Consider the following 72,089-nt stretch of genomic DNA (forward strand, 5'->3'; position numbering starts at 1 on the left):
GTCACCTTTTATGCCTTGTTATAATTAGCTCATACATATTACAAAAGTTACGCTCATTATTGGTTAGTTGCCTAAATACCAAGCCCACCCCTAGTTTCTCTTCTGTAGTTTTCTGTTCCCACCTGCAACATTCTTTTCCCACCAAAATCTTCCTGTTATTGCGTAACAAGGACAGCCAAAGACAGTGTATTTTGCTTTACTTCAGATAGGCTGAGAGCGATGTGCATTTTTGTCCAGCCAGGTGGACTATGTCTATGTGACCCTTTTCAGCTAGCCAGTTATCCACAATTCCCCCGTTTTTATTTTGGGCGACATAGGCTTGGTTGACCATTTTCAATAACAGCGTTTTAACACCGGAAAATACACAGCCAACTTATAAAATCTCAGTTCAGAAGTATAATTCCTGAAATACTTGAAAAATAAAGTTAGCTTGAAGCTTTAATTTAGATGCTCTTTCTGTTCCAGTGATATAAAAAGTTTAAAAAATTCAAAGGTAATTTTAAAGTTCTGAACATGGACTCATGCAAGCTCAAAACCCCAAAAGAAACCAAACTGATGTTTGACTAGGAATATTTGCAAATATTTTAGTGGAAAATCCCTGACCATTAACAATTTTCTGTCCAAATAACAACTGCCCTTATGCAACCAACCAGTCCATACATTTTCTGAAGAATACCTCATTGATATCAAAGAATTAACAAAGGGAAAAAATTAGTTCTAAGCTATATACATTCATAAGTGTTTTTTTCAATAGTTACATACAGATTTACACACTAAGCCATAATGGCTTGTAGGTGATACACACAAGAAGAGTACGTTGCTTATCTGTCTGAATGTCTATGCTAAATTTGACAACTATGCCACAAGCCAAGCCTACATGGGTGCTGTATATTATGCACGTACCTTAACAAACAGAAGTATAATAGACAAATTCCCAAGATCTAGTCCCCAACCTAATTATATTATTTTGTAGCCAATTAAGGAAAATAACACAAATGTGCATATCTACATGTGCACACACCTTTTAGTTCAGAACCAATCTGTGATAAAAGGCCTTTAGCCTTATGGCATCATCAAATCTTAACGAGTACAGTAATTAAAAATGCAGTCTTACTGTAAGTGCGATTTATGCTGACATTCCCTCAAATGCTACACGTGAGTATTTCTCACTCAACTGCCTCAAGGTAAAATAGTAGTATTTGTTAATATGTATTAAAAAATTATTAATTCTCTACAATAGCAGTTGACTTCCATAACACTATGTAAGCAAAAGAGGCTTAAGATGGGTTTTCTGAATACTAACAACTTCTTTTAGACTGTCTAAACTCAGGTCTTGAAAGATTTCACTCTGCCAGACATAGAAACACTGTTGCACTCCAGTTGTGATATCCCTTTTCCCAAGTTGTCACATGCACATCTGGCTCAAGCAACATTATTGTCAAAGTTTCTCTCTGCTACATAAAAGCATATTGCACTTGTAGACATAGAAGACAGCACCCTTACTTAGATTATTACCTTATTACCTCATAACTCTTAGTATACCTTGTATCTCTGATTTCATCACTTCAAAAATTCACCAGAAGCAGATAAAACCACAGCATCAGACTAAACTACACCTTAACTGCTGATTCAAATAAAGGCATTCTCTTCCACATATGCCTAATGCTTACAAATAATTTTGGCTGGTTTTGATCAAAAAACTATTATTACAATAACGATCAAAAATAATAATCCCGTTTGCAAAATGCCTTTAAGCCAGCCTCCTAGTCCCAACCAATTTCCACATTCAGAATACAGCATAAATACAGAATACAGAATAAATTATCTCCATCAAGGCAAAAAGGCTTCTTTTTAAACACAGAGATGTTTGCTAGTTCAAAGCAGAAACCCATTTCTTGTAGGTGACATCTGAAGCACTTTTTTTTTTTTTTTTTTAGGGGGGGGGGGTTGGTGGGTTTGTAATCAATTCCGTATTTTTCCTTGAGAAGCTTAAGCTGTTCCTCTTGTTTCAGGAGTGTTTCCAACTCTGATTTGTCGAATAGGTCCGTATTTCCCAAATAAATCATACATTTCCTCCGCTGTGATTTTATACGGCAGGTTCCGAATATAAAGGATCCGATTGACCTCTGGGGGCAGCCAGATGTTAGCTCGCTTGGCCGCTTGCATCGCCATGGCGCCGATCGGAGGGGTGGGGTGGGTGTGTGTGCCGCCTTGGAGAGAAACCGCGGCCGGGAAGGGGCCTGCCGGGCCGCACGCCGCTGCTCGCCGCTGCCGCGGGGGTCCCGGATGCTATCCCATACGATAATAACCCGAGTAATTCCTTTTTACAGTCTATGTCCTGAACACTCCGCTTTTCTAAAAAGCATATGAGCGAAACATACGTCGCTTGTCTCTCCATACCTTCGTCAGCGCTGTTGCAGCCTTTGCGAGACTTCGGCGACGCGTGGCCGGCGGGACCCTCTGTAGGTGCTCCCGGGCGCGGGGACTGTGCCCTTCCGCCTCCTGCGCTGCTTTCAGGACCGGTACCCGAATCTCCGTCGAACCGTGGCTCGCAGGTTCAGCCCTCTCTAGGGTCCCTGTTCGGGCGCCATTTGTCGCGACGGAGGGAAGACACAGTCACTCAATATGAGTGATCAGCAGACTTCGCTTATTGAACCTTACAGTCACCTTTTATGCCTTGTTATAATTAGCTCATACATATTACAAAAGTTAAGCTCATTATTGGTTAGTTGCCTAAATACCAAGCCCACCCCTAGTTTCTCTTCTGTAGTTTTCTGTTCCCACCTGCAACATTCTTTTCCCACCAAAATCTTCCTGTTATTGTGTAACAAGGACAGCCAAAGACAGTGTATTTTGCTTTACTTCAGATAGGCTGAGAGCGATGTGCATTTTTGTCCAGCCAGCTGGACTATGTCTATGTGACCCTTTTCAGCTAGCCAGTTATCCACAGGGGGGGTAAGCTAGCATTTGAAAAATAGAAACTTTTTTTACATTTCATATTTATTACTTTGCAATACCCCCCCACCATGTTCTGATCCATCCAGTGGAAAGTTCTTCAAAGACCAATAATTCCTATTGTTGTTAGTCAGTTCTCTAGTATTACAGATTAATGTGGAATAATTTTTTCTGACTCCTGTTTGTGGCCTTGCCCATATGATTTCCTTCACAATATTTTGGGATGTGTCATTTAATCATTCAAGGTCATCACAGACATTTTGCCTCCTGCAGCAGTGAATCCCACAGTTTACTTACACATGTTAAATATATTTCCCAATAATTGTAAAACACGCTGCATCTTTCCTTTTCTTTCCCTCCATTCACACTGCTAAATATTACAGTAAAAGGACCTCTAAAGTTTATTTTTCCTGCTACCATTTCAGCTAGTCCCTTTGTCTTAAAATCTTTGCTTTAGCAAATAATTTCAAATACAACAGTAGCACTGAAGAATATAAAGATGTCATATGTTTGATTTTGCTCTGCTCATTTAAAAAATACGTTATCTGTATTGTTAACTTCTGGTGGAGGCTGGGCAGAAATTGATATTGCTATTTATGTTGCTCCTATGGAAAGGTTCTGCCTACTCAGAGCACAGTAGTTGTGCTCAGTAATTGAAGTATGGGATTATTTTAGGCTAATGTGTGTTTGCTTACTCCAAGTTAAATTTCATCACTGCTACTTCTATTTCCCTCTGAAATATTTCTTAATCCTCCATAATTTTTCACCATCTCTGCTGAAGCACTCTTCTCCAATAGGATTACTGACTGCCCTGTTTGTCTTCTTCCTTCCGCACATCAAATGTCTGGGACTTTTTGGTGTTATATTAGAAGTTTAATTTGTATCTAATGCAGATTTGGACCATTATATCAGATACTGAGCCAGAGTCGTGTGGCTTTTGTGATGAGCAGTCCTGTCTCACCAACCTGCAGGTTCTAGGAGTTGACAAGCATATTGATACGGGCTTGACTGCTGGTTTTCCAGAAGGCTTTTGGCAAGGTCCTTCACCAAATGCTCTTAAGGAAATTCAGACATTATAAGGAGGAAGGCAGTTGCATGGTTAAATAACTGGGTAAAAGACAGGGAACAGAAGATAAGGGTAAACGTTCAGTAAATGGTCAGAAGGTCGTTTTTCGCCTTCACGAGCAACTTAGGAGTAGGTATCAATGACAGATGAGGTATCAATCTTTACAAATAATATGAAGTTATTCAGGATGGAGCAACTGTCAAGAACTGCAGAAGCTGCTAACAAAACTGAGAAACTGTTTAGATGTATTTTGCACCCAGTTATTAAATGTGTTGCTTTATTTGCCTCATCTCATAAAGACAGAGTGGGAAAAAGCTCATAGGAGAACAGCAAAGATCACGGGTATGGAGTATCTTCCGTGTGAAGGAAGACTGTGCAGACCAGGACTCTTCAGCCCAGAAAAGCTCCAATATGTGACAGAGGCATATAAAAGCATAAATAGCCAGAGAAGCTTATCGTTTATTTTCTTTCCCTGTGGGACAATTAGGGTTCAGCCAATGAAGCTCGCAGGAGGCAAGTTCACACTGAACAAAACAGGGTGAATCTTTATACAATATGTACTTAAACTGGTGGAAAGCCTTGCTGTAGGATGCTATGAATGATGGCCATTTACACGATCTCAAGAGGACACTGTGTAAAAGCCTGGACAGGAAATCCTGTTGAGCTATTAAATGCAAAGATTTACCTGAATCCCTCTGGGGAGGTCATGTCTCAGACATGATAAGAATATGTTAAGGGCAAGGGGTAGAGGGGCAGAATGTCTTACTCCCTCCCTCTCCCAGCAGACAGCAACATCATTCTTGCTACAGATGTGTTACCAAATCAACTGTGTTACCTTGACACACATTTTCCATTATGGTTAAGACGCTATGCATATGCGCCATTTTATAATATCTCTGTATAACTTACATTCTACAAGCTTAGTGAAAAGTGACAAAAGGAACCCTTGTTTTTTGCATCATCCCACTTTTCATCCAGCCATCATAAAAACTTTTAAGCATTTTGTCCTTGAAGTATCTTCAAAAGCTTAAATGTCCTGATAAATTCACGTGATAGGCGTTTGGCAAATAGGCAAAGAAAACAGAAACACAGAGGCAACTGATGAAAATGCATCAAAAAATAATTGTCTTATGTTTTAGGCCAGTACATCCTAGACCTAAATTCTTTTCTTCTCCAAAAGAATAAAGATTGCATTGATATTCAGATACTAAGTTAGAACAGATACGTATTGCCATTTTAGACTTCTAAAGAGTGTGGAGATCTGTGGCTAAATGAATCTCCCCACTAGCAGAACAGTAGCAAAGATGCTGACTATGTGCTATTCATTATATAAACTAATACATTTGACAGCTGAACTGAGACTCTCGCTGTTACCTTCAAACTTGAACTTCGACTTGACCTAATCCCATATCAAATGATAACAGTTTGCCATCTATCCTTGGTCAGCCCAATGGAAGACTTCAAAGGATAGATTTAGTAGCATATAGTTTGGCCTTGACATGCAGACAGTATCTGTTCTTACCTAAAGAACAATAAACCCTTGTATTTCATTTCTCTTTTTTTTCTTGTTTTTTAACAGATGGAGGGCTGGTGTCTTATTCCATTCTGTCTCCCCACCTGGATGCCTTAAATGTGATAATAAGGGAAGCACGGGGTGAGCCCACCAAAAGCTCAGTTCAAGTTGGGATACAGTGAGAAAGGAAAGGAAATAGACTGATACCTGTCTTGTGTCATGGCAAATTAAAGCCTTAAATAGGCTGCCATAGGAGAACGTGAAGCAGAAATCAGCACTGACTTCTGAATTAACGGTGGCAGAACATAACAATGCAGGACTGGAGTGCACTGCACCCTCTCAAAGAAGTACAGATGCTCCATCAGTGACACCTAATTGAAAATAAACATTTTTGTCAGTCAGTTTATGTGGCACATTTCAAACCAGCAAACTGCAAGTCTAAACATCACCGGAATCACTTTCTGGTTACTATTCCTCCTGAGATCTCACCTGGCTGAGTTTACCACAGGAAAACCTTCTTTGGGAAATTCAAAGAACGTGTTTCACTCTCACTGCAAAATTAACTATTTTGCTCTTTTCTGAATGAGCTTTTCATGATAATCCAGAGTTCAAAAGTTCTTTTGTGAAACACCTTAATACAGCCATGGCATTTTTTGTAACTCGTAGTAGTAGATTTGGTTAACATTTTTCAAAGGATGAAGGATTACTAAAACCACTTAGTCTGAGCTACTATCTGTTTAACACAGGGCAAAGGGTTGAATCCCGTAATTCCAAAAGGAGAATATATTTTCATTACTCTGAAAATGTAGTGGAGTAGTAGTATGATTATAATAAGGATCGTACCAGTGCATGCTGACTTCTTTGTCTGCAAATGCTCTGCAGAGACAACTAAGGATGAGGTCTTCTCTTTTCACATCTCTGAAGTAACAAACATATTCAGTAGTGCTATAAAATAATAAATAGCAAACAGGTTTATTTTTAGTGGTCATTCAGAGTTTACTTAGGTCATTTACATACGTGGACTTCAAAGTCCCCTTGAATTGCAGAACAGTGAAGCAAAACCTTATCGATGGTGCTTTTGTGTTAAGGTGATGCAAGAGCTTCAATCCCCAGTTACCTTTAACTTAAGACTTTCATCCTAGTGAGTCCTGACATTAAGAAACTTGGGGAAAGACATGATGGATGGCAGGATGACACAAAAGCAAAAGATTCATGCATATTAGTAATTTATCCCCATCCCTTCCTGGTGTTTGTACCCCTCAGTAGATATGAAAAAGCAATGTAATTCTCTTCCATCCTAGCAAAGGATGTTGGATGAGTCACCATGGACAAAAATGCATCATAATGTTGTCATGTCAATCAAAGCTTTGACAGACAATTCCAAGTCAATTGAGCAAAGATTTATGAAATTATGAACCAGTTTCTGCTCAATGAATCTCTGCATAACTCCTCTAATCATATTTGAGAATATTATTTACCAGGTGAACCAAAACAAAAGAATAAATAGACAAAAATCAAATGCATCCGAACCAAATATATTTTTGTGTTTTCTGTAGCAAAGATAAAATCACTGCAATTTCTTTGGACTGAAATGAATCATTATGGTAACTTCCCCCCACCCCCTTAAAAAAAAAAAAAAAAAAAAAAAAAAGAGCAGAGAAAATGAAAGTCTAAATTGTTACAAAAGTGCTGATGCCAACCTGCCCCATTGTCACCTCTGACTTCTATTCACAAATTGCAGTGCTTGGGTAGATCACTTGGAATGGAACAGCCCTGTTTTCAGTCTCCCAGGACAGCACCCCAGCCCTGAAGCAATAAGGCTATTTGAGGTATGAATCTCTCCTAGGGACATTGTTCCACTTTGGGAAATAAGCATTTCCTAGACCAAAGGCTGAAACTTGAGTGAGTATCTTAAACACAAGACCGCATAATTATTTTATATAAAACATATCTAGCTTGAAAGCTGCAATGTAATCTCAGCTTCAAAATGCACTCTGGATAGGGAGTTACGTACTCTTCCGACACACAGGAAGGGCTTGATTTAAATCCCTGTCGTTGGTTCCTCTGTAAGAGACTGCACGACAACGCTTCCTTCAAGAGCAGCTCTGAGAAGCCAATTTTTCAGGAAATAGTGAGTGAGTGTGCATCTGCGTGTGTGCTGCCACTTCTGAGCAGTCAAGAACTGGGAAAGGAGGATCTGAATGTGAAAACATCTGTCCTCTACCAGTACCTTGGGCACTCAGCTTGAGGCAAGCCAGCCAGCACCTAAACGCCCAAATCCCCAACACTCACCTGAACCATGAGGGAATGGCACCTGCCAGTATTGCAAAGTGGAAATCTTCAGAAAAGTGTTTGTTCATGGTAAGGAATGTTTCTACCTCCTTTTCTCTTATGGACATCTCTCCTATTCACTAGCACGCTTTTACTGGTGTTCTTGTGGAAGTAAGCCCGTCTGCTTTGAGATAAAACCTGCAATGACGCTGGGATCAGCACCAAACGGGGGGAAAGGAAGCATCCAAAAGCCCTTTACCGAAGATCTCAGCTGATCTAAAAGACTCAGTCTGCAGCTCTTCCAAAGCAGATCTGTTTTTCTTAACGATCTGTCCTTTTTCGCCTGCAGAGAGAAAGTCAAGTGTGTCCTCGTACCCTGTTTTAGTAAAATGGATGTGCAGTACTCACTTCATTATAACCACTGTGAGGATTAAAAGTAACTTGAGCGAATGGCCTTAACTCCTTGTAATTATCTTTTGAAGGCATTTGAAGACAAAAGAAAAAAAACCCCAGACCCCCCAAACTAGCTCCAGAACAGCAGTGCTTGCCAAGGGACCAGTGAGCAGCTGGCAGGGGCTGTGGGCGCAGCAGTCCCCCCATGAGCCTGGCTCTCCCACACGGTGTCCAGGGCCGATGGCAGGGTGGCGGGACCCATGGCACAGGGAGGGTGCAGAGGGCCTCAGAGAAGGAGCTCTTCCATGGATGTGTGCGGGGTAAGGCTGAAAGGCCTCTGATGCTGCCCGCCTATGGCGTCGCTCAGCCCACGGGCTTCTGCGCTGACACCCCTCAGTCTCCAGGGCTTCAACAGGTCCCTAGCGCCACTGAAAAGGCAAAAGGAGGGGGTACGGGACGAGCAGGCGGTTATTCTTTCTGGCCTGGGGCCTCTGAACCATACTCCCAGATGAGTGACCCAGCTGGCAGAGCCCCACCTCTGCCCAGGCCCTCCTGGGGGGCACAGCCCTTCCCAGCCCTGGGGCCCCCTTCCCTCTGAAGTCTCTCAGCTGTGTAGCTCCTTCCCCTGTTAACCCTTTCAGAGGTAACGCAACAGAGAAGCAAGAAGCTGAGAAGGTTAGTTGCGAGCGCAAATATTCTTTCAAAAACACACCTTCAAACCACGACAGGTCCAGGCCTGCAAGAAGCTCCTGACTGCAGCTGTGTGCCCCCTTACTGCGCCGTGCCAGGGGGGCGCAGCCCGGCCTGAGGCCTTGGGCCAACCCGGTACCGAGCCCTCTTCCTTCTGGCGGAAGACTAAGACCTCTTGCTTAAAGCTTGCTTTTCTTTTGAAAACAGTTTGTAGCTCCTTTCTTACCTACTTGCTAGCAAAATTCCTCTTCTTCGTTGCCACAAACTGGCTGCAAGTGGAGTTCTCTGCAGACCCGACTCGTGGCACATCTCTACAGCTTTATGTAGGCTCCCGTCAGTACAACCACTCGGCCCTGACCCCCGCTCTGGGCTCTTCTCAGCTTACTGAAAGGTCTTTCCACTACACCACTGGTCCCCACCGGAGTCAGTCGAGGCCTGTGGTTTATTGGCGGGACCTGGCTTTAAGTCCTGAATACACGTGAAGATTTATTAAATAAGCACACTGCTTTTCTGCAATGTGGCACAGAAGACTACAAGGTCAGCGAGTAGTCCAGCAATGACAGAAATTTCTTTATGCAGGCAAAGGCCCACAGCTACATTTTTGTAAATGCTCCTTGTGGAGAAGGAGGCTCAGACTGCGTACATCTCAAGCTATTTTTACTAGCATTACAAAACACCTTTCATTTAAATCAGACTTGTAAAAACAACGGAAGACCTTTATTGCTTTTTAACCTTATGCTGAGCATTGTTATTTCCCTTTTTGAGAAAACATCCTCTATAAATATATATTTAGAATTCTTCCCACAAACTTAGGAACCTATTGCAATCATAGAATTACTAGAAAACTGACAAATTTTAAACAAATATTTTGAAAGGTAAACATACCTGATCTTTTATTAATGATGTACTAGCAGCTTCCTATAAAATAACAGCTATCATTTTGAAAAGACTAGATCCTCAAAATGCCAAGAAAATATACACCAGCTCAATGTCCATACTCATACAAAGAGGAAGGTTTCAAGAATGTAATGAGAGAGATTGCACTTATTGTTGCAAATAATTAAAGAATCAGAATTTGCTTTTGCACTATAAAGTACAAAGTTATTGGAAACAGACTATTGAGTTTTCCCTGTTTCTTAAAGAGAGTTGAGAAAAGCTCCAAACCAAATCCAGTCTCAGCAACAGAGGCAGACACTGAAACCAGCACCATGCTGACTCCCAGCACCCTGCTGTAAGCATTAGGAAGTTTCCCTCAGATAAAGAGGCAGAAATGTGCTGATTTCTGCCCTTCATAACGCTAGCGGAGTCCTAGAATTACAGTTAAGGTGATGATACAACCTAGTCAGTCAATCATCTCATGTCTGCCCAGGTAATTATATTTTAACTGTTAAAGGGCTTTTGTAAAGGGAAATTGTCAGCCACGTGAATGCTTGGTTGATGCAGCACATGCATTTACTATCTTAAGGTGATTAATGTAATTCCCAGCCCAGGGGAGGCCACATGATGAGTTCAATGCAACCCCTGGTATTTAAGAGCAACTGACCAAGAGAAATAATGCAGGACATACCCACACTGCTCTTCATTCGTGGCAGATAAAGGAGTTTAGAGAAGAACCTGTATAACTTCCACTACAGATAGCTCCTTAGCTTTGACTGAACAGACTGAGGCTGTTTTACTCCACAAGGCCTCCACAGGGCACTAACTTTGCTCCTAAATAATTTAGCTGGTCAGTGAACAAGGAACAAATGCTTTTCAGGACTTGTATGAAGGACCAGGAGATGAAGTGGCACGTGCTGGGTGGGGATTTCATATGCAGTTTACCACTTGACTTAGCATGTAGTGCTGCGCAATACGAACAGTGTTGCTGGTCCCGTTTCCCTGCCTTTAAAAGGAAGAGGGTACCTGGGACCTAGATATGAGTTCCTCCTCCTAAGGCCATAAGGCTCAATGTTTGAAAAATAGCTTAGGAACGTTGGAAGAAAGGTGTACGAAATCATTATTGATCCCAAATGTTTTGTATACTCTGTTGCTGCACTCAATAAAACACTCAAATATAGAACATGTTTCTGCAAAGCCAGCATGCAGAAAATTCTCTATTGTCTCTTTCTACTCTATCAAGCAGTCCATGGAAATCTTTAGAGTCCCCGGTCAATACTATTTAAAACATCAAGACTGATTTTACACTCCACATTCTTTGTAATTTCTCTTTCTCTCCAACAGGTAGTACACTTGTGGGAAGAATGCCTTCCCTTCATAACTATAACACACAAAGCTTCAGGCATGCACATTTGAGGTGAAGGCCTAAAATTCTGAAGGATCTCATTATCCTTCCAACACAAAAAGACTTTCCTGGGGACCACTGCTTTTCTGTGAAGGGATGTGTATTTTGTTTCCTTTCAATGTTACTGTAAAAGATAATGTCATGACCACCTCATAGACTTACTGGTAATCCATTTCATGAAAAATCAAATCCACCCACTGTATAAGCATACATTTATTATAATACAAGAACCCATACAGGGTAGCCAGGAAGCAAACTGGTTCCAATTTGTCCCTCCCAATCATTCAGCTTCCACTGCATGTCTCTAGGAGTCATGGGGCAAGCCAAGTGCATCTTGACAGCCCTGGAAATTTTTCTAAACCAGTTCATCATATTCCCCAACACTTCTGATTACAAAGTTAATAGCTTGAAATGGACATTCTGGAGTTAACCCTGTGACCTGCTTAGCAGAAGAGCAGCAAAGTGTGGTGCGAGTGCCATGCTGAGAGTGACAACACCTAGTGATGCTTGAGGCTCCAGTACTACAAGCAATGCCAGAAAATGGAGGTAATTGAGGGGATTTCATTTCTTCTTTCGGCCTGCCTAAGTTTGCTTTCCATAATTGACTTTCACATGCAACTTATGATGTGTATTTCTCAATAGGAAAATACCAGTGATGAGGGGCAATGATGCAGCTTGATCAGGTATTTGGCTAATTCTCTACTGTCTGAAGGCAGAAGGGAATTTCTCAGAGAGTGTAGGGCTCTTAGGACAGAACATGTATTCAGAGCTGCCCAACAACTACTTTTGGCCAGTACCAGAATGGTTCACGTCCAGTCCAGTAACAGATGACATTAAAGTATTACGGGCCAGGGAAAAATATTTATTTCTTAGATAAAAAGGGCCTTTAAAATTTCCTTCTGAAAACAAACACCACCACCACCCTGACCCCTGTTTAAAAAAAGGGATGTACACTCAGCAGGTTTAGCCAGCTCACCACAGGCTCGAATGAGCAACACTGGCACGGTAAAGGGGGCAGGAACACGTAACTAGGGAGCAGCAGAAGGAAGCAGGACTGTGCTACTGACCCCATGAACCCATTAGATTAACTTTGTTGTAAAGCGAGTCTGCTCTCTGACTGGTATCCAGGCTATCTATAGAAACATGTGAGACAGGAATCAACTGAATGAGTCTCATTCTCCAAGTGTAAGACTTGACAGGTCTGAATGTGGGTTTCAAATGCCTGAACAAGGAAGAAAAGAGATTCTGGTGATGAAAACTTTCTGCAGAACAAAAAGATTCCAACCTGAATCCACACTGTGTAAAGCATTAAGGACATCTTTTTATCTTTGGAAATTATTTTACAGTTAACTGAATAACAACTCTGAAAACAAAGCCTCTTTTTATTCTCTCTCCTTGCATTTGCAATGGGAAGGATTTAAAGAACTGTATTTGATCCACTAGGTTGAGGAACTCACAGCACTGTACATTGGTTTAGTGTACTAAATTTAGTTGACTTCTGTCTCTTTCAATTACCCCTCTAAAAAGGACAGGTGAAAAATGTCTCCCTTTATATCATTTTGTTTGCTGTTAATTCTTCTCTTCTGGTGCTTGCTTGTTTTTTAGGGTAGGCAGAACAGAGCAGCTTAAGGGGGAAAACAGCCCTATAAAAAGCTCTTTTGCTGCATTTGAGCTTGTAGAGTCTTCCATTTCATATTTATATCTCATCAGTAAAGTGTCAGGATTGCTGATAAGAACAGAAAAGTCAGACGGAGAATGGACTGAATCTTAACTTTGGTAAAATAGGCTAACTGTAAGACATCCTGAATGTAAAAATAAATTCCCATGCATGCTATCCTCATCACATTAATGGGAAGCAAAACTAAATACAAGTTTTACATAATTAATCCACTGACTTGTCCATTTCTTCCACAGCAAAGAACTGTAGAGGAAGAGCATGCCCTAATTCTCAGAACTGTGCTCCGCATCAGAGGTGCTCTTAGACATTTCAGAAACAGTTCACATTCCATTTGGTATCACTTCTGTGTATGCCCTCTGTAGGCTATGTGCTACTCTTAACACCCCTCGACCTCTCAAAAGGAGCTAGAAAGTAGGCATGAATGCTGGGGCAGGTCTTGAACTCTACTTTTTCTTTGCAAACGATACAACAGTGAGAGGCAAAAGGTTTCTGACTGTGAAGTCCTCCAACCATCAAATGGTAATCAAATACTTTGATGAGGAGGAAGCAAAAATATTAATGTATTTTAGTGATCTGTTTAAATTTCCAGAACAGTAATCGTTGAATTTGACTGCTCTCAAAAACCTTGTTCTGAAAACAGAAAGATGCAGCAATGATTTGTTCCGAGTTTCTTCAGAGTCTGAATGATCAAAGACATATCGAAGTTTAATTCCTCCACCTTTTTTCCCCAGTACCTGTGCAGGACTCTTACTTCTGGTCCCAGGGCTCTGAACACTGCAGGCACGGCTCTGATTAGACATCAGTTGTATGATCACAAGTGCATCAACTAGCAGTTAACATTGTCTGCACTTAAAGGGGGAAGAAATCAGATTGAATAGAACTGACAGAGATGAAGGGAAGAGCCAAGGTGGATGGCTCTGTCTTGTTTTGTGGTGAAGAGGAAGCAACAAGGCAACCATTGCTGTGGGAAAGGCCCACACCTTGGAACTTCAACCCTAGGCAAGAATCAGAGAGCCTGTCCAGGAAAGCAATTCCATTTCCTCAGCTCTAAGCACAACGCTCTGGTGTGCCCTGGCCTGTTTCAATGCCTGCCAGTGCCTCAGGTCTGCTATGGCTCCTCTCATTTTCAGTGCTCTTCAGGGCAATGCCAATTTCAATAAAGCTAATAATTAGCTTAATGAGGCTAAATAATTAGTCTAATAAAGCTAAACTACTGGTTGGAATAACCAAAAAATTCTCTTGGAAGGCAGAAGGAAGAAGTATATTGACATGAAGTAAGCAAAATACCTGATAAAAGAAAATTCACTTCACCATCAGCACTCAACATCTCACATTCTAGTACCCGAGGTACTATGCACATGGGTAAGAAGACAACCACCTCTTGAAAGAGCTTAAAACAAAGCCGACAGGCAAAAACTGTGAAGAACACAGCAAAAACATGACACATTTCAATACATTTGTTTCTCATGCCTGTGGTTCCTCATTGCCTTGCTCACAGTACCTTTAATTTTGGAATGTCAAGTTCAAGCATAAGTTCTGTGGGTTAGCTTAAGAGTTACAGTCTTGCAGCATGCAATTTCATTAACAAATTGCTCATTCTGTTTTAGGGCCTCTCTTGCAATTTTGCTTCTATCACTGCTCTTAAAGATACATCAGCAGTGTGCTAAACAGCCAAAAATATCATCATCTTTCTTGCAGGCAAGGGGTGTATTTTTAGAGGAACATAAACCTGATTTTCAGTGATACCGGAGAACTGCAGCTCTTACTGGCTTCAAATGATATCTTGGGCGCTACCACCTCAGAAAACTCAAGCTTTCCATAGAAACAATGGAATTCATCCCCAAAACAGAATAGTTTCCACACAGAGAAAAAAGTATTCTGGTCAGATTTCGAGAAAACCTTGTGTTGCACTTACACCAGAAATGGATGACAGGTTTCAAAGCTGTTGTTAGGAGGGCTTGGACTTGAGGAAAGGAAATAAGCAATCAGTGAGGTAACTCACTGCCACACATGGAACCAGCTAATGTATGAAGATAACAGAGGCAAAAAATGTTGTCAGTCTCTCAAGTGGTGTATCAAATAACATTTGGTCTGGATAAGAGAGAGTTTTAAATTCCACCTCATCCCAGGTTTGACAACACTGATTAAAAAAGCCCCAAATCCTACAAATTACTGATCATCAGCTCCATCGGTGACAAAAGGAACTAGCTGTTAGACCATGTCCAGATATTTTCAGCACCATGTTGTCTTCTGAATGTGGTGCCGTTTACTCTATACCTTTCTCTATGGCTATCACCAAGCATTATTAGAAGTGAGTCAGGGACTGCACATGTGCTAGTGCAGATCCACCTTCACCATTCCAAAGGAAACATTTCCATAACGACAGATTAGTGAGAATGCAGGAATAAAGGCATTTTTATAGATATATCTGTTTTCAGAAAGGAATTCAGTTTATTAATAAGACTATTTTTGTTGAAGTTTAGCAGCAGATAGACAAAATTAGCTGGAGGGTTACTTACTTTCAAGTAGATCCAGTGTTCCACTCCTCTCCTGGCAGAAAAGAAAAGTACCTTCAGGTTTTCAAGGCACAGATCGTGTATTTCTTGTGGTATGAACTAATTTCTTTTAACATTCAGCTGTGCAACTCACCAGTTCCAAGGACTGTGTGTTATACTTTGCATTCTAACAAAGCTAAGTACCTTCCCTTCCAGGGCTCTTTTGTCTTCTAAATGCATCCTCCTTGGTTGTATTTCATGTTACTGTGTTCTCACTGCTTCTCTATAAATGAACATATTAATCCTTAATTTTCTAGGTTTCTTGCTCCATTTGCCAAAGAAGCATTTTCCTTCTCTCAGGAGCTGCAGATGCAGATTACCACTGTGCCAGCTTCTTCCTGTCTGGAGTGGTTCGGCAAAAGGAATTAGTTCCGGAAAGTTCATAAACGTCTATTTTCTTTTCACTTCTACTACACTTCACAGCTGTCTCACTGTGCTCTTGTCACTTTTCTTTCGAGTATACTTATGAAAACCCATCACAGCAGCTAAGGTCTGCAGGGTTGGAAAGCTGACCTGCCAACACAAGGGGCAGAAATACGGGAGGCAATCTTTCTCCCATCAAATAACAGTTCCTCCACAACCCTTTTACTGTTTGGGATATCCCTGAGAAAATGCAAAGCCTCAATTTTGGCTTGTTGCAGCATTCACAATGATGGAGAAAAAGCTGTCAGGATTCACTTGTCAGCAGCTTAGGCAGTTGTGGAACTTGAGGTCCATTTGAAAATACTTCAGTTATTTGTATGCAGTAGACCTAGATGCAAGGGCATTAAAATCTGGCATGAAAGCCTATATGAGCAGGATATGCTCTAGTCTGAAAGAAGACAGGTTTTGATTGAGATGAGATGAAACACAGACAACTAGAAAGAAGTACAAGTGCAATACAGCGGGTTGACTTCACGTTTAAAAACACGGCACATCAGTGCAGAGAAAAACTAGTCTGTAGCATCCAATTAGAGCTGCTGCATTTTTCTAAGCTGTCCGGCTTACTCTGCATCCAGGCAAAACAGTTCACAGAAATAGTATATTCCCTTTTTTATGTATCACTTCAGGAGAAAAGGAAGAAAAAAAAACAACCCAGACAACAAGACACACAAACCCCCAAAACTGTTGCTATAGAGGTATCATCTACAGAGATAAAGAAGGCCTAAAATGAAGCAAGAATTCATAGAATCACCTTTCTAAATCTTCAGTTGCTCAGTCTTGAAAATATGGGGGAAGAAAACTGAAATGCATGTGAGTTAGCATGCGGTTGCATAAAGCTATCCATGAGATCAACTAGGACTCTAGGAATTTCCAGAGAAGTTGATCCCACCACATCTGCTTTCTCCCTACCTGTGAGAAAGGACATCATGAAAATCAACCTTCAGACAGATGAGATTCCTTCTCCCTTTGAGTACTGCACCACCACAGAGAGCCCAGCACCCCCAGAACAGCAAGAGAGATGAAGGAACCGGCACTTACTGCCACAGAGCATTTCCAGTCGGTTTGATACTGCAGGTCAGCTACAAGCAACAGGATCCAACTCACGTTCAAAGAGCTCCAGCTCTACGTCTTACTGAACAATGGAAGTGGTGCACTCTGGAAACTCTAATTTAGATGTCCCACTATATATGCTGGTAAAAGCATATATATATATATACACACACACATATATATACACACACACACACTGATTATTCAGACATAATCTGGGGTTTGCCTCACACCTCCTGCAATGAAGCCACTGATACTTACCTATCGTCACACATACAGGGCATTGCAAACCAAACCATCCTTGAAACAACTCATCAGCAACTAGTAGACTCTGTATTAAAACTGTAGCAGTATTAATATTTGATGTCTTCACAACAGTAAAGATTTATTTATTTTTTTAAAAGCAGAAAAGTCTGAGAAAGCCATTATTTGTCACGGGATGATCCAAAGGCTGTTAATCTCCTGTCTACACCTTAAAGAAAGAAAAGAGGAGAAAAATCTAATTTAAACAAGTGTTATTAGGGATAAAAAAATCAGACTGATGTTACATTAAATTATTTGGGAGGCTAAGGTATCCAGCCATGGTCTTCAGTATAAAAGAAAATTATAGGGTCTATCGACTAGAGAAGCGGTGCTCTGAGCCTATGTGCTGGCATGCTTACAGTTTTTTTAATGTCTGGCAGGTTGTTTTACAAACTAAACTCAGCAAGACGACAATTCCACCAGAAGGTGCTTCAGATGGTTTTGCTAATAATTTTGATCAGCTGAAATGGAGAAAAACATAACTTCGTTTATTTGGCTTTTCCAGAACCTGTCAAGTCTGAGCAGAACCATTAATTTCCCCCTTCTGCATCTCCCCCACCTTCTTCCAGAAATGACGCACTTCAATTCTATTTTTTTTCTACAAGTATTCTGCATAATCAGCCTTTTTTCCCAAAACAAACTTTGGTCATTCTTTGTTCACTTCCTTTGCTAGAAGGAAGTGCCATTTCTTGAGAATGTTCATTGGAGGCTGGTACTGCTACTGCTGCAAACATGGGAGTGCTAACCACATCTACTGGCTTTTGTTTTAAGAGCCTTTGAACCAACTTTGTTAATGGACTGAATGCAATTTAGATAGGGAACTTGGCTAAAACGTAGCTTCAATTGGCTATTAAAATTTAAGAGCCAACTAAGACAGCTAATTACAAAAAAGCTCCAGTGATAATGCTAAGCAGAATTAGTAATAGCAAATGACAGTCTGTCTAGTCTTATTCCCAAAGGGAAAGAAACTCTTAACTAAGAAGTCAACCAGACAATGTGCAGAAAACCTAATTGCATTACTGTTATTATGGCATCCCAAATCTGGCAGCTCACCAGGATAAAACAGTGAGCAAAGTCTGTCAAACTACTCAGGAAAGCAACTGACCCCCTTCTTAATGCTAGCTGTAACAGACATAGGGAATTACATTATCATTTTAGATTAACTTATTGGGAAATATTCCTGTAAAAATTAGCAAAGCAGCACCATCTAAAAAATATCTTATACCCATCCTGAATTTGATTCTCTCGCCAGATATTTTAGATTAAGGAAAAAAAATATAGAAACAATGTCTGCAAAGCGTTCAAGCACTGAAAGAAGCATTCCGTGCTTCATTATCAATAGCCTCATTACACCATCAGCTGAAGTGCCGACTAGCTCTCCTGTGAAGATTTATCATGTATAGTGGCCACTCTGAAACATAGGTAGCGGAGTCTTTTACATTCCCTACTCAAGAGTCTCCCTGCTGTGCTGGAAATGTCAGTCCGTTTTTTTGACGGCTGCGCGCACAGATTGGAAACAGCAGGAGAGCTTGGGAGTATGACTGCAATACCAGCAAGGACACTTGTCTTCACGGCACTGCTCACGTGGCTCTGGGAATGCAGGACCCTGCTGTTCTCTAATATTTACACACACCTGGAGCCATCAGGAGCAGTAGATGCAGTCTAAAGGCAGCTTGCTTCTTTTGTGTTGGGGGCTTCACTTTCAAACAGGGATGGCAACAAAATCCTACTGTTTCCCTATCCCTGTTCTGCAAAACAACACACACGTGTGCAAGCACATACAGCACGCGGTATGTACAGTAGCACTACAGGGATTATCACAGCCTTCCGCTTCGCTTATCCTGACCATCCCACGCTTTAAAACATCATTGCAGTTCACAGTGAGCCAAAGACGTTCTTGCTTGCCAAGACTGTAGTTTTGCAGTCTCTTGTGAGCAACGGCAAGCCCTGAAACAACATTCACCTCGGATGGAAAGCACCCTTTTTCTTTGCAGAACACTTGCCAGTACAAACTTTTTCCAGGACTTTTTTGGGGTGGGAAGAGGCAGGGATGGCTTACGAAATCTGCACCTCAGAACATACATTTCAAATATATGGAAATATCTGTGTTTCCTGCATTTGGCTTTGGCAGTCTCAAAAGAAAACACACTGCTTGTAACCTTCAAAATAAAGAGAAAGTTTACTGGTAAGTAAGTTTCTAAAACAATTAAAATGTCAAACAACTAAAGTACAAAAGGATGACATTAACTTTGAGTATGCAAGACAGCAAGAGAATACCATATGCTTTCCTGACAACAGTTCTTCGGAAGAGTGTAACATACTTTTTGAACAAAATGATTAAACGAAGTCATTAAAATGATAGTTTGGTTTGAGGAGTTTTAAATATGCGAGAGGCTTTAGCAGTCCTGTTTTTGCATCTGAAATGAAAAGAATGCTATGCTTAAAGTCACCAGCCACACTTTGCTGATTGAGTCTGTATAGCAGTCAGAGTAGAAACGAACTTTTAAATATGTTATTCCAGTTTTATTTAGAAAAAATGGATTCCCTTGTTTTCAAAACATAACCTCAGCATTCATTCAACATTTTATGCTACAACATATTTATTTCAGTAACGATTCAGACATAAAATCAAGCTAGCAGAGCACTGGACATCCAGACAAATACACCACCCACTGGCTCACACGCATTCATTTTGGTTTGCCGAACTTCATAAAGCACTCTCCCTGATAAGAATAATGTTCATGCCCTAACTTTTTTTTTTTTTTTTTTGCAGTATCTAAATGTAAAGTAGTGATATTTCACACCAAAATTAAACACTGCATTTTTTTACTTACAACTCTGAAAACGACTCAAAGCCAGGCAAGGAAGTACTTTTAAGAAAGTTTTTGGAAGGTTACATGCTTCTCAACTATGAAAAAAAGGTAAACCATAATTTTGTTATGAGAAGCACATGTGAGTCAAGCTTCCACTGGAACTAGACACTTTACAAAATTATTAATAATTACAGCTTTTCACTAACATAAAAAGAAAACCTGAGGGGGCAGTTGAGAATGGACCTTGGGTTTTGGTTTGTACTTTTCTTTGCCCTGGGCCCTATGTCTGAAATGCTGGTCTCCTCCTTTCCAGAGAAAATCTGAGTAATTAGAAAAGTGACACAAACACAAATACTATGAAAAAAATAACTAACATTCACTACCTGTTCTCCAAATAATTGTTTAAACATATTTTGTAACAAACTGGAATGCAAGGACGTGACTTTTGTCTTACATTCTCTTTTTTTAATTCAAACGCTTGAAAAATATTTAAAAGGTGTCTCTACCATTTCAGACTTCCTCTTGGTGTACATCTAAGTGGCCCTCAATAGGACTTACTCAAAATTAGAAGAAATCAGATGCAACACCACTGTTCTTTATAAAGTACCCACAACAAAAGTAAATAAAGCTTTATTTCTACATTATAAAGCAGAAAAAAGCACTTTAGTTTGCCTTTAAGACATGAATTTGTGTATATAAAGAAAACACATCCTCACTTCAAAGTTGGCAAAACTTTGCATTCGTATTGAAGTATTCATAAATCATGCAAATATTTTAATAAAACAGCTATTTAATAAACATCTATTTTAATAAAACATGTATTCTTCAAAACAGGTACAAACAACATTTCAGGATTCATCACTTTAAAAGGAAAGAAATAGATTCCAGTGCTACAGTAACTGAAAAAAAAAGACAACCCAGAGGTAAGGCAAAGAGCAACTTAATTTGTTGTTCCATCTATAATTTACTTCTGGACTCCCCTTCTGGATGCTGTGCCTTTCTTGGCTTTTGGTGAGGTCATCTTCCGCCTTCTGGTAGCTACTGCATCAGCAATTCAAACAACAACAACAAAAAAAGACAAGACTTTCTAAAAAATAACAGAAACAGATCAGAAGAAAATACGTATAGTCTTAAAGAGGACAGATCGACTCAGATCATGCATTTAGTTTTGACGGGGGGGCAGGCGGACACATGACAGGGACTCAGAAGAATTTACCACAACTTCTGGGCACAACATTTTTTCCTGAAAAACATGTTGTACAATTCAGCTTCTCAAACGGTAGCATTACATACCTTGGAGCCAACTTAATAGCTCAGGTCCACTAAAGGATGAAGAATCAGATCCTCTTCAAAACCTAAACTCCTCCTTCGTCCCCATGCACCAACTTTTAGTTCCGCATTAAGCCATTTTTGGTGCTCTTTAGCCCTTCCGCTAAGCTGATCCAGCTCCACAATCTGGCAAAGAACTTTTCTTTGGTCCAACAGTCTAGTGAGCTGCAGCATCTCAGAGCATTCTGAATGAAACTTATACAAGGGGAGGTGGAAGGCACACCGGCAGAAAAGAGGAAGAGTTTTGTTTGGCACTGTTGAGCTGTTAAATCAGCTCAGCTATCAGTGCAACTTCACCTACACATTTCAAGCTACTATTTGGCAATATTCTAACAAGTGTAGCAAACAGTGCCATCTAAGTAAGATTCCTAACAAACTTGGCAGGCAGGTTGTTCAAAAAGACCATACTCAAGTGCAGAATAAAAAACTCCCTGCACTTTGATTCTTTCCTGCCCACTAACAGGGAAAAGGGGAAAAAAACCAACAAAACACCACAGCTCATTTCTGTAAATCACATTCAACTGTAGTCACTTTGAGAAAAAAATATTACTTACCATAAAAATTGCTACCATTTTTGCAAATGCAGTAACAGTAATATGTTTTTCATCTCTTAGCCACAGTATTATTTGGTTTACATTTTTTTTTATCCTGACTTCCCCCTTGCAGTCAGTATGCCTAACTATTTAAGTTCTTGCTTGTAAAGCTATATGTAACTCTACAGTTCCTGTTAACCTTTTAATCTGGAGTACTGACAAAGAAAAAAAGATAAAATTGAGTTTCATGGAAGTCTGTAAGAAAGAAGCTGCTTGCGTAAGACAACAGCCTTTGAGCAGTAGGAGTCACGGATTGTCCAAGCTCAATGAGTATGTCTGGGGGAAAGTAAGAGGTGGAGAACAATACAAAGCAAACCCAAACAGTTTTGAGGCTGCCCAAAGCCAAAACCACACCAAGAAAAGCAGCAAACTACTGCAAACAGTTTTGCTTTCCCGTTTGCTTAATTTTACACAACTTAATTTGCTCTGAAAATGTTGATTTGAAACTAAAAATACCAAAATTAGCTTTGAAGAATTCTAGTCTTGAAAATAAAATGGAGAATGAAAAAATATTCTTGTTCCTTTTTTGTCCAAAAGCACTTGCTGCAGCCAACACATAACTATAAAAAATTGCCAGACAATACATCTTTGATTAATAAATCACTTTAAAAAACCCAACACAACGGACAGCTCTGGTGATAGTCTCTCATTGAGCAGAGCAGCTTTACCAATGAAAAATATGTTCTGGCAAAACACACCGCTGCCTCCCCCCCGGCTGCTATGTAAAAGTCAAACCCATTCTGGTACCCTTACGTAGCTAAAAGATACACAAGCAGGTATCATAAACGGGAGTAGTAAATTAACTGTGTAAATCTTTCCTTCTCTCAGCTAAAATCTGGTTTATGTTCAAGAATTATTTTATCATTTTCAGAGTCACAAAAGTATTTCAGCTACTATAACTGAGAATTCTAGCAATAGACGGTTCTCCTGAGTTTTCCAATGGAGTATTCAGTGGTATGTAGGTCAAGCTGTCCTACCAACTGCATGAGCTCAAAGTTTTCCTCTCTCCACCCCTCCCGAGATTTTTTTTTTCGTGGAATCTTTGTATTGCAACAGAAAGCAGAGAACGACCCAAGGTTTCTCTTCAAGAAAATACAATAACCTGATCTTTTCCCCTTTCATTAATCCCCACTGGTTATGACTGAGGTAACCGTGATTTTTCTTCGCATCCAATCATAAGACTGTGTGATCAGACACGGCAAAGACAGGTCAAGTTCATGGTTCTATTATCACAAAGATGGTCAATATGAAAATGATGAACTTCAGCAGGAAGGTGTCGGTTTATAGAGAAAAAAAGAAATGAGTTACCAGATTTTCACGTTTGTATTTCAAGAATGTAGTGTTTCATGGCTGTCACAGACAATACAAGCAGCTGCAGCTCACCCATCCCTCATTCAGCAAGGGCTTACCCATTTCTAGTGCCTGTGCTGGAACATCAAAAAGGAGAAGACAGCTGCCCTGTCTCCGATTTGTCCTTTATGTTTATTGCATTAATGAATTGTTTTCAAGGCTTTTCTAAACTGTTCCCTCTGCAGAGCATCAGTGGAACGGAGTGGCAGCGATCAGCAATGAATCATAAGCAAATGCCTGGATGTTTCAGGAGTCAGGCCTTGCTGGGTAGACATACTAGTGCTGCAGCAGCACTACTCAACCACTGCTCTGCCAATGAGAAACTGAAAAACTAATGTTTTGTAGCCACAATTCAACGTGGTATTTTGAAGACAGCAAAACCTGGGAAACTCCTGACACATTTGCTCATGAGGAAAAAGCAACTGGCATAATAAGGTTTTCTGAAACAGAGTTGTTTATTCCATACAACTGACTGCAAAGATCTGCAACCTGCTTGCAGCTACTGACCCCAAAGGGTTTCTAACGTACCTGAGCAAAGAAATCAAGAAACACGCTTGCTTTCTCCTTTGGAAAGAGATCAGGAAGTTCCTGAACCTGAACTTGACTGTTAGGGCACAAGCCAGAGAAAGCCTTGCTAAAGCCAAGGTAAGCAGCACGCACTGCTCTTCCTCTGTCCACTCAGTTACTCACACATCGCTAGAAAGGTACCAGGTTAGTGCGGCATGATTTCACCCTGTGCAAACCCATGCTGGCTCCTCCCTACCAACTTCTTGTCCCCAATCTTTGGAAACGGCTTCCAGAGTACGTGCTCCGCCACCTTCCCAGGCAGCACGGTGAGGCTGCAGTTCCCAGCTCCTCGGGCTTGCCCTTCTTGAAGATGGGACAGACATTCCCTGTCTTCCAGGCCTCAGAGCCTCCCCTAAGTGCCATGCCCTCTCCTGCTTCATCAGGAGTGTCCCCACAGTGACACTGGGGATGGACTTTCGAGCGCAGGAATTGCCTGGCCTTCTCTGTACCCCCCTCACGCCTCATCATAACTGCCATCAATGCCGGTTATGGCAGATGCCAACACCGAATTTCTGCTCTGCTGCTCCACCAGCCAAGAGCTCTCCCCTCTCACTAAGAGCTGGCAGCAGAGAGCGGTGAAGAAACTTGAGCACAGGCCACGTCTGAGTTTATCACAGTGACTGACAACACAACGTGAACGTCAACATGTTCTGTCCCTGCTTCCTCTGTGGAGAGACACTAGAAAGCAGCAAAAGCTGAACTTCTCTTTGACCACTCTGGTGCAGGCTGGAGAAGTTTCTTTACACCTTTTTCCTTTGCAGGGGATCAAAACCTGTGCGATTTCCCAGCGTTCCACGGCCACCAGAAGCTCACCTGCTACCTTCTGCCCAAACCACAAGGAGGACTGCTCTAAAATACAGGGAAAGTCTGGGAACTGATCACGAGTACCCCAACACCAGCCTGGGGTCTTAACACAGTTGTGGAAAAGGACATACACACATGCTGGCCTTTTGCCTGGCCTCCAGGACAGGCTGAAGGTGCAGCGGCGAACAGAGCTGAAAGGAGCAGAGCGCTCTGGAGAGCTGTACGGTTAGGGAAAGGGGTAGAACGCGATGTCAAGAAGGGGAACGATAAAACAAAGACGTATATTAGATGACAAAGTTTATTAAATTTCAAGCTGAAACAGAATACCTGGAATTAAATACAGTATATTAACTTCACAAATATGTATTCATATAAAGAGGAACAGCGTCACAGCAACATTCATTGCTTTCCTCACTGCCTGTTAACTCAGGTCCTTGAATTAGTGGGTAAAACCCCCAGATTTTTCCAGTCTTAATTGATCTCGGGACAACCATTCTTCCTTTCCCAGAACTGGGACTTTGTTCTGTCATCTTCTGATCACTACTGACTTCTGTGCACAGGAAATGACAACGCAGATCTTCAGTAACAGGTAACTCCCTGAAATAAGTAAACCTGCTTCTTTTATTGACACAAATGTCCCAGAACACTGGCTACCATCTGGGCTACCGCCACCGTATCGTCAGCTGCTAGCAGCAACAAAAAGATTGGCTGCCCTATCATACAAGGTTTGGAAAGTACTGAGGAGACTGGAAGTTAATATTTTAACATTCATTTTTCCCGCACATGAAGTGTTTCAGGTACAGCGCAGCTGCCGATGTAGTAACTGGGAACGTCTACAGCTGCAGCGGCCTTTAACACAAACCCCAAGATGAATACCGTGAGGGGCCACGGGCACAAACGGAAACACAGAGGGCTGGGGCTGAACGTCAGGAAATGCCTCTTTCCGATCAGGGTGGCTGGGCACTGGCACAGGCTGCCCATGGAGGCTCCATCCTGGGAGATACTCAAAAGCCAGCATGGTCCTGGGCAACCAGCTCTGGGCGGCCTTCCCTGAGCAGGGGAGCTAGAACGGATGACCTCCAGAGGTCCCTTCCAACCTCACCCGTTCCGTGGTCCTGTGATCCAAAACAAACATACCAAACCCACCACATAACTCTCTCTGCACTGCTACACACTCACAGTAATGTTAAACCTACGGCGCATAAGGTGACAGCAACGTAAAGTGCCCCGTCCTCCAGCATGACCACTGGTGAAGATTTCACTTTATCGGCAGAAGCAGTCACGGCATCTGGACTGAAGCAGCAGGCTCAAATCACATCAAATGATGTCCTAAGCATTAAAGTAACACTGGAAACATTAAAAACACATAGGGTGAAAGGATTAAGCAGAACAAAGGGAATGCTTTTGTTAAAACACAGAACATCAGTGGAGAAAAAATAATGCTTCTACGTTAACAAGAAACATTTTGACAATTCTGTCACGCTCAAGAATCAAGGTGAGTCATTCTGCTGGTCCGACAAAAATAGGTGTGCTTCTCGTGGCGAGTGCAAAATAAAACACCTATGCATCAATAAACCAACAGGCAAGTGCAATGTGCTTGACATCCATTTAATAGACTTAGAATTCACATTCGGACTGCAATAAACACATTTTCCCATCTGAACTGTGGGATGAGAAACTATAGACGCACTATGTAAACAAAATTATTTCCAGAGCTTTTTTCCCCAGCATTTTGTTCAAATCAGGTAATTTTTGGTTAAAACATCGCGGTGCTCCTGTACTGCCCTGCAAAGGGGATCCTGTCAACGTGGATACTTTCTGAAGATCCGTCAGAAGATACCATGGGAGAAGCTCCAGCAGATCCAGCTTCAAGTTCAGCAGTGGCTAGGGAGAAGAGAAACAACATTCCGGTGTTGCTTTTACCCTAGACAGGGCCAAATCAGTCACTATGAAAACATCATGGATAACTGGAGAGACTACAGTCCAGAAAGAGATTTAAAAACTTCCAAGGGGACATAACAATCAAAGGGCTAGGCACAAAGGAAGAAACAATCTTTTTCCACATTTGCCTACCAGCCAACAGTATTTCTAAAGCCAGTGACAGAAATTCTATAGGCTACACATTGAACATCTTCAGGGAATCCACAAATGACTCCTGCTTGCACCAGTGCTAAACTGAGCCCCCCTGCAGACCTCACGAACCTCCAGTATCTGTTTTCCTTGAATGTTCAAAGCAGTGATTTATTGGAACTCTGCTCCTAAAAACCAGCTTCTGCCTTCTCTGTGACAAACTTAAAAAGAATCCGCCGGTGAAAACGCAAACACCTTTGCAATGCAGTCAGGCCAGGACAAGTCTCCTAGCCTGGCACTTTCTTTGAGGGGCGTCTTTGTAACTCACCCTGGCAAAACCCTCTTTCCTCCACAAAAACACATACTCAACGAAAGCAAGCCCACCTTTCCTGTTCTTCTCCAGCCACATTTTTCCGACAAGGTCCTGAAACCAAACGCACTCTATGACACCTAGCAGATGCACAGTCAGGTTCAAAATGCACACGGATGAAATGCAACGGCTTTGTGTCCATTCGGACACACGGAACGAGCTGTGAAGCTACAGCTGAACACTCTCTGTATTACCAAAAGCATGCAGGAACAGAAGGAAATTCTCGCAGGGGCTACCTGCTTTGAAATAGCACCAGTCACTGCAAAGCAAAGCAGTGACTCTGGAGGAACGACTACCCTGAAACAGGTGGAATTCCTCTTTCGACACCTGGCCTCATATTATAGAGCATGTTTCATGCTATGTGTTAAAAGCATTCAACTCATCTGATGTTTGCCTAAGTGCTACTAAATGATCTTTTCCCAAAGAAAGGGTATCTTTCATCACCGATTATATTTTTCTTGCTTATTCAAAAAAGACTGCAACATATAAGCTACAAATACAAGCAATGGACAAGAAACAGCAAAAATCCAGACCCAACAGCAGAGAATGGGCGCGGTATGATGTAGTGCGGAATGCAACCGACGCACATGGAAGAAGCAGTGATGGCTGAAGTCTATAAACGTCTTCTCTCAGGGCTTCTTTTACGTTTGATGTTTGTGCTCAAGGATTCACTCTAGAAAAACGTGACTTCAGCTTAAGCCAAGTGCACCCGTGTAGAGGAAGCGGGTTAGTTTTCTCTGCACTTGTCTTTTTCAGGCAACTGCATAACATTCTACACAATCTTTTGGTAAGCAGGAAATTTTCACATTCAGGTCTAAACTGGAAAGCTAGCAGAAAAACCTCCCTGTGCTTAGCACAGGAACTTGACAGCTTTCAAGCCATTACATTCAGGAGTTAGGAACACTCCTCTTTTTCCTTAAAAATGCCCCTAACAGTGACACATTACCTTGTTTAAGTTCTTTAGCGATTCTTTCATCTAGTTCCTGCCGTACCTAGAATTATACAGAAAATATAGTTAATATTTTAACAGTTACATTTTTCTAATATTAAACTTCTAAAACATTCTTAAAATCCACACATAATGAGAGAAAACCTAAAAATGTAATTCCAAGTAGACACACCTTGGTTTGGGGTTTGATTTTTCTCGAAGAGAAACTTTTGGTCAGTCGGGCTGCAGCTGCCTCATTGCTCAGCAACGTTAACAAAACAATTTGTAACTCACCAGCTGGATTATTACTGGGCATTTAACAAAATACACAGGAAGAAAGCAAGAAAGCCTAGCGCAGTTATAGCAGTGAAGGTACGGCTGAAGTTTATCATCAAACACACAAACAGGATGTCAGCTACATGCCGAGATATGTACAAATGCCACCCACAGGGACAAATCAGCCAGTTGAGGCTGGCTTCTGCAACTTCACAGAGAGAAGAGCTGCACCAGCAGCTGCTGCAGGATTGACATACACCATTTGTACAGAAAAAAGCGTGTGCCAATATTCTTCTTTTCTCCACCTTAAGATGGGAAATTGAAAGAGCTCCTACAGATGACGCCAAAACTTCTTTATTGTTATTGCAAATACCACGACACACATTTATAAAAATATAAAAGCACACACAATTTTTTCTTGCAAACTGTGTACTAAGAAAAACAACCGCAGCTACAGCTTCTACGCAGCGAGTGCTGTGGGGTTTATTATGTAGCTGGAATCAGCCTGGATCACTGCAAAGGAGCACTTACGCCTCTTCTCCCCTAGAAAGTGGGTATTGTTACCAATTAAGTTATTCTCACTTATGATTCTGCCTTCAGAAGCCTTCACAAGAAGGAACCACATCTCCTAATTTAAGAGTCACAGTCCAAGCGCTATACGCTGTTGTTTACGTTTGATGGTACTTGCTACTCCTACATTTTTTCCATCAAATTTGTGACACACAGAAGTGAATTTCCAAACACGTATCATACAGCTTCCAGGGCTACGACGGCCATGAAGATGCTGCAGGGCTTGGACCTTGTGAGCTATATGCAGAGGCTGAGAGCTGCAACTGTTTCTTTGCTGGAGAACAGGAAAGCTCAGGGGGACCTTATCTATGTGTATAAGTACCTGGTGGGGGGAGTACAGAAGATGGAGCCAGACTCTTCTCAGCGGTGCCAAGCAAAAGAACAAGAGGAATAGGCACAAATCCAGATAGAGGAAATTTTAACACAAGGATTTTTATAATTATTATTTTTTAAAAAATTGTAAGCATGGACAGCCACTGGAACAAGTTGCTCAGAAAAGGTTGTGGAGGGTCCATCCTTGGAGATGTACACCACCTGGCTGGACAGAACAGTGAGAAACCTGCTACGGCTGACCCTGCTTTGAGCAGGGGTGAGGTCGGACTAGATCATCTCTAGAGGCCCCTTTCCACCCTCACTCCTTCTGTGACTCTCTTGATTTTAGTACTGAATTCCTGGGGGAAGGAGCATTTATTTCATGAAATGAGCAGACCCACCTAGCAGCATAACAACAACAAGAAGAACGGAAACACTGCACAGGGTACTCAACAGGACACAGAGAGCAAGAGCCTCAGGAAGGAAACCACTCTGCTTACCCTCACAAGAGCAGCAGTAACAGGCAGTAACTGCAAGGGTCAGAGGAGCGGGGCTGTAAACCAGCGAAGCGGAGGGAAGGGCTCTCTCTCCAGGAACACAGGGAAAGCTGGGACCAAATTCACCGGATCCTGCAGGAGAAGCACCACTCTGTGATACTTCATTGAAATACTCTGTGCCAACAGAGCTGCATGAACAATGGAAAAGGACCCCCCAAATCTCTAATTGTTTTCAAGCAGGTACGAGCAGAAGCAAAATTCCGGGGAGAAAGGACCCCCTAACTCCTGAGACGAGACACAGGTAACAGAGAAAAGCAGGAAAACTAATGCCTAGACCAAAATACGGCCCAAACCCAGGACCAAGCCCAAGCAAAGTCGTAGTACTTAGTGGTGTTAGAAGAAACCACTTTCCCTGGTTTCCTGAGTCTTCACAATGACTAGAAGGTCCACAGGACCCTCCGCAACATGTACAAATCAATCAAGAGAAGAAAAAGGTCTTGTTTTCCTCTTACTCATTCCATCAACGTCTTTGTGATTCTCATCCATGTCTGAGGGAAGAGAAATAGGTGGAAATAAAGCCAACACACTGATTTCTGAAAAGGGGATGAATGAAGAGCCAGGCAAAATACACCTCCGAGGACCTTAACTTGCCTCCACTTTTCTCCTTCCCCCCAAACCCCTGGGAAAGGCATCACAGCTGAGTGTCCCAAACCTCCTGAGCAGGTACTTCTCACCTCACTGCACATCTCTTCAGGCGGTAACACACCAGGTGTTCATTTGCAGCAGGCACCTTCTCAACAGTTCTTTTTCAGAAAGTGGTGTTGACTTACTACTTATCCACACAGGCTGCTTTAGCACAGAGTAAGCTGGATCCTGTAAGACTCCGTGAAATGATGCTCCGAGTCTGGAGTACCAGTACTGTTCTGAAGTTGAGTTCCTAGACACAACTGCTGCGACCACCAAGAACTTTTTGTATATCAGAAGTGGCAAGGAGGGTAAACCAGCCTACTCCTAGAGCTCAAAGTTCCATTATAACAGATTAAATCCATAGACTATCATCTCACAGACGGTTAACTACCACCGAAGCCCTTGCACTACAAATACATAAAGCAGAGAAGTCCCCTGCAGCAGTCATTCTTTCACTTGGACAAACTAAAGTTCAAAATATGCGCAGTGTTAGGAAAATGTGAATACATCAGTAAGTTTTAATCAAAACCTAACAGCGTAAACAGACAACATTTCCAGTATAAAATACCATCCCAACATTAAACAATGCTGGCTGCAAACCTTGCCATGTATCTGGCTGCAGAGAAGAGAGAGGGACAGATTTTTGATGAAGGAGCTGAAGAAGAAAGAAAAATGGCCTTATGTTCACAGGTCTTCAGTGAGAAACAAGAACGTGGCCTACATGTAAATGAAGCAAGTAAAAAAGCTAACAACAAAGACTGCTACAAGAGTGCAGAAAGCCAAATCAGAAATGGAACAGAAATTGAAAGATGAAGAGGAAGCAGACATTTCCCTTCCCACATTAAACTGGTTTCATTTATCCACTGATTCACCCTGGTTGCAGAGTTCACTGTTCTTGTCTGTCAAGACACGCACGTTCATTTTCACCAGCCTTTGGCACAGCTGTTAGGATTTAAGCTTGACATTTGTTAAACCTAACAGCAGGACTCCAGTCCCAAAACCTCCTTGCAGCACTTGCAGGAGACATTCCTTGCCTTAGGCTATGGACTAAGGGAGCAGGTCTGAAATGCTGAATTGCTAGTTGCTACAGTCACTGTCTAATGACATGCACAGAATTTGTCAAGTACTTGTAATTTATTCCACATTACTGAAGCTCTAATACAAATAAAAAACACCAAAAAAACCCGAAGACATTTGCATGGGATTGGGATTCTACTGGTTAATAAGCTTGTGCCAATATGAACTTTTTTCTATTTTTAAAGATCCTTTTGCACTTCAAGGTTATTCATTTCTGTAGCGTATATATTTGATAAAGGGGAAGGGGCTATACTGGAATGGAACACATTTCTTTATGCTCTTTTAAGAATAACACGCTCATTTTTTGCTGAACTTGTGATATTACCATCTTCAACATGTACGGCTCTATGTGTAATCACTGATAGTCATGCCTCATGTTTAGGAAAACGGTGCAATCTTTCAAGCCTTTAAACACCAAATTCCTTAGTTAAGTCTAAAGAAGAAACTGTGTCCACTTGCTAGTGGAGCACTCCTTCCTCTTGTCAGCATCATTTACCAGTGTTTTTTCCAACAGCTGCAGGACCAATGATCACCATCATTTTGAATAAGAGCAGTGTGAACTATTTTCACCTCTTTGCCCCTGAAGCTATTTCAAAGCTTGTGCGCAAACGAAATTTACACAAACATCTTCCTCTTCAGAATGGCTGGCATGTTCCCTACTTCCAATAGCCTTTCTCACCTTGAGGAAGCTACTACAAGGAACACCAAATCTGCAGAGAGCTTTGACTAAAAAAAGTAGTGCAAAAGGACTGCCTGAGGCACACTGCAATTTCAGCTTCTTAACTCCCTGTCATCTAGAGCTTCAGTGGCAGAAACATTTGTCATCTCCAGCCAAGGCAGCACTGCGCATCCTGAATTTAAAGGCAAGGCAAATTCTGTAGAAGGGAACCAGGTTAGTGGGAAAACAAAGCTGAGGCATAACTGAAGTAAACAGTGAAGTGAAGAAAAGGCTTAGAGTCAGAGAAATTCTTCTGCTTTGAAACAGTCTGGTGAACAGACAGAATACCAGGCGGCACAACCAGCAAAGCATTTCAAAATAGACTAACACTATAATCTCTGATTTCTTCCCTCATGCTCCAACTTGCCTCCTGAATGGCACGGGACTCCTGCGGAAATGACAGCACAGACTGTGCATCTGGTGATTTTGCATTTGGAAACTGATTGAGATTTGCCACCCATTATTGTATGCAGAGGGATACATGCAGTTTTTCCCTTTTGTTACTTCCTGACTTCAAAGTCTTACGTTGCAATTCAATCCTCTTTTCTCAGATGCATGTTATGCACATGACATACTGCACCCGACTGAGAACAATTAAGCCCGCAGTTCTAAGCGAAATACTCGCCTAGTCCTCTAGCAACTACTGCACCTCTGAGAACTCAGTTCCTTTCTTCTGAAGGACTCCAGAGAAGATCAGGTTTTAAGAGTTCCCTGAATACACTGAACGTCAGGTGACTCGAGGCTACAAGCAGTGACACTACAATTAGTCTCAGTCGTTCCCTAACTGGTGATTACAGGAAGAAATACCATAAAAAGATGTGCAGCTGGATTTAGTAACAGGGAGGTTATTTTTTTTTCCTGTTTCTTCTTCAAAAAAAGAAACCACAACTGTTAAACCCTTTTCTTTTAAACTAGGACAGCTTTTTTCCTAGAAGTGGGATGGTTTCCTCCTTTGCCTTTTTCTTCTTGTAACATCTCGCTCCCATCTCTCTCTCTTTTTTCCCTGCCCTCACTTGCTCCCTGCTCCCTGTCCCTCTTGTTCCCTTGTCCTGGCTTTCTTCTTACTTCAGTTTTGCAGTGGATCCCTGAATTTCGCCTCCTTTCTGCTGCTTGCGTGCAGAATAATCCCTGCAGGTGGTACAGTACTAATTGCCTCCCACGTTCTTTAGGTAGTGTTATGTCCACCCCTCTGACACAAAAACCACATTCACAACGATACAGAAAAGTTCATCTCTTAACTGCCGCTGCTACGCACTACCTACACACTGCTTTGTCTATTTTTGTTTTGTTGTTTGGTTTGGTTTTTTTCTTTTTCTTAAACCAGGTGCAGTATGTAGACACGTTATTTTAAATGGATTCTTTCCAGTGTAGGTGGGACCACTGAACCAGGGTAAGGCTTAAAGGTGACCAAATGCTTCTCACATCCATTCAACAACAGAATGTGCGAGGGACAGACACTGACTGAACAGGCAAGCTTGCCCATGCCTCAGTCCTATGCTAGGTGGGAAACCGATTACAACTACTGACATCTGTTTCCAAGTCTCATGATATCACGTTTACCATTCTGTGAGGGATGTGCTATCATGCTGACTGCTAATTACAGGGCATATTTTGACCAGAGGTATTGCAGAGGTTGCAGCTTTTTACCAAATTAGAAAGCTCTGTAGACTTCCTGAGGAGCAGTTACATATAACACCACATAGCAGGACCCACAAAATCAAATGCCTCCGAGGCACAGCATTCGTCCCGCACTCAAGTGAGAAGTAACGTGCCCTGTTCATACCATCCTAGTTTTGAAGCATCCCTTTGTTGGTATTGTACTAAAACCAGTTCCGGTGAAGAAACTGCTAGCATGAACATCAGTGAAGGGGGAAAAGGTGTCTCAAACAAAGAAGTCTGATGGGATTTTGCACTCATCATAAAGATAGCTGTTTTAAAAAAGGTCATCCACAGAATGGCTTGGGTTGGAAGGGACCTTAAAGATCATCCAGTTCCAGCCCCCCTGCCATGGGCAGGGACACCTTCCACTAGACCGGGTTGCTCCAAGCCCCACCCAGCCTGGCCTTGAGCACTGCCAGGGATGGGGCATCCGCATTAAATTTTACTGAAGAGCTTATTTGGGAGCTTCCTATGCCACAGTATTCTTCATCACAGTTTCTCTTGCAAAAGAGAACTTGCAAAAAAAACCTGTTACGCAGTTCATCATTTAGAACTCAGTATTTTTTGGTCTTTGAGCGCTTCTGGAAATTTTATAACCCTAATGACCAGAAGTCTTCATTTCTACCACCTAGTTGTATACTGGTTTGATGAGCAATTTGGTTTAGCATATTAGAGCATATGGTTTGGAACTAGAAATGGATTCTAACTTTAGACTGAAAAGCACAACCTTGCTTACAGATACTCTTCAACACTAGTTGAGAACAGTATTTAAAAACGCTTACCTTAGCCACATAGGCTTCAACTCTGTTTCTTGATGGTAACGTATTCACGGTCGGGGTTAGGAAGCTTCCTCCTAGATTTAGACTTCTATTCAGTGCCGGATTGTTGCTAATATGTCCCAGTTCAGTTGAATACAGAACTGGACCACTGACAGCGCTGCTTGCAATTAAAGGTTTGCTTCCATGGCACTCCTGAAGGAGCTTAGCGTTGGCTTCTGCTCGTCTCTCATTAGCTCTGAAACATTCAGAAGCATACAAAGAATTATCTTTGGTAATAACACTTCCGCAAAGTTACCCTCCAGGTCTTTGACTATTATCTGACTTCTGAAAGTGGAAGGGATTAAGAGAGTTCAAAAAAAATGTCCATAATTTGATCTGAGGTTTTTTGAAGAGCCTATTTCTAGGTAGCCACACTACCTGCAGGAAGCAGCAAGAGTTAACCAATTCTTTGGACTTCTCAGCATTAAGGCCTCAAAGCAGTCTGTGCACACCATGTGTTTACATAGCTCTTCCTGAAAGGTACATCACCGGCGTAAGAACTCTGGGCTTCCCTTCCTTTCCCAAAGCAAGCTGAAACCTATGACATGCGGCTAAAATGGAAGCCAAAAGATTTTTGTTGTTCTTCTTCATAGCACCAAATGCCGTTCTCTGAAGGGCCTATCCTTATTCAAGCAGTAAAGGACATGACATTCTCTTTTCTGCCGTACTTAGAATAAGAAGAGGAGATTAGAGACTGGCAAAAAGGCTGCCTGTTAAAACAAACTCAACTTCAAAAATATCCTATTAATGCCCATGATCGGTGGTGTTACTGCTGGAACACTGAAGAGAAACGAAGATAGTTCCAATGAACAGGGGGGAGCCTTAAGGTACTTTCATCACAAATATGCTCTCTTATGCATAATGCTGACCAGATGTAGAAAAGGTATTTAACGAAGAAAACTGCTTGAGGAAAAAGTAGTATCTTATTATCACCCCAAAAATGCACGGACTTACCCTTCCAGTTTATTTCCTAGGCACCTTCCATTTTTAACTTCCTCCAGATACAGGTCTTTGTACTTTTCCGCTTCTGCCTGTACAGATTCTTTTTGAAAAATACTGTCTCGTTGGGTATTTTTTATCCTGTCCAATTCACGTTCGAGGTCTCCAATTCTGTGTTCTAGCTGGCTTGTCAGCAAAGCATGACGACTGGCCCTGATTTGTTCTAATCTGTCCTGGGAGGCTGCCTGCATCTGAAGTAGATACACACTTTCAACCACCGCAAAGAAAAAGAGAACTCCCCTCGCCAGTCAATTGCACGTACCCAATTTCAAGGGCCCAGCTCTATTCAGCGAGGCAACTGTGCCTCCTCACTGCCATCAGCGACCAGGGCAGAACCCTGGAACTACCACACTAAATGATTCTTTTCATTCAGAAAGAACCCCCATCTTAGCACTATTCTTCATCAAAGCTACTGATGGAAGAACACAATCTCTGTAGGACAGGGCATAGCATTCCTCAAAGAAATTATGGAGATGCCGCACCCCCAGCCCCCACCCTGCAGCTTTGGTGACTTCTTTTCTGAGCGTTGCCCCTTGTGCAATGACTAAGGAAGATGTGTATGCCTGGCTGTGACAACTCTAAGTTGCAATACCCATTCAAGGATAAACAATGAGAACAAGACCAGTGGACAGTGATACCCCTCCAAGAACTGCAAAATGAAATTCTACCTTGGCAAGTTTTTGATTCAGGGCCTGCAGGCACACTGCACGCACATGAAAGCGTCTTGCCCAACCATATTCCCTTCTCCCACCGCCCTTCAGGAAAAACAGAAGTACAGCGTAACACATGGAATCAGGCACCACCCCCCGCCCCTATAAATGACAACCAAAACAGAAGTCTATAACAGACACACATAAGAAATGAACTTACCTGCAAAATCAGATTGACTTCTTGCCGTTTTTGTCTTATTTCTTGTTCAGCTCACTCTTCCACCTCTCTTTTGGATTGTTCTATTTGGCTGCGATCCACCATGTTAGTCTCCATATGGTGTTTGAGATTAGCCACCTCTTCTTTCAGCTGGCTTTTGCTCTTCTCCAGTTCTTCATGGTTCCCACGCATGGTGGACAACTCCTCTCGCAAATCATGATTTTGTGCTTCTAGCTGCATGCCTTTTTTAGGCTCTATCTCCAGCTGCTGGGAAAGTTCATCAACCTGTAGACAGGAAAGGGGAAAAAACCAGGGAACTCAGAGGGATCTAAAATTAGTCAAATCTGTGAAAATTGGTAAAGGAGTTGGCCATCAAGACTATTTATCACAAAAGTGAAACCAGGCTCTTCTTTTAAAACAAGAACAGCTTTCACATAATTTCTGACAGCATTCCTCAGGTTCCCATCCTTCCTCAGTTCTGCAGTGGGTCACGGACCGAGAGGTACCAAACCAGCGGCATGACACCCGCAGGGCTAGGCTGAAAAGCACTAGGGCTATTCTTCTGCGAGATGTTCATACGATCATAGGAAATCAAACACACCCATACCCAGTTACATCACAGCCACATTCTGGTTTCATCAGAAAAAGAACCATGTGTCACGCTTCAGAGGAACTGTCACATGCTGTCACACGGTCAAAGCTTTGTCACAGAACTGACAAGGCAAGAAACGGGTACCCTTCTCTTCCATTACGCTAAAAGATCTGGAAGTAGCAGTTCAGAACACCGCTTTTGCAGCAGTGGTGGCAGAAGACAGTCTCTTTAGGTCAAAGCTGCAGTTTGTTTTCAAAAGATTTCCAGGAAATATCAGACTTCCCATAGGTCCCAATGGTCAACTACAGCTCTATCCCCTTCTTTCCCCCTCCAGAAACATCCATCGTCTATACCTATTAACCATAAAACATGATATCCCATCATCTTTTATTTTTAAAAAAGTGGGGGAAACCAGCAGAGTCAACACTTGAAAGTCTCTAAAATACCTAGAAACTTTACACTTATTTAAAATTGCCCAAACGTAATTCCATTCCCTGTCATTCAAAATAACTCTTCCAACAGGAACACAAATATGCTGCTAACCTGTGAACTAAAAATGAGCCACTGTCAAGGCAGTTGACTCGTTCTACAATAATATCTTCTAAAAAGGAGCATAACTTTGAAACACAGCTATCTCAGTAATGAGCGGAGAAGCAGCTAAAAGGTCACATGCTACCGAACGGCCAGAGCAATGCAGGAGCGGGCTGGAAACTAGGACCACGCGTGGCAATCGGTTAGCTGAGGGGAATGTGCTCGAGCTTGTCTAGACAACAATTAACATGATGAGGCATGTTTGCAGAGCACAGGGGAGTGGGAGACGGATGGCACCAAGGAAAGGTAACACCTTGCTGTTAATTGCTGGTAGTTAACCACCAATCAGGGATTGCCTAGTATGCAAGGCTTAGCTTCAAGAACCAATTAGTTTGAAACGCGCAGCTTCTGAAAGTGTATAAAAACGTGTGCTTCTGTACAATAAATTGACATTTGCTTGCATCAAGCTGCGTCCCGTCTCTTCATTCGCCGCAGAGCAACCTCAAAACCATTTGTGGGTCTCTAAGACCAGGAAAGACGGACTGAGTCAGCTACTAGTAAGCAACAAGTTACAGGGTTTCTTCCGCACCACCTCACACTGCATTGTGCCCTGGGAAGCAAAGACACCATTCCGAAAAGCAAACCCCCACCTGCCTCCTGCTCAACTCGTGCCCGAGACAGCCTTCAGGGGGTGACCTTGGGCAAGGCCAACTGCACAGAGCTGTTCCGAGTGATGGTGGCGTTACTCCCCTCTCTTCCGAGAGGGAATGCATCCGTCGGAGCCCGACGATGCTGCCACGGCCTCAAGCTGCAGCCAGGCCTGTGCTGGGCCTTCACTGCTCTCAGCCCTGACCCTCACCCATGGACGTGATGGCCCAGTAGGACTGCAGACCTGCCCATCCCTATGGACCGGCCTGGTGATCTGCACTCTTGGCGCACTCTGCTTACTGTCCCCAGAACTCTTCTGCTCTTCTTGGTGAGGGCCTGTGGGGCTGATCCCTGGCCTGTGTGGTCACAGACCCTGCCAGCCTTGCTGTGGCTCTTGCTTTGCCCTTCCTCTGCAGGACAGCCTACCCCTGATGTGCCCTCGCAGATACTGCTGTGTACGTAACACTTCCGTCTTTACCCCTAAGAGCTACATCAGTATTACAGTCGCCTACTACTGTGACCATAGAAGGAACATCAAAAAACAGCCAAATAATTTCAGAAATACAGCCAAGAAAAAAAGTCAACAATATGAAAAGAAGTATAAAGAAAGAACAAAGGTTTCACAAGAAAAAACACCACAATAACCCAAACAAAGCAAAGCTCACCTTTGTTCTTAATCTGCCAATTTCATTGACCACTTCAGAATACCTGTTCTTCACTTCTCCCTGCAAATTAAGCTGGGACAGTCCCCCTCTCTCCTCATACACCCTTAGTTCCTTCATAGCTCTGCTCAGCAGCCTCTTCAACCTGCACAGCAAACTAGTCATGAAAACAATGAAGCAAAGGAACAAAACTGGACTTTTTCACATACTCTCATGTAAACAGCACAGACACAGCTTGCTTCATCTTTAACGTGCTTGACACACCAGGAATTACCAGGAAAAACCAGTATTCCTGTGCCACATACACTTGGAGAGTCCAGATTTCACCTGAAAAGAGGAATGAAAGACTCCCTTTTTCCCAGGAGAACTGCAGGGCTACCTGCACCTGCAGTTGTTTTGGCAGCTAGTGAAAACTAGGGGCTGGTGTACAGAAGTACCTTGAGAACTAACACGAGGCCGGCATCTGCTCACAGTTAGGTACACCTATTTTTACACTAAAGTTTAATAAAACATGACTTCTACGCAGGGATACCTCTTCACCATGCTAAAAAGCCGTCCCTCTTACAGTCTTTCTGCAGATCGAGGTTTCTTTTCATTTCTTGGGCCAGACGTAGTTCAGCTGGGCGTTTCAACTCTACCAGCTTCTTCACTTCCTTTCTTTCACTCTCACATCTTTCTTTTCTCTTTTGAAAGTGTATCACACACACAGAGCACAGGAAAAATACCTACGTACAGTCTGTGCATCTAGCGCTCTCCACAGAGAAGCTGCCGGACGTCTCTATCCGTTAGCCACGTTCCACAGAATGCCACGGGACGGAATTCCTGAGGATATTCCATCCCTTCAGGTTTCACATCAAACAGACCAATACGTAACTACAGAAACAGATGCCCTCGCTGAAGCAAAGGCCATCCTCTTCTAGACATAACAGGTGGAAAAGATGCTGGAGAACACTTTTGGCAGTGCCTCTGCTCATAGTAGGGATTACGTAGGTATGCACTTCATGGGAGAACATGGATCCATCCAAAGCTTTCATGGGATCTTCCAGCAACCAGCAGGCAGGGGCTTGTGGAGGAATCTGATCTTTTGGAGTTCTTCAACATTTTATTCCCCTCGGCCATTACCTCCACCTCTTCTGTGTGGCCATTTACTTAGCCACATGCTGGTTTTCCTCCTCTTGGTGTTTTCTCAGCCACACCAGAGGAGAGCTGGCAGCTGTTTTGACTTTGTACTTCCATTTTCCCTCTACAGAAAAGGAGAAAAGGGGAAGGCTGTCCCTTGGCAACTGGCAGGCGCTGCTTGTTTCCCAAGCACTCGTTCATTTACCCAGCATTCCTTCAGTATGTTTTTCGGCAAGGCTTTTAAGCTCCCGCTACGCTGAAAACATACAGCAGCTCCTCCACACACGCACTGGAAACATCAAGCATTTTAAACCTGCCCAGAAACCAAGGGGTCAGAAGATGACCACACAAAATCCAAGGAAGAACTGGGAACTGTGGCCTTGCTCGATGTGCTCAACTGATAGCAAACCACACTGGGAACTCTTCCCAACAGAGCCACTCCAGAACTTACACAAGGATACCCATCTAGCTTTTATTTGCTTCCTCCATGACCCCCAAACGATAAGGTACTCGCAGCCTGAATGGCAGGGATAACAGAAAACAATGATTTGTAAGAACCTGACCAGAAGGTGCATGTGGTTCTCCTGGGTATTGGCTCGGTGCCTGGAGAATTTTCTGGGCTCACCTGTTGCAACAGTTCAGCCTTCTCCTCGTCCAGCTGAGCAACGCGCTCTTCAAGGTGGGATCTTGACTTCAAGTGCTCCTCCCACGTGCTGTGCAAGTCCTTGGATGTCAGAGCCAGCATGTTCTGCTTCTGCGTCTGTGAAAGCAACAGTGGCAGAAGAAAAAGTAAGGTGGCCGGAAAAGACAAGAGCGCAGGAGAATGCAGTAACTTACACAGAAACAGGCCTAAGCTCTCCTCCACCCATCCAAGACCTATGGCCAAGGTTGGTGTGGAGTGTAAAACACACCTTAGGAACCATAACCAAGAACAGCAGCTGGAGCTGGTGGGAAGAAGGAATACTCTAGAAGCGACAGGATGAGGTTACAACTTTGGGGGATAAGATGACATGCACACACACACAGAATCACCCTACAGCTTTCCTGCAAAGCTCCTCTGGTTCCCTCTATACTTCAGTTTTCGTAAGAACACTGCAAAAGGTGCTGCAAAAGGACAACATTCGCTCCTGCTTTCAACAGCTACGCTCAGATTTATTCATATAGTTACAGACATTAACTACCTTAGTTTTCACCTTTTTTTCCAACTCCTTTTGCAAGCGCAGCTTGTCTCTCTCCAGGTCACTGTGGTAGCGTGTAGTAACTTCAAGTGAAGCTTCTGGCATAGATTGCTTTTTAAGTGCAGCAGCAAGCTCCTGCTGCAGTTGTCCAAACATGCCCTAACGAAACAGTTAAATTAGCATGAAGAAAGTTCTAAGAACATGAAGTACGCCTTTAACTTATTTTGTTATACGGTTAGACCTGTCTAGATTGAACCCAAAAGTATGAGATTTTGCCTGCCACCAGCAGGCATCTGCACAGATGATGACCTCTCGTCATCTTTCTCAGCTGAGCACCTTTGACTATCAGCAGCTGTTCATGAGGATTTCTGTTTCCTAACACATAAAAAAGGCTCAGGTATTGTTCTTCCTTGAACAATACACAGGAACACACTGCAATCGGGTATTTTTTGCCTAACAAAACCCAAAGAAATCTGTTGTGATCTAAGAGCCACAGTATGACTGCAAATATTACTCCGGTGACTGAAGGCAGGACTTTGTGTTAGATTGTTCTTTCTTCTGTTTCTTCACTATACAAATACAATTAAATGAATACAAATATCTGAAAGCTCCTTTGAGATACACTTTAAGGGTATGTTGAATCACATCCTCTTGTAGTCTTCTTACTCAGCTCGTTTTAGAAATACTGATAGATTAGGTTTACAAAAATCTGGATAGCTCATTATATATATATAGCTATATACATATAACACACACACACTCTCTCACATGATCTTCAAAAGGAACCCATTATTTTGGTAGTAAGAATACAAAGCAAGTCACAGTTTACAATGATTGACAGTACTGCTGGAGTGTGGCTACACATCATAAAAGAGAAAGCTTAAGGTCACCGTCTGACATGAACTTTGAGGAACAGGCAGGCCCCTCAGAACCCTCAAAACACATACAGAAATCAACAGCTGGACATTACTAATACTCTTCAATCTTGACAGCAGCTTACAGAGAACCTCTTTTTTCCCCTCTATAGAAGCTTCATATAAATCTAGCCCCAACCACTTCACTTCTCTGTATCTTCATTTCTCAGCCCTCGTGTATTGGATGGTTCCTCCTTTTATACCACTCTCATTCAGGTCATCTGTGCAATACTTACATCAAAACCATCAAATACTTTAGACTATTCTATAGGGCATAACATGGACTAAGGAAAATAGATGGAAAAAAGTTCTAGAGAAGAATCACCTTTCTTGATCAAAGCTTAGACTTGGATACCTTTTTTCTGTTCTCTGCTTAGATCTGAGGACTAATATCCCCGTTGCCAAAACTTTCCGCAATTCCGAGGGAAACATAACAAACCAGAACAAATGAGTATTCTTTGGTCCCATGCATGTAACTTACACCGGATACATTGGAGGAACAAACTAATTTCAAGAACGGACAAACTTTAAATTGTTCTTTCTACGCATATACTTTACCTGTCTTTCTACTACGTCAGTCTCGTATTTAAAGACTTGTTCCCTTAAATCAGTACGCTTGGCATTTAAATCCTTGTTTCGCTCTTCTATTAGATAAACTTGCTTTTCTGTATCAGCTCTAAGTTTGTTGAAAATGTCATTAAAACGCTCCTGCCCATAATCCGCTATTTTTTCTTTCATGATCCTCTTGTTCTGCATCTCTTCCCATTGCTGATGGAGTAAGAAGGTTTTCACTCTGGAGCTGGGCCAATCGCTCCTGCAGGGACTCCTGTTTTATTACAAGTTTGCTTACTGGATCTTTCTCAAGTTGTCGAGCATGATCGCATTCCTTTGCCCGACACTGGCCTTGACTTAATTCTTTTTTGTCATTTCTAAAAGCAAAGCTTTTTCTCTGAGCATTTGCTTCAACTGGTGAAGCTCATTTTCTAGCCTATTAGCTTTGCTTTTAGCTTTACACAGCTGCAGAGACAAGCTCTTGTTGGTTTCTTGCACGTCAGAGAGGTCACGATGGAGCTCGACTTGCAAGCAAAGGCATTCATCACGTTCTCTGGGAAATCTTCGTTCAGCATTGCTTTCTGATGACAAATGAAGTTCAAGTTCTTGAACTGCAGCGTTCAGGGAGGAACGCAATGATTCAATTTCTGTCTCTAGTCTGTCTTTGCTTTTGTTTGTCTGCTCAAGTTTGGAAGTCAGCACTGCAGATTCTCTCTTTACTAAGTCCAGCTCCGCGTTGAACTGAAAAAACATTTGTCTTAATGCTTCCTTGTGCAGTTTAAGTTCCTTTTTGAGAGCTTCATTTTTTTCTTTCAAGGTCTCATTTTCCTTGAAATATTTTCCTTGTTCCTCCTGGTGCCTAAGTCTTACTTGAGTGAGTTCTAGCCTTAGCATAGCAATCTCATCTTGTAGTAACTGATTCTTGTACAACAGATCCTGTTCTCTATCAGTGCTGGATTCCTGAATGACAGGGAAAATGAATAAAGAGCCAATTGGGAAATGAATCTACAAAAAACCTGCAGCAATAAACTGCATTTTAACATTTCTAGTACCGAAGCATGACTTCGAAGATGAAGTTTCAGGCAATAAGCTACTCTGTGAACCCATGCACATGTACAACGTACGTACCCAACGGAAGTGCAACATAGCCTTAAAACCTAAATGAACATCCCAAATATACAGTTACGGTTTTTTCCCCCCTTAAACCAGCAACCAAAGCTTTTAAAATGACAGCGCTTTCTTGTATGTGCATGCCTTTATAATACTGCCTTTAAGGTTGAATTAGTTGTGCTACAGATCTGGTAAAAACAAGGCCAGAAAGGGTATTTTCCTTCTCAAATGTCTTCTGAACACTTATCCTTTTGTATTACTGAAAGTTAGCTATAAGACTCAATCACCCCCGGAATGCAATAGTCCTGTATATTTCCTCTTTATTGTATGTATAACTTTTTCCCACTTAAACACATTCACCCTACATTTATTGGGCAGCACAGCCAAGAACAAAAAGGCTTCAAGGCACTGCACATTCTTTAGGAAATTCAGTAAACTCTTTTCAAGATCTTTTTTAATACAGTGTTTATGATTGCTTTTTCTCCTCCAGTTACTCTAACTCTTACAGAGAGTTGAATTCATTGCTGAGAGTCGATCATAAAATTTTAGTTATGTGGAGGTGGCAAAGAAAGGCATACTTGAAGTAAGTTCAATAAGGGAATAACTAATTAAAAAATAAAAGCAATGGAAACACAAACACTGTCAAACAACTTTCTTCCTGGTCAACCTTGCCATAGGTAGCTAGGTGTTTCACTGCTAGAAAGCCTAAAAAGCGATGACAAAATGTCTATGAAATGGAAAATAACAGATAGGTTAAGAAATGGGGTAAATAGTGTCTTCTATTAGCTTCCGACTTGCACAAGTAATTCAGGTACATACAGGAGTGATGCTGCTTTCCAGAACTTTTAGACATAAGAGAAAACAAGAAAGGTATTTACCCAGATAAGTTACACTGGTAAACAGTAAATAAACATCAAGAAACAGAAAAAGTTATGTAAGATTTATTATGACTTTAAAACAAACATGGTGAAATGTAATTTATTAGAAAAAAAATCTGCTTACCTCTGAATTTTTTCCTATAGATCTTCTTGTCTCTTCTTCTAGTTCCTTTTGTCTCCCAAGGTGGTTGTTCAAAATTCCTTCTTGAAGGGCTCTGGCCCTCTTTTCCTGAGAGTGCTGTCTCTGTGTTTCATCACGTTCCTCTTCAACCTGCAGTAATACAATAAAACTGCTTGCATCTTAAGAAAAAACAGAGCTAGCAATACATCTTCCCATTCTCCCTTGCATACTTGAAAACATTTTTGATTCCCCACCGTTATGATAATCCACCTATAAATAAATAAATTTAAATTTTCTTATGAAAATTTAAGAAGGCGAAATACAGGATGTTTTGTAGTAATTCAAAAAAAGGTCAGGCTTTGCCTGAAATACAAATGAAACCTAAATTTTGAAAAAGGAAAAAAGGAATAATAAACTGCAAAGCAAAAAAAAAAAAAAGAACAGCCCAATTGTGAACCAACTGTACTCTACTGTCCTCAAAATTTGACAACTGTTATCCAACGCCTCTTCCGTGAACAAAGCGCCTCCTTCTCTAGGCATACTGGAATACAATTGAAAAGAAGCAGAAAATAAGACAAAGAGTTTAATTCATTATTTAATAGACCTGTTTCAAGAGCTTTCTCAGTGCTCTTAACTCCATTTCTAAATTCCTAGACTGTAACTCAAGTTTCTGTTTCTCCTCCATCTCTTTACAACATTGATCTTCTTTCCTTCGGAGGTCTTCTCTCCTTTTCTCACACAGCACTTCTACTCTGAGCCTCTTTTCTTCTTCTTGTTTCAAAGAAGATCTGGGATTTAACGGAGCATTTGAGAAACAAAAGCACTGATATAAAAGTAGATATTCCACATGATGAACTTGCAGAGACAACTCAAACCATAAAAAATGTTAAACGTTTTCAGAGTTCATATTTTTACTGTACTTTTCAACTTTTTAAAGAATTCTAACTTCATGCCATTGTGCATGGTATCAGTTGTACAAGATACAGAAAAAAAACTTTGAGTGATTTATCAGTTATTTGTAAGTTTGTATAGGGAAACACACACCAGTGTGCACACTTCTATAATAAAATTTAAAAAATCCATCTTCATATTACAGCCATTTTGCTGAAAAAGGAGTTTGTTGTCTCATCAGATCAAAGCATCGTAAACTTTTACTATGGTTAGTATACATTTTCTTAGTATACTGAGCATTGCCTACACATTACGGATTCAGTGACCAGAAGCAATACTGGTGAATCAGCACGCCACTTACCTATGGCAGACCCAACAATTTTTCAGCAAGCCTTCTGTAAGTCTAAAACAACTGCTGACCACAGGCAGAACAAGCAGCTTCTGTTTACTCCAGAAGGATGTCAGTGTTCAAAACCAGATTCAGAAATGCATGGGGTTTAAGCTGAATACGATTAAAAACAGTTTTAAACCCCAGTCGGATCTACCTCTGGGAGAAACTACAGCAATTTCATTTTGAAGCTGACTTACAAGGAAAGCCTTATGGAAGGTCAGCTTCTTTACCAACTGAAACAATCAGCAATAAGCACTGACATGGTAAAAAACGGTCCATGGTGTGCCCACGGTACCCAAACAAGCAAGCAGCTTTCTGTTTGATCATTATTTTGACTATTTTTTCCCATATACTCGCAACAGTGAACAAAAAAAAAAATTTAAAAAATCAAGTGTCAGCGTAAGGGAAGAACTGCCAATTGAAAGCCTGCTTTAGAAATTCTGCAAAACAAGAATCAACCACCACTAAAATTACTTGAAAGACTGACAAACGTTTGTATTTGAATGGCGTATATTGCAAGGAAAAAGCTTTACATATAACTTCTAGTGTAATTTCATAAAAAGTGTAACTTTCGAAAGTACAAATTAACGCTGCTTGGAGAATTCACTTAGAATGAAAATACTACTTCTTTATACTTGACAGATGCTTGAGGATTTTGAACACCTGCTGAAGTCAAACCCAGGCCAAGCTGGGACCGGCCTCGTCTTCCTCGTACTCCCCTCCCCCGCGCTGGGAGGCCCAACTCCCCCAGGCCCAGCTCCCGCAGCCTCCCCTCACAGGGCTGGTGCTCCTGCCCCCGCGCCAGCCCGGCATCTCCCTGCCGACCTCACACGGGCTGGGCAAGATCTCCTGGGCTGGGCGGCCAAAAACCGGACCCCGGGCTCGAGACACAGCTCAGCAAGCCCTGAGGAGGGGTGGGCACTCACTGCCCCCAGTGCCCTGGCACTGCTGCCCCCCAGACAGCCCAGGCCGCTGCGGGCCGCCCCAGCTGCCAGCTCACGGTGGCTCCTGCTGAGCTCGCTCTCTGCCTGGGCCGCCTGGCCCTGCTGGGCCAGCTCCCCAGCCACGCCATCCCACCGGGGATCACCACGAGGAGATCTCCCCTCCCAGGCCAGGGCTCTGCAGTTGTCCTTGCTCAACTGCCTACGGTGCCTGCTGGCCACCCCTGTCGGACGTGATGTCAACAGCGATGAGAAACCTCACACCTCCGGGTCTAGCTCAGGAGTGTGGGGAAAGGGGCGATCCCAAACTTGACCTTTCCAACAAACAAACAGGTAAGCAAACAAATGCTCTAAGCTCTGGTTTGACTTGCACTGGGTGGAGTTACCAGAAATCCTAGTATTATAGGGCAACTGAAGCTGCGAGGACAAAACGAAAAAAAAACCCACACCCAACCATCTCTCAGATCTCTCTTATAAATCTGATTTCCCCGTACACACTCTCTTGCTCTTTTCTTGCTAGAAAACAAAGTTAGAACAACATCCAGAAGACTGTACATGGAGCTGGTATCCGGACGTTTTTCCCCTCTCACATTATGTACTTCATAGCATAACTGGCCCACGGGATTCAAAAAACCCAAACCCAAAAGACTGGAAACTTCTCATCCTGTTGCCTGCACCATCAGTGTCTTTCGGAACAAAACCACTGACAAGATAATACATTATCAGACCACAATTTACATACTTAAGGCTTTGGATACCCCTTTTCCATTCCGCTTCTTGGTGAGCCAACACGGATTTCAAATCTTGAGTCTTCTCCGCTCTGAACTGTGACTCCTCCCTTTCATCTTCCAATTTCCTTACTTCTCTTGAGAGCGCTTTATACTGATTTTTCTGACGTTCTATTCTCTGTTCATATTCAAGAAGTATGTTTTGCATTTTCAACAAAGTAGCAGAACCTGTTTTGAGACAGAAAAGACACAAAGCTGCACAAATACTGCCCAATGTATAAGCTGTTCAGTGCTTTGCTGTATTAGGTGCAGGTGGCAGGTTAGTGGGAAGGTCCCTGTGAGAAGAAGCCAGGGGTCGCCCCGTGCTGGCCATGGACGGTTTCAATGGACCCACCGCAGGGCACAGCTGAGCCTCTCAGCCGTGCTGGCAGCTCCTCGGGAAAAACAAACGTAGGAAAGGGCGAAACCACCACACGGGCAGAGAAGGGGAAAAGCATGTGAAAACCAGCCCCGCAAACGAACACCCAGGTCAGCGAAGGAGGAGGGAGAGGTGCTGCTCCAGGTGCCAGAGCAGAGATTCCCCTGCAGCCCCGGAGAGAACCATGCTGGAGCAGATACCCACAGCGCAGTGCTGCGGAGGACCCCGTGCCAGAGCAGGCGGATCCTTCCCGAAGGACCTGCGACCCATGGAGGGCCCAGGCTGGAGGAGATTTTCCCCAAAGGACTGCAGCCTGGGGGAGGACTCACACTGGAGCAGGGAAAAGGGACGAGGAAGGAGCAGCACAGAAACTGCTACGTCCCGACTGCCGACCGCAGCCTCCCCGCGCTGCCTGGGGAGGTGGCAGGGAAGGAGCGCAGCAGAGCTTGAGCAGGGGGGGTGCCGACGTGTCCTTCTCAGGTTTGGGGTCTTTGTTTCTCACTATCCAAATGTATTTTAATCGGTGGAGTCTGTTTTGCCAGTGACAGTCCCTGGGAAGTGACAGCCCTGCCTTCACACTGACCCACCAGCTTTTTCGCCCCGTTTTGTCAAGGAGGGGCAGTGGCAGCACTGGGGGGGGAGTTTGGCCTTCGGCCAAGGTTAACACTTGCCTAATGAAATTTTAGCATAGTTTAAGAGACCTAGTAAGTGATGCTTATGTTTATATAATGCCTTGTGCACATATGCAAGCATCTTATGACAGTTGAAATTTGTTATATATATGTACTTATTATTTTTAAGCAAAGCCATTATTTTGCTGTACTCTTTGTCATTAGCTGTTGAGGGGGGTGCTGGTTGTGGCTGGGATAGTGTTAATTTTCTTCGCAGTCGCTGGTACGGGGCCATGTTTTACAGTTGTGCCGCAAACAGGGTTGGTAGCACGGGGATGTGTTCGTTATGGCCCAGCAGCGCCCACACAGAGCCAAGGCCTTTTCTGCTCCTCACCCCACCCCACCAGCGAGCAGGCTGGGGGTACGCAAGGAGCCGGGCCGGGACACGGCTGGGACAGCTGACCCCAGCTGACCCAAGGGATGTGCCATGCCACGCGGCATCATGCTCAGCATATAAAGCTGGGGGAGGACGAAGGAAGGGAGGGACATCCAGAGTGATGGCACTTTGTCTTCCCAAGTATTTGTTATGCGTGACGGAGCCCTGCTGTCCTGGAGATGGCTGAACACCCGCCTGCCCATGGGACGTGCTGGATGAATTCCTTGCTTTGCTTTGCTTGCGTGCGTGGCTTTTGCTATTAAACTGTTTTCATGCCGACCCATGAGTTTTCTCACTTTTCCCTTTCCGATGCTCTCCCCCACCCCACTGGGGTGGAACAAGTGAGTGGCTGTGTGGTGCTTAGGTGTTTAGGTGTGGCTGGGCTTAAACCACATCAAGGGGATATAAAGAAGAAAAAGCTCTTGCTGACTTTTGATGACCGCATTAGAAGGAGCTGAACTGTACTTTGCAAGAAACTGCTTCTCCAGCTCTGACTAGACAGAGAACCAATGATAACGTAAGGCACATCGGCTGGTAATGCAGGCAACATCTCAGGTTAGGTGACAGTTTCACAGCTTTTGAGGGGGATCTCTAGTCACAAAGAGATACTATATCAAAATATGAAATTAAAATACTTAGGAGTGCCTACAAAGAAATCATGTTTTAAGGGGAACTTGTAACAGCTGAAGACAGAGACTTGAAAACATACCCGTATGAACCACGCTAAGCTCTTCCAACAGCAGCATAGTCTCCTTGTAGGCTGAAGCTTCTAACCGGACATCCTCTGAAGTTGGGTCAGATGAGTGAGTTAAACCAGGGCCATCAGTTACTTCCATTGGTATGCTGACCTACAAAAAATACAGTACTTTCTGTAATTCCACTGTCTAGTATTACAGACCATTACAAATGCAGGAATGATTCATTCTCTCCTTCACAGCCCACAGATTTGTCTCAAATACAATAAAGCTGCGTACCAGCAGCAATTTGTACATCTGGTTGATCACTACATAAACACTGCTCCCATCGAAGTGATTAAAAGCTGATAGAGACTGTTTACCAAGAAACTAGTTTTACAGTACCTCGTTCCTTTCACTCCTGGTTGTTGCTGCAGGTCTAGAAAACAGAAATATATTTCAGTACTGAAATGCTTACTTTGCATTATGAATAATACCTACCGTAGCTTTGAAAACTTAACTGCAGAACTGAATTAAACTAAAATCTGGTATAGTAACTTTGCTAGATATAGTTCAAGACTGAAACAATTATTGTGTGCTATTAATGTCTACTGGAAGGCTAATTTTTCTGCAAGATATTAAGCAAACAGTTGAAATAACTGTTCCCTAAACTTCACGCAAAGTGACAGAAATCTTACAGCTACAGACATGGAGCTATACGGTTACGTGCATTCCCTGTTTAATACCAGGGGTTCAGCTCCCTTCAGTACTGAGAATCCTTCTCCTACAGGTCAAAGAACTGTAATTTTGGATTCTCTGGTGTCCTGGGTCTGGCTGGGATGCAGTTTATTTTCTTCACAGCAGCCCACACAGGGCTGTGCGTTAGATTTCTGACCAAAACAGTGTTGCTAACACACCAGATTTTTAGCTAGGGCTGAACAGTGTCAACAACTTCTCTTTCGCACTTTGCCACAACCCACACAAGTAAGTTCAGGGTGGGCAAGAAGTCAGGAGGGAACAGCTGCAAGAGAAAAGGTGGAGCGGGGAGCAGGGCAAAAAAATCCTGAGGTACCTGCAGTGAAAAAAACTGAGATACCTCACCCTTTTTAAACACATGAAATACTTCTATGCCTGTGCACACACTCATGTAATTAATCAGAATTTGTGCACGTGACCTCATTGTTGACTTGGCCAGCATGTTCAAAAGCACTCTAAACAAAAGTGAAGTGTTTGTCAACACAAAGCGCATCAGGTAGTCACAGGAAAGAACAAGAAAGAACAAGAAAGAACATCAGGTGGTCACATGAAAGAACAAGAATCTTCATAGGCGTCAGGTTTACAAAAAACCTAAACACACAACAAAAACCCAAACTAGCCTCTAGCTCTCAGGCCAATTTTTATCATTAAGTAAGTTTTATTTTCAACATTCCTTATAGGCATACCTTCCTTCATCCTCAGATGTTTCACTGGAAGTGCTCTCATCCGGTACTTGACCATGATTGCCACTGGAAGAGCTCATCTGCTGATGAGCCTTCTGCTTTGAAGGCTGTCTTTTACTTTTCTTTGCACCTTTGGCATTCAGGGCAATTTTACTGCATTACACAGAAAGAAAGAAAAAAAATCACCAAGTGAATAGGTTTATAAAAAATATTTCTGTGAAACAGACATACTTAAGATGATGTCCAGAAACAACCGAGACAAAAAATATCTATGATAAAATCACAGACTTGACTGTAAAGATCGTGGAATATGCCCAAGTATTTAAAACCCTTCCCCTAGGAGTGAGGGGGACACGTGGAATCTGAGCTAGATCCAGGTTAAGCTGGACTATATCCAATAGCCACGGTACAGAAAGCACCTAGAGCAGAGATTCCTTTGAAGGACAGACAGAAAAAGCTCCTGCTTAGGTCTGCATAAAAATACGTGTGCCTTCTTTAGACTTTTGAGATTGGTTTGGTAATATCATCTTTTCCCCTCTCCTGACAAAGGGCATATTAACTTAATGAAAAGGAAAACACCAACTGCACGGAGATCACTAAAATCACCTAGAAAAGGGAGGAGTAGCAAACCCCAAGTTCCTACTTTTCTTTTCTAGGTGGCCTTTTCCTACAAAAATAACTGCTTTTTCCAGTCTTCAGTTCTGGTTTTGAAGATGCATTTTACCTCAGTGTTGACATGGAAATCACAGGAATTTAGGTGGGGGTTTTCTTTTGGTTTCCCCTTTTCTTTTTTTAGAGCAGGCAATAAATTTGAACCTCCATCGTGCGCTTCATTTTGTCAAAAAAGAATTTTTCTTCATTTTTTGAGAAGCAGTGGACTACTCACTATGGCTTTCACCACTGAGGAAACTACTTCAACTACCACAGTATCAGAAAACCTAAGACACTTACATAGCACTACAAATAAGAGCTAGAGATTATTTCCTTAGCTTACCCTTTCATTGGCACTTTAATCAATTTTGAGCTCTCCCCAGATGAAAAACTCCTTTTGTCTTTTTCTTCTATCGTGTTTTCACTCTCCATTTTCAAACAGTCATTCTTCCTTACAGTAATCTTTTGTTTCATTTGCCAATTAGTGATGTTAATTAATTTATCCACACACTCCTGTTTTGCCACCGCCTGCACTTTTGAACATCTTTGTTTGCTTTTTTCCTTCTTAACCTATAAAAACAAAGTTAAGCTTCACGTATTTCTAGAAGACAGAAACACCACATCCAAGATTGATTAATTCAGGGTTTACCCCTGAAATAATATAAAATGATCTTTTTTGTAATTCATACAGAAGCATTTTCACAAAATTACACTACAAAGTGTATTATGCCATTGAAAGTACTTTGAATTCACTCATCATGCAAGACATAACAAAAATACAGCCCTTAGAAAACAATAGTGTCTCTTAAAACAGGAACAAGAAAAAAGTGAAAACATTACTGATGGACAAAGCATTAGGAGGACTGCACAATGTTCGTTGTAACACCACCAGAAAAAAATCAAGTGGATCTGCGAACAAGGAGAGGAAAGAAAAAAAGATCCCAAACCCACAAACACAACTGGTTTCACAGGAAAGAGGAATTTTAGTGAAAGGCAATGAAGACACACCACGCAGATAGCACAGCACATGAATTAGTAGTCAAGACCCTGTCCAGAAGCTATTTTCATTCTTTGATTCAGAATCAGAACTGATGTAATTGTATGGATTTCTTTTTATGGCAATGAAGAGATAACTACTTGCACTGGAACCAAGTGCCACCTATTGTTAAACTGGAACAATAATGCATTCCGTTTTCCAAAAATGGGGAAAAAAGACAACCCTCCACTGCCCTCTTTATTCACAAGTCACCTATTCCCATTAGAACAAACCCCAGTTTGTAGGAAGCATCTTCCCGTCGTGACCAATAGCTCAAGTGAACAGGAAATACTCTGCCTGGCTCCAGAAGGCTGCAGGTCTCCCCAGGCTCTTTTACACACGCTCCATCGCTGCTATCGCTTCAGCAGCGCTTTTACCTCCCAACAGAGACTTCCTTAAAAACATGTTCTGACTTTCCTGAACAGTGGATTGTATCTCACAGTTTCGTTGATTTGCACAGCAGAATCCTGCAGTTTCCGTTGAAGCTAACGAAGACCGTGTGCTTTCAAACCCAAGCACATTCAGCACCTCCACCATAACTCTGAATTAGAGCTATTGCCTAAACCACTACAGGCTGCACACGCTGCCCGTGCCAGCCCTGGCTAGCCCAGCCCTGTTTTACCGATTCATCCAGGCACTTGCATCAGTGCCTCTGACTTGGTGAATTTACACATGAGAAACCAGGCCTTTCTGACCAACACCCATGCTCTTTAACTGCACCGGTTATTTTTAAATTAATGACACATTACTAATTAAAGTGACCAAGACAAGTCAGAACTACAGCTCGGTTGTAGTCAAAATCACATGCGCCGCAGATTTTCCCTGAATTTCTTCACAGCATCACCTATGATTGCTGTTGTCAAATACATGACTGCTGCTTTCTTTACCTGCAGAAAGCTTGGCACAACACGTACAATATTGTACAACATACAGCTCCAGCTGACAGTCAGACCAGAATGACCTTCCTGCAGTGCAGGCGGGCTGCATATCTCCAGTAGCACCCACAGCCCCAGCCTGCACTGCTTTAGAGACAGCAAAGATCCGCGCTGATGAGAAACGCTCTCATGCACATGGCATTTCACCTTGTCCATGGATTTGAAACACGGGTTGCTTCGCGAAATTTAATTGTATGGTTTCGTTCCAAGGCAAAACAGACTGTCCAACAACTTTTCACTTACACTAAAAACCATAAATCTTCACCTTCCATATGAACGGGTACATGCCAGGATATGTACTGCTGATGAATTTTTTCGCATGTTGCTGGGGAGCAATACCTGCACGTGTTCATCTTTTTGTCCACCTCTACTGGGATTCCCTCTAGCTGGGTACGTTGCATCTCAGGGTTGTATGGAGGGGATTACCTCCAAGCAGCGGGACAGATCACCCCTGTCGCTCCTAAACTGCCTCTGCTGAGCATCTCGGTGCCTCCCACAGTGGTGGCTTGCTCAGGAAGAGGTGGCCTGTGATGGCTCCTCTCCAGTGCACATGCCCACAGGACCACCGAGCAAAGGACTATCCCACACCATCCTCCCCCTCTCTGAGAAAGAAAGCACGTACCTATCTATGGCTAATCTCCCTTCTGAAGCAGTACAGCTCAGCTGAGACCTCAGACTGCTTTTCTGCAGCACCTGGGATTCTTACCAACACTGTCTCCATGGACTCTACCCGGACTCAGTTTTGTGCAGAGGAGGTGTTTACTGCCGCATGCGCAACAGCAACGGCAAGGGCAGGCAGCGCAGCGATCTCCTGTTACCGAACGTGCTGCTCTGGGACTCCCAAACAGGCGGTCAGTTATAGCCCTGGCAAAGTTCTCCAGCAAAGCCACCCCCGATTTGTACCCACCTCAGCTGTACAAATACGGTGTAACCAGACGCGCAGCGGCTCTTTACCTCCAGCACTGTATGTCCCTTTCCTTCCCATGTCACCACCACCTGCAAAAGCGCTCACGGAAATGAGCAAACCCCACCCGCCAGAAAGAGGCAGGGCTTTCAAAGGGAAGGAGGGTATTCAATGGAAGCTGCAGATGTGCCCTGCCTGGAGAAGGCACCACTGGCAACCCCTCCTCTGTGAGAGCTGGGGAGATGCAGAGGGGGAGGAAGGCAGGCGTCGGGGAGGAACTAGAAGCCCTGGTTTGCTACTGCTGCAGTAGCCCTGGCTGTGGGGACAATAGAGCTCGCCATGAAATGACGATCAACCAAAATATTTCAGAGGGGCACAGCAGGGAGCACAAGCTGCTGGGCGTCAGCAAAAGGCTGTGCTCAGCTTCTCTGCGGCAGGTTGTCACAGGCAAGGTGAACACGAAGCACAGGGAGGATCTGCAGTTCTACCTGCCTTGCAGGGGCTTGGCCTGAGCTCCCCCTTTGCAAACCAAGTCACCCTCCCACCACACCGCACAATCTCTGCTTCATGTACGTCCCAGCAACTGGGGTACCACATGCAGAGAAATCTGAGAGGTCCCCCCTGGTCACAGCTCTAGTCATCACTGGTTCCAACAACTTCTGATGCTCAGGGTGTCCCCTGCGCCCTGGGTCCTCCCTCCAGGCGCCCCTCCTCCTCTCCATTTGCCCTGGAGTAGACAACATCACACCCATCCTGGGGAGATTTAAGCCCCAAAGAGCTCAGAACTGCCTGAAGCCAGCACAAAAGCCTACCTTCTCTCTGAGAGTTGCAATGTCCTTACACCCTCCCTGTCCTTCCCGTCTCGATCAGAAACCAAACAGGGGAAGCGGTGCACGCAGATACACAGAGAATACTGAATGGGACACACTGGCTCCTCTTCCAACTCCTTTATTGTCTCAAAGGTGTTTTCATTCTGTTGGAGGAAAAAGAGAGAAATATGTAGAGTCCCCAGGTTTATCCCTGGTAAGCATTTTCACATGTTCATTTAGTAAGGCAGATTAGATTGATTCCTCAGAGATTTTTATTTTTTTTTGGGGGGGGGGGGGGCAGGGCGGGGGAGGAGGGGATTATAATGAACTCATTCAGTTTTTAAATCAGGCTTAGGAGCCACAACTCACTGGCTACGAATACATGTACACACATGCGTGTACAGGACAGCACAGAATACTCTATTTACTCATACGCCTCTGAAAAGACATTTTTTTTTCTATTATTTGTTGTTCTCTGCATCATTTATGGCTGGACTGCATGGACAAGATGGTTTTCTTAATTCTGTGAAAACACTTGCATCTATTGATGCCTGCACCTCTAAACATAGTGATATGGTCATACAGCCAAATCTGCAAAGCGCATTACTGTTCTTACACCATTCTGGGCATAGCAGGCATACCCATAGAAACACCCCTGATGGCCTAATGGTCATGCCTATTTACACATTTATTTCTGCTGTTTCATCCTCTGTAAAGAACAAGTGCTCCTTTCCTCGACCTGTCTCAGAACAAATCTGAATACTTAAGGAATTAAAACAGATGAGTCGGCCAAAGGAAAATTTAAACATACTTACTTTAACAACGCCAAGGAGTTATTACTAAAATGCAGGCACTTTGACAGCAGGTATCTTACCAGTGCTGTGCAAAGTGACACAGAAAAGCCTCAAGAAAAATCTACTAGAGTTTGGGTCAATCCACTAAATCCCAGCACAATGGCTCAAGGGTAAGGGCACTTCAAAACAGAATGTGTCCTGAATCAAGTTAGGAAGAAGACAAAGAACATATCCTGCTGGGAAGATCATTAACGATTAGGAAAACTCGACCAGGCTACTATAAATTTGTCCCAGGTTAGAAAAGGCCAAGAATCTTTCAAAGGACACTACAAAAAAATAACATTTAAGACAAAAGGCAGTGTAGGACCAAATGGAATTAAAAGGAGTCCTAGAAAGTAAATCTTTCAGTAATAAGCAAGCAAGGCTAATAACAATCTAGGGCACAGAAAAGATTAGCTCAGCACCAGGATGCACAGCAGATAGGAGAGCAAATTAGTTCTGTCTTACCAAAAGGTAAATGGGGGGGGGGGGGGTGTGGGGTGTGGAAATGCAGTACTTAGTGTTTCTCTTTATTTTTCCTGCATCTAATTTTTAACTGTTAAGAGAAATAACACAAAAGCTTTATTTTTGCTAATGCCAGGCAACCAGAATCTGGAATTTAAATTAATCCTTTACACACTGCCATTTGGGGATCATTTCTACCAGATCCAACAAGGATACAAGGGATAGGACAAGAGGAAACGGCCTCAGGTTGCCCCAGGGGAGGTTTAGATTGGACATTAGGAAAAAATTCTTCACTGAAAGGGTTGTCAAGGTCTGGAACCAGCTGCCCAGGGAAGTTTCAGGGTGGCCTCACCACCCCTGGAGGCATTTCAAAGAGGTGTAGATGTGGTGCTCAGGGACACAGTTTAGTGATGGACTTGGCAGTGTTGGGTTAATGGCTGGACTCAATGATCTTAAAGGACTTTTCCAACCTAAATGATTCTATGATTCTATGCTGTTCAAAGTGACCTGCAGTCTTCCTTCAAAAAAGAGGGTTTATACTGCTGTTTCAATTGTTCTGGTTATCGGGTAATCCAGCCTCATAGCACTCTTTAAATTAAAGTTTACAAGCACCGAGATATTCCCCAGTGACTGCACTTTAGCTAGTTTGATATTAAGCTAGACATTTTTCTTAACGTGATTAGCAGCATACCTCAAGCTATGTTTGAACATATATTCTTAGGTGAATGGGAGATACTACCAGCTTTTCATTAGACAGAACATATGGGTATTTTAAAAAGCCAAACTCTAACAGAATACACAGCACAAGCATGTCTTTCTGCCAAGATATTTTCTATTAAGTAAATCAAATGCATATGTTCGGTCTCTCCCTCTTCTGTCCATACTTAAATCCAGGCAAATTTGCAGAACAGCGCAAAGAGCAAGGTGTTAGAACTTAGAGAGAAGACCCACAACTTCTCTCGCACATGCTCTTCTGCTACCGGTAGCTACGTGCTTACCTTTGCACTCACATTTGTTACACAGCACACTTTGGTGCCCGGGAATTTGATTGATTTAGATTCGCCCTGACAGAAGGAAACCTTTTTTCTTAACCGTTTGACCTTGTTTCACTTCTAACTGGAAGATCAGTCCTGCCAGGAAGGAGAGGTGAAACCTCACGACAGCTGGAGGGTGAATAATCTCTCTTCAAACTCCAAAACTCTGCGTATCAAGTTTCCTTTACAATTTGTACTCCACCGGGCTATTAAAAATCTATGAAAAGCACAGCAAGAAATCAAGCCGCCCGCCAGTACAGAAGGTGCCAGCAGCTCCTCCTCGTTTCGCGAAAATCCAGCCCTCACCCTGAGGCTGCGGGACCAAATCCTGCGCAGCTGGAAGCGGCAGCGAGCCCTGGCCCCGGGGAAGGGCAGCTCAGCACCCTGCAAGGACGAGGCGCATCGCTCCGCTCCCCGCCACCCCGGGATGCCACACAGCCCCGGCGCCGGGCAGCGGCGGCAGCACGGGCTCGCTGACGGTAACGGCGACCCTCCTGCCTCCCCCGAACGCGTAACGAGAGGCGAAAGCACCGTCCGGGCCGGCGGGCAAAGCACCTGGAGCCGCATCTCCCACCCCGGCAGGCCCGCCACCCGCCGGGCCGCCACCCCCCTCGCACCCAGACGGGGGGCGAGCCCCGGGAAGGGCCGCTGCCGCACCGGGACGTCGCGCAGCCCCTCCGAGCGCCGAGCCCGGCCGGGGCTGGCAGCGACCGTCTCCTCGGGACCTGATGCTGCCGGCCAACGGCCGGATCCCATCGCCCGCCGCGCAACGGATCGAGCACCCGCACGGCCGAGGGACCAGCTACGCGTGTCTGCGGGGACGGGAGCTGGGGGGCAAACCCACAAAGCTAGCACAGCTCTTCGCGACAGGAAAATACTTTATACCCCTGGAAAAACCGTTTACGATGACCTTTAGTCACACTTAATCCTCACTGGGTCTTACGAGCCTCGTCCCCATTTAAAGGCACAGCGGTCTTTACTTTCACTCAAGTGTTCATGCACAGTTCAAGTAATTTCTGTTTGGTCCCATTAACCAACTGGTTCTCCTTGAGCTTACCTTGTGCCCCAGCTTGCCCCATGGCGTCTGTTCCCCCTCCCGAGGCCGTGTGCTGCCAAGCGCCTGCGACACGCGCTGTCCTCCGGACCCGCTCCGCTGCTTCGCTGCAGACACATCTTTCCTCTACGCTGCCACTTAAGGCGCAGAGCTGCCTTCTGCTGACCACCGACGTGCAAGCCGTCGGTCCGCAACGCTTCCCGGGGCGCCGGGGGCTGCCTGCGGCGCGGCGCGGTGCGGGGCCGGGGGCGGCTCTGCGGGGGCTGCCGGCGGCTGAGGCGGAGCCGCGAGTGCGGAGCCGCGGCGCAGCCCCCGGGTTCGCCCCCTGCGCAGGGCTGCCCGCTCCCTTCCCTGCGCGCTCCCCGGCGCTCGCCGCCTCGCTCCGGCCTCTCCCGGAGAAGGGGTCCGCTCTCCGGCTGGCCAACGCCTGCCCCGAGCCGGGCACGGCCAGCGCCGCCGTCGCAGGAGCGTGTCGGGCCGAGGGGCGGCGGCGAAACGTCTCGAACCTCGGCAGCGACAGCCCCGACCGCGCGGAGACCCGGCAGCGAGCCCGGGCCCCCCGCGGGAGGCGGCTCCGGCTGACCGGCACCTTCACGCCGCACTCGCGGCCTCTGCCGCGGTCGTGCCCGTCCTCCGCAGCCGCTCGGGGGGCGCCCGTCACCCGCAGCTCCCCCGGCTCGCCCGCGCCGCTCCCGCAGCCGCCCCCGGGCAGGGCGGGGGGGGACGGCGGAGCCCTCCCCGGCTGCCGTGCGGGCTCTGCGGCCCGGGCACAGCGGCCCCGCCGGCGCACCCCGCAGCGAGCGCACCGCGGCGCGGGGGGGCGGGGGGCGGCCACCGGCTTCCAGCCGCCGGCTGGCCCCGACGGAGGGGCGGGCGGGGTCGCTCCAGCCCGCGGCACCGGTGCCGGACCGCCCGCCGGCCGGGAGGGGTGTCCCCCCGCCCCGGGTGGCCCCGCGCCCCCCGAGCCGCCCCCCTCTCGCAGCCCGGGCTGCTGCCGAGCTCCGCTGCCGAGAGCCCGAGCGAGATCGCTGCCCCCCGGGCCCCGGTGCCCACCCGGCGCTGGAAAAGCGCAGCCCCCTGCGAAGGCATGGTATGTAAGAACGCAGACTTAAAGCAACAAGGAGCAGATTTGCATTCAGGGTCAGAAAGAGTTAAAACAGAAGTGCTGTAGCAGAGGCAGGCTTGTGTAACCTGCAGAGCAGGAAGAGCATCTCCTGCCCCGAACCCTTCTGCTGGTGGGGAGGAGGGGGTTGCTCTTGCTGACAATTGAGCAGAAGGACCTGACAATGTCACCCCGATTGCTGCAGCATTTGCAGCACAACAGGACCGGTAACGGCCCCTCTAGGGCAGGCAGCGGGTCTGAGGAGAGTAGAGGTGAATCTCGGATGGGGAAATTTAGATGTTGGAAAGTTGGTTGTGAATAGGCCTGGATAGAGGTTTGAGTTGATTTTTACTAAGGTAATCGTGATGTAGAAAAGTTGATAGAAGGAACAGGGAACACGTATAGAAGGTAAGAGAAGAAGAGCTGGGCAGAAGTGAAAGAGTGAATCCCTCTCCTATGGGATCGGATCACTGTGCATATTGTAGGGAAAGTGGACACTGGAAGCGAGATTGCCCTGAGCTAAAGAACCAGCAAGGCGTTCTGGTGAACTAGGGACTAGGAAAAATGAGGTGGAATTTTTAGTGAATGCAAAACCAACTTATTTGGTGTTAAACTTCAGTGAAAAGAATTTGTTACAGTTGTGGGGGAGCTGCTGGCCACCAGGAAAACATTCTGAAACCTTTAAAATACAAACTAAGAAAACAATAAGAATGCTAAATTCACCAAAATCTTTGTTGGGATGAGATTTATTAGAAGATCTGGACGTTTAAAGAAGGAGAAATGAAACTAAAGGCTAAAAATAATCAATTAATTGAAATCTTGAGCTTATCTTTAATTCAACAGAAAAGTGGAAAAGAAGACCTCCCTGAAGTAAAGGAAATCTATAACCAGGTATATCTGGAAATAAATTCCAGGTAAGGCAAAAAAAATTCTTTACCTGCTACAGTAAAAATGATAAGGGGAAGGCCTGTCTAGTTCAGGTAGAACAATATCCCTTGGTCAGCAGGGCTGTAGGGGATATTGGCATGAAAACTGAAATAAAATACACTCTGTAGTAGTTCTACTAATGTAAATCTGTGTGTTTTGCCATGACAGTGACTTGTTATGGGATGTGCAGATGAAACTCTGCATTGACAACGAAGTACAAGGAATAAGGTTGGTCAGGTGCCTCCTACCATAGTCAAGGGCAAGACTGGGTTGGCCTCTGTGTTTGTCGCCAAGAAGAATCTTGAGCTCCGCTGTTGGCTGCAACCCAGTAGGCGTTGAGCAGTGGGAACATGTGCCATGCCAGACCCTGATGTGAGGAATGGCCCCCTCTGTTATAAGAGGGTCATCCAGGAAGGAAGAATGTAAGATGACCCATTGAGGCACTGATTTGGAGATTGGAAACTGCCTGGCTGACCACGAGGCCAGACGAGCAGCAGAGAAAGTAGGAAAAGAGGAATTACCCTTAATGCCAGACGGTAAATTCCAAACTGTAAGTGCAGATCAGGAACCAAACTATTCTAAAGAAGACCTAAAGCTAATTCAGGACATGAATCGTAAAATAAAATTAAATAAGTGAGCTTATTTGGCAGATGGCCGTATAGTGGTACCATCCAATTTAATATGGACCACAGCCCTAACAGAATATAATAAGACTCATTGGGGAGCTGATACTTTATATAAAAGGCTAAATCAAAAATTGATAGGGCAAAACTTATACCGTACAATAAAGCAGGTGACTCAGCAATGCGAAGTGTGTTTACATAATAATCCCAATGTAACAAATAGAATAAAACTAGTGAACATTAGTAGACGAAATTATCCAGGATAACAGTGGCAAGTTGATTTTTCTGAACTCCCAAGAAAAAGGGGGGTGCCAATATTTATTAGTTATGACTGATACATTTTCAGGTTGGCCAGAAGCTTTTCCTTGTCAAACAAAGCAAGAGAGGTAATGAAGGGATTGTTGAATGAGATTATTCCCCGTTTTGGGGTACTGGCAACAATCTCTTCTGACAGAGGCTCACACTTTTGTGACAAAACAATACAAGTGAGTACAGTGTTAGGAATAGATTGGCAATTACACACTCCTTATAGGCCTCAAGCAAGTGGACAAGTGGAAAAAATGAACCGTTTAATTAAAAACAAATAGCAAAAATAAGGCAAGAAACAAATCTAACTTGGCTACAATCTCTCCCTTTAGCATTATTAAGAATCCGAACTAAGCCAAGGACAAAGGAAAATTTAAGCCCTTTCGAAATAGTATACAGGAGACCATATCAGTTACAATTTGCTGAACAAGATCTGAGACAGCTGGGAGAGGGATATTTGTGTGAATATGTGAAGGCCCTCCAGGGACAATTAAAGGTTATAAATAAACAGATATTGGGAGCAAGGGCCAGGGGGTTAGATCAACCAATCCACTCCTTTAAAACTGGTGACTATATGTATATAAAGACTTCTTCAGGGAAACCTTTAGAAGAAAAGTGGGAAGGACCCTATCAGGTGCTGCTGACAACCTTCACCGCCGTCAAGATAAGAGAACAACCAGCCTGGATTCACTACTCTTGGACAAAGAAGGCTTCTGAGAAATCACGGGCTGTCACCTCAGCAGGACCCATGAAACTACGATTTATTAGATCATAATTGTAATAGTAATAATTTTTTAAATTTTAATAACTTCTAGAAACACAATGGACTGTCAAAAGGATCAGGGATATTTGTGTAGAGTTATTCTGATCTTAATTGTAATAGCTGTAGAGATGTTAGAAACTGAAACATGGATAAACAATACCCGTCTTCAACACTCCAAAGAATTGTTAATGCCACGAAAGCTAAGGAATGCTGGATACGTACCTCTCTTCCTAAGGGAGGCCTGATAACACCCCTGTATGGGGTGGCCTCCCAAAACTGGAATTATCTAGATGGCAAATGGCCTACATGGCCAGACTTTTGGAAAAAACCAACCTATGGTGGAGGATATTACCTATTTGATAATAAAACTTATAAGTTGGGTCCCAGGTTTGATTTACAAATATTAAACCTAACCACCACAGTAGTTATGAAAAGTGATAATAACTGTCATTAGAAAGCTAAAACAAGACAGGAGGAACATGTCCTGGAAACCCAGGACAAAATACTTGTTCCCAATCTGATGGATGGAATGATTAAACAGACATCCATAAGATATGGAACACGGTGCAGATCCTGCATGAAATTACTAAAGACAATTTCTCATGGAGTTTTGAAACTATATGGAACAAACTGACTTCGTGGTTACCTAATTTGGAATGGTTAAAGCATGCTTTTGTTATAATACTTATTGTAATAGTTTTAGGAATAATATGTATATTACTTCAATGTTTTGTTTGGTGCTGTCAAGGAATGATCATAAGGCATAATGATTTTTGTAGTTGCAAAAGAATTTGCAGAAGTTGTTAGAAAAGGGGGGAATGAATAGCGAATGCCGTACCACTTATCTAAAGGATGACGCACCTACGTTTAGTTAAAAGTCGGGAGATGTCCGAGGACCCTTACTGCCACATGACGGATGCACAGACTGCTAAGTCCTTGGGTTGGTTATCTTCAGAAGGGACATTCTGTCTTAGATTCCTGTTGTACATGCAACGTGGCGAAGACAAAGACTTTAAACATGGCCCCTGAGGAATAGACTCTGCAGGCACGAGATACGTAAATGAATTCCCAGAATTGGAATGAATATGTAAACAATTTCTTGGAAAACTAATGAATAGGTCTGAGTAGCTTGTATAAAGGGGGGACTGAAAAGTCACCTCGGGGTGCATGACTTTGGCGGAGCGATCCCCCATGCACCCAGCGCTGCCGAATAAAGATAACCTCCGCCCGCCTGCGTATTGCTGACTGATTCTTCAAATCAGTAGCAAGTCTGGTACTGCCTCTGTCTTAAATAGAGGACACCATGGTCAACTCAATGTCTTTAATCAGCATTATGTAAAACAAATCCAGGAAAATATAAATTATTTACTAAATTTTTCCATTTCCTGTGTTTTCTGGTTTTTTTAATGATGAAAGCTAGATTTAGATACACCATTTACTTTCCTTTATAAAGGTTGCTTCCAGTTTGTTAGGCTAAACCACAAGCAGCCAGAATATGAGAGAATGGGGACTTCCCGATGATGACAGCTAAAAATTTAGTTAACAGAAAATTAGTTAAGTGAACTGTCACTCAGTCTGTCTCTTCATTTGTTAAGCTAAGACAGAACATACTGATAAGCAGCTTTTTTTCCTCTTATTAACTCATAGGATAGTGGTACATTATTTAACTTTTCATTAGCCCAATACTGTACTTTTGTGATAGAGTCCACAGTATAAACCAAATTTTCCACTCTGCGTGTTTAAGGGGTTAAATTCTATGGTGGAAAGATTCTAGACAGCAACCTTAATCCTAGAAAAAAAAATCTAAGCTTAAATTAAGCTCTGAAATTCACAGTTAAGGTACCTAAACAACATTTGAGCTTCGTAATAATGAGTATTAAGTCTACTATAGTAGCAGCTACTAAGAAGTTTCAAATGCTATGCCAGGTACTTACCTGTCCAAAAAAGGTTGTTAGACAATTATTTTTTAAAATCTTTGTTTACATTGAATGCCATTAATTACCACCTTCTTCTGCAGATATACTTCATGAAACTAAAAAATGGATTAACCATTCCTGCTCAGCATTAGTCACTTGTCCAAAGGAAGATGAATACAAATTCCATGTTATAATCTTAATGAAGAAAAAAATTATATGGATTTATGGTCAACTGTCAATTCCCATCTTTATTAAAAGATATGAGAAGGAACAAACAGATAACATTTAAGATCTTATCAGTTGTAATCCCATACACTCCATACAGCCCCTTGGGGTGGGGGATGGATGTGTGGGAACAAATGTTTTCCTCTAAGGTGCAATTTCAAAGAGGGAACAGCCCTTATTAACCATTAATCAGATGGCGTAAAACCAGCCTAGATAAAACAAACATTACATCACCAGCCTAAAAATCAAGTTATAGAATCATAATATCTAAGGGATATTAATTTTTATTAATGAGAATGTTCTGACAACAGGCCAGACTGACAGAAACCAACGCCTAGGCTGGCAGACACATGGTGATTCAGACATGCGCCCAGGCACCAAGCTACTCAAGGGGCTGTTCTTTTGTCTCAGTATTTTGACATGCTGTTGGAACGGAAAGTAGTCTTAAATGGCAGTAATGGCCAATTTTTTAAGAATTTTTCTTTCATTATTACATCTCAGCATTTCCACCCTACCAGAATTAAAATGTACGATACGAGGCTGTTTCTGCAGGTACATACTTGTTCCATATCAAAAAAGTACTGCACAGATCATGTTTTTAAGGCATTACGATTATTGGAATGAAACTATCTTAAAGCCTTGTCCTCTCCCATATTTACTTTCCAATCCAGGCCTAACTCTTCTTGCCTTATCTCCAAGACACCATCAATATGCATTGCTATGCGTTTGGCATATTCCAGGCACAACACTCTCCAAGCTGCTTGTACCTCTCTACTGCACCGCCAGCAAGGGGATATATTATTACATGAGCTCCTATCCTCACCACTGCCAGGTGAAGCCAAACCACCCCATAATTCTGCCATAAACACCAACACATTTTACTTTCCTGAAAATGCAAAATATTTATCTATATCTTGTCACCTGTAACTTGCAAGGTACTTCTAAATGCCGCACTGCGTATTTACTTATATATTGTACCTATGAGCATGTCTACCTTTACATGTAGCACTTCCAATTTATATTCACAAGGTTTTGTATTAGGTCTTTCGCGTTAGGTCATTTCTCCCTGTAAATACCAAGAAAATGTTACATTCCAATACTACCTTCCTAAGCCTCCAATATTTCTCCCAAGATAATACCATGTACATCGTTATTTCTTCACACACATTATTAATGAAATTACAAAATCAAAAGAAGGTGAAACTTTTCTGCTTCTTTAATTACCAATAACATATTTTTCATCACCATGTTGACTAGGCACAAAGAACGTGCCTCACTATGCTAAACACTATGCAACAAACAGGTAATCCCTGGAATAAAGCAATCCGTATACACCAAAATAACAAATGGATACAGACCAACACATACACACACACACACACACAAATCTTTGAAAAGTGTACTTTATATTTTTTTGTATATCCGCACATCACTAGTCTGAGATACCAAAATTCACACATACAGAAACAGAGACCCAAGAGCAACTAGTATGTGAACTTGCAGCTTATCTGTTGCCACACTGCATTGGCCTACCTACATACACTCACTTTTTTTTGAAGAACAACTAAGGAAATCTGCCTCATATTTGTAAATGAAGAATTCAGCAATCAGACACCTTTGTTATGGCACTTGCCGACTATACAGGTGAAATAACTTCTCATCCACCTTCACACAAACTGTTTAACATTGATTTTCGTCTGATGTTAAAACCCAAAAGAAGCAAACAACCCTTACAGGCGCTTACTGTCTTTACAGATGGATCAGGCAAATCACATAAATCTGTTCTCCTACGGTGGGATGATCAACGGAGACGATGGGACTCGGACATAGAGACAGTCTCCGGTTCACCTCAAATAGTAGAACTGAATGCAGTTGTTCGTGTTTTCCGGAAATGGAACGTACCACTCAACCTTGTTACTGATTCCGCTTATGTTGCAGGTATTGTTACACGAGCCGAAGCTTCTGTGCTGTGGAGTGTTTCACATTCACAACTTTTTACCCTGTTACAGGAACTTATTTTCCTTTTGGATTCTCGATCTGCGCCTTATTTTGTTATGCATATTAGATCGATCTCACACCTCACTACCTGGTTTTCTTGCAGAAGGCAATCGACGAGCTGATCTATTGACGTTACCAGTTCAAGTACTGCCAGACCGCATTGCACAAGCTAAACTAAGTCACTCTTTTTTCCATCGAAATGCTGGAGCTCTTAAACGACAGTTTGACCTTCCTTCTCAACAAGCGTCAAATATTATTGCTGTCTGTCCTGATTGTCAAAAACATTCTTTCCCATCAGTTGCTGCAGGAGTTAACCCTAGAGGATTACAAAGCCTACCATTATGGCAAACAGATGTCACACATTATTCTGAATTTGGTAACCTTAAATATATCCACTCTTCCACTGATACATTTTCAGGTGCCTTGTTTGCCTCTTGTCACACAGGAGAAAAGGCACGAGATGTTCGTAGACATCTAATGCGTGCTTTTGCTACTTTGGGTATTCCCTCAAAGATAAAGACAGATAATGGTCCAGCTTATATTTCAACAACTATAAAAACCTTTTTTGCCCTATGGGGTATAACTCATATTACTGGCATTCCTCATTCCCCCACTGGTCAATCTCTCATTGAACGGTCTCATCAGTCTCTAAAACGTCTATTGCAACAACAAAAAGGGGGAATGGGAATGGCTATTCCGGAGGAACGGTTACAGAAAGCATTGTATGTTTTTAATTTTTTAAATTGTTCTTTAATAGATAACAACCCACCGATAGTTCGACATTTCACTGCAAATACCTCTTTCGAGGCACGGGTTAAAGCCCCAGTATTGGTCCGAGATCCAGAAACAGGTAAAATTATGGGACCACATCCTCTTGTTACATGGGGAAAAGGTTATGCTTGCGTCTCCACAGAAAAAGGACCCAGATGGATCCCAGCAAAGAATGTACGACCTTTCCGTGAACCTTTACCGCAGACAACTGATACCGACACCGACCCTACAGAATGAAATAAAAACTGCGTGAGGATTTCTGTTTTGCATTAATGTCAGGTAAACAAATTCAGGATATAGCATCTAGATTTCGCTTTTTACAGCGCTTGGAACGGACAATATCGCCCTGGATTAAACCACTTAACAAAGGTAATACGATTGGACCAGACCAGATCCCCAACGCGCTGACGGCACCACTAGCAGATATTATCTTCCCTTACATCGACTTTCAACGACACTGTCATGAGCCAGATTGGACAGCGTCTCGATTTCTACAGTTATGTTGCTATGAACACGGACCATCTTGTCGACCGTGGATCAAGATTCATTGTGAACTCTGTGATCACGATCGCTGGCGAGTTGTAAGACTAAGGGACAGATGGGGTCATTGGATGTGTTCTGAGTGTAATAATCAAATATTAAGGTTTAATCAGATACAGTGGGCTGAATGTTTTATGGGAAAACCTCTTTTGGAATTAGAGGGAGTTATAGGGTTAGGTTCTGAGATTTTGTCAAACTTAGTGTTTGCAAATTTTTTATCATTGATTGAAAGCCTAGAAGTACGGGCTATTGCACGGTTGTTGTTTCAATATATTGCATTAGCAAGCAGAATTTATATTATTAACAAGAACATTATTGTAGGATTAGAGTGTGGACAATCAATTGCAGTGCCTCGGTCATGGACAGTACGACCAGAAAAATGGCTGGTTGTAAAAAGACGATGGAAAAAGAAAAGGAGAAACAAGCATTGTCAGTAATATGGATAATGACGTTCACATCTGGACCTTGGCCTATTGAAGGTAGCTCTTATCCCCCTTTTCTACCAAAGGTAAATGTTTGGGTCACGTTGGCGAACTTGACTGGACAGGATACTCTGTGTCTTGCTATGGCCACTCCGGATCAGCCTTTTTCCACCTGTCTTGTGGGCTTACCATTAGATGAATGGCCTGTATTAGGGACCTTCAAAGTCTTTTTCCACCCAAAAACGTATCAAAAAATGTGACAGACAATTAGGATGTATGGATACCCCATCTCCCACTGGCCACTTTGGAACCACAAGAAATTGAACTCCTTGGTTCAGTAAAAATGGATTTTTGCATAAAATTTAACTACACGGAAAAGAATCAATCTAGGGCATGGGACGTTTCCCCTATTCATCCTGTTTTTAGAAGTGCAAGTATCTGGTGTAATTACACTGCTAACAACTTGTCTAAATCTAGCAATGCTCCGCTCTCACTACCTGCTGGAGTATTTTTTATTTGTGGTGATCGAGCATGGCCTGTCATTACTTCTCATATAAAAGGAGGTCCGCGTAGTTTAGGGCGACTTTCCGTCCTGACTCCTAACACATCTATGATTTTACAACATCGCTACTCTCGAAGGGCAAAGCGCGGCGTTCATGCATTTGCCTCCGATTGTGATGATAACACGCAATTTTGGTCTTTTGGCCAACGCTTTACTGCATCTCTTCTGTAGCCTGGAGCTGCTGCAGGAAAGGGTCTAGCGACATTAGATAAGCTTGGCTGTTGGCTTGCCAAGCAAACTAATGCCACAAGCAGTGCCCTGTCTGGTCTTTTATTAGATGTTGATGGTGTTCGCCACGCGACATTACAAAATAGAGCTGCAATAGATTTTTTGCTTCTGGCACAAGGTCACGGTTGTGAAGAGTTTGAAGGGATGTGTTGCATGAACCTTTCAGATCATTCGGAATCAATTCATGCTAGCATCCAAAGATTGAAGGATGGAGTTTCTCATCTTCAACAAAGTGATACTTGGGATTGGTTAGATAAACTGTTTAGTGGTTGGGGCATTTCAGGATGGTTAAGAAGTTTAGTGAAGATGATTATATATGCTTTAGTTGCTTTGTTGTTTATTTTATTACTTATACCTTGTCTTTTACAAGGCTTACAAAAATTAATAACTCATTCGATTTCAGGGGTTCTTTTTGTGCAACAGGAAGGGGGAGATGTAGGACAAGGCCTCAAGGACAAGAGTCCAAGTACTGATAGCCTGATGAATAGAGACTTGTTAGAACTTGCAGGGCACAAGCCCTGGGAACAAAGGAGCAAGCTAACTGCAGACCCCTGAGCCGTCACAGTTGAGGAGGCAACCAGACAGACAAAGAGGAACAAGTAGCCAGATAAGGGAATGGATAGTGCCGATAAGGAACTTTATTAATTAAGAAAGTCACGTAGGAAGAAACCCCCTAATCTTAGAACAGGAATTGTTGCTATGACAAGGTAAACTAATCAGTTCCTATTGTTCTAACGGTGTGCCTTAAATGTCAACCAATCAGTGTTTTTACGCTTAAGATTTAACCAATCAGTGTGTAATATGTAGAAGGTAGAAACGTATATAATTGTAAGAAAATCACTAATAAATGGACAACTTGCTTGCATCAAGCTGTGTCCCGTCTCTTCATTCGCCGCAGTGTTGATTTTTTTTTTTTTTTTTTCAGTTCAATAACTGAAGAATCGACGACTAATTCTACCTTCTGAGGACTAGACTAATCTATAACCTGGTATTATACAACTGGAAAAATGAAATGCGTGCGCCTGCCTTAAAGTGTCTTTCAGTTCATTTTATCGTATCATGGCAGCATATGAACTTAAAACAGTTAGTGCCTAATTTTTTTTCTTTTACAAAACATAGCACAATTCTTTAGCTATGATTCTAAACAACGCTTCCTAGAATCACTGAAAAAAGGTACCACAGTTTAAAAAAAAATATCTGAAAGGCTATCTTGAAGTAAAGGGGTCTTCAAAGCTTTCACTGCATTAGCTTGAACCTTAAGAAACCGTTTCCTGAACTATCTTGACTAAAAAATTAGATCAGTTTTAATTTCTATTCTCCTGAAGAGGCAGAAAGAAGACTAATGCAGTTACCTGTTACCACTGCTGTTACCACTAGACAAACTTCACCTTTTTTTTCTTTCATCAGCTTTTGAGTGCTTGACTCCTCGACATAGTCTTCACTGATCCAACTTAATTCTCTCAAGAACAATGTCCTCCACTCTCACATCTTGCTAACTCCTCTCCTTGGAGAGACAGGAAAAGGAATATAGTGCACTGAGGTTGCCTTTCGAATTATTTCATAATAAAAAAAAATAATATTGGTGTGAGGCATTAAAAAACCCACATGTTTTCATTAAGTACCCTGCTTCATTTACAAGAACGTAGCTTCCTTTTGATACTGGCTTTTTGGCCATTTGCAACTGAACACTTAGAAAGAGAAATCTGGACAATTGCATTCCTAACCAATATTCTTTTTCATTTTGCTTTCAAAAGGTGTCTCCGGATTGGAGAAGTTACAGTTCAAAGTTATAATGAACACTCCTGATAGTCTGTAAAAATTTCATCATTATCCCAAATCACATCGGCCACACTTACATTTAGGAATCCCATTTGAAGTCTGCCATGTAAACCTAAGCATGTTTTCCTGAGGCATTGCCTAACTACATAGCAAACACCGCTATCATATGCAGTTCAGTGTAACACCATGTTTCTTGTGGTTTTGACATTTCAGCACTTGTTCATTAGGAAATTCAAACCCCACTGCCATTAGATGCTACAAGATAGAAGAATGCAGTTTGGTTACACTGTGAGTGACAGACAATTTTTGATGTCTTGATTCTCTGTTACTAATCTCTCAAATGAAGCATAACGTAGAACTCCACAGTACATCACAGTACTTCAGTGATTTCATTTATCATAAAAACCCCGTTCATTGTTTTAAAACACATTCTATACATAGCTTTTTAGCAAACCTGTGGTTTGAAACATGACATTATGAGAAAAGGAAAAGCTAATTAGACTTCATGTTAAAGTAAGCATCTTTAATGAAGCCAGTTTAAAAGTTTTCCCTTGTGTGGATGTTGTGATCTGGTTCTATCTCAGTCAGCTCATAAGGTAGAAGAGAGAAATCATAATTTATTATGCCAAATTACAGAAAAAGGCATAGCTTGGTCCTAAGACAAAAGTCCCACATATGAATAGTAAAGGTCACAAGTTTAATTCTTTTAATGAAAAAAATTAAAATTACGATAAAAGGAATAAAGATCATGCTAGACTGACAAGAAACTTTCAACCTCCAGAGATTTTTGAATGTTTTAAAATTTTCACTTCCACATAACCAAACAATGTGACCTCTTTCCCTCTCATCTCAGGAGCTACACAACCATCATTAAACACACCCTAACTCAT

The 72,089-nt window shown here is 42.9% G+C and overlaps 1 protein-coding gene and 1 pseudogene across 1 annotated transcript; both read right to left on the minus strand.

The window, feature by feature from the left end:
- Window positions 1–24,918: 24,918 nt before the first annotated feature.
- LOC130143510 (ankyrin repeat domain-containing protein 26-like) lies at window positions 24,919–45,887 on the minus strand (annotated as a pseudogene).
- Window positions 45,888–47,527: 1,640 nt separating this feature from the next.
- Window positions 47,528–50,047, minus strand: LOC130143521 (ankyrin repeat domain-containing protein 26-like). The gene is made up of 2 exons (XM_056326215.1): window positions 49,913–50,047; window positions 47,528–47,966 (listed from the first exon to the last, which is right to left on the minus strand). Exons 1-2 carry the CDS (start codon window positions 50,037–50,039, stop codon window positions 47,611–47,613), a joined length of 483 nt encoding a protein of 160 aa, XP_056182190.1. The 5' UTR covers window positions 50,040–50,047; the 3' UTR covers window positions 47,528–47,610.
- Window positions 50,048–72,089: the final 22,042 nt, after the last annotated feature.

The sequence above is a fragment of the Falco biarmicus genome, unplaced genomic scaffold (assembly GCF_023638135.1).
Source record: "Falco biarmicus isolate bFalBia1 unplaced genomic scaffold, bFalBia1.pri scaffold_36, whole genome shotgun sequence".
Lineage (NCBI taxonomy): Eukaryota > Metazoa > Chordata > Aves > Falconiformes > Falconidae > Falco > Falco biarmicus.

What these genes read in the sequence shown, in the direction of transcription:
- LOC130143521 (XM_056326215.1), bottom strand. Translation starts at nt 50,039, where the DNA reads ATGGAAGTAACTGATGGCCCTGGTTTAACTCACTCATCTGACCCAACT. An exon ending in GCTTAGCGTGGTTCATACGG is followed by an intron (nt 47,967 to 49,912) that starts GTATGTTTTCAA and finishes GTCTCAAAACAG; the next exon opens with GTTCTGCTACTTTGTTGAAA.